This window comes from Ostrinia furnacalis, unplaced genomic scaffold, assembly GCF_004193835.3.
Source record: "Ostrinia furnacalis isolate ACB-3 unplaced genomic scaffold, ASM419383v2 OfSCF5107, whole genome shotgun sequence".
NCBI lineage: Eukaryota > Metazoa > Arthropoda > Insecta > Lepidoptera > Crambidae > Ostrinia > Ostrinia furnacalis.
The window spans coordinates 84,831-156,919 of record NW_021135346.1 but is presented as its reverse complement, the minus strand read 5'-3'; the positions used below and the strand labels follow the sequence as shown (position 1 = coordinate 156,919).

General features: G+C 36.0%; 1 protein-coding gene across 1 annotated transcript; it reads left to right on the top strand.

Moving 5' to 3' along the window:
- The first annotated feature begins 43,406 nt into the window (after window positions 1–43,406).
- LOC114360640 (sodium channel protein Nach-like) lies at window positions 43,407–58,196 on the top strand. Its single transcript, XM_028315394.1, has 9 exons — window positions 43,407–44,158; window positions 44,454–44,636; window positions 45,843–46,049; window positions 55,988–56,228; window positions 56,520–56,665; window positions 56,841–56,967; window positions 57,373–57,525; window positions 57,700–57,889; window positions 57,973–58,196. The coding sequence occupies exons 1-9, from the start codon at window positions 44,130–44,132 to the stop codon at window positions 58,176–58,178; spliced, it is 1,482 nt and encodes a 493-aa protein (XP_028171195.1). The 5' UTR covers window positions 43,407–44,129; the 3' UTR covers window positions 58,179–58,196.
- Window positions 58,197–72,089: the final 13,893 nt, after the last annotated feature.

Sequence of the window (72,089 nt, the reverse complement as noted above, 5' to 3'; positions counted from 1 at the left end):
TCAGTTCGTTGGAAATCAATGTGGAACGAATTCAATTTGGCGTCCAGGTTGTTTTTCGGTTATTCGGGAAAATGCTGTGTAGCCGAATAATTTGATAACTAGACATGGTTGAACCTGTTTAAACTGGGTGTAAACATGAGTAGATACACGTGTATCTTCTTCAACTGAAACACAAGATAAATAATTTAGTAGGGCCATCCTCCATTGGTTAAGATCCTACGCCTGATCATACGGAAAATGGCAGAATTTATTGCCTTGCGTATATTAACTATCTTTCCATATATACTTGTCGGCCGTTTGGTGTAGTGGTTCAGAACGGACTACTATGCCGGGAGGTCCCGGGTTCGATTCCTGGCCGGGCAGAAATTGGAATGATGAATTTTAATTTCTGTGACGGGTCTGGGTGTTTTCTATGTATAATTGTATAATATGTATGTATTTACAAAAAAAAAAGTATTTAAGTATGTTTATATCCGTTGTCTAGTACCCATAGTACAAGCTTTGCTTAGTTTGGGGCTAGCGGCGCAGTGTAAATTAATGTCCAATGTCCAAATGATATTTATTTTTATACCTACCTACTTATACTTTCTACGTATGTATACTTATATCATGTTTATTTACTTGTAGTCTTATCCGTTCGTATTAAAAAAACAAATGAGTAAGAAAGGGATTCCTAAAACCCATAACTGACTCGGTGCCTGAGGTATGGGAACGGCACGGTCATTATGACGTGAAAAAGCATACAAATCTGAAGCACATTTTGAAGTCTCGCTGACGTTTGACATCACAAAAACACCCTCCCGCACCGCTCTCGTCCCTCAGGCACTGACTCAAGTAAGCGCTAAACTTATACACTCATAATAAAAGCATCATCATCATCATCATCATCATCTCAGCCATAGGACGTCCACTGCTGAACATAGGCCTCCCCCAATGCTTTCCATGTTGCCCGGTTGGTAGCGGCCTGCGTCCAGCGCTTCCCTGCTACCTTTATGATGTCGTGGGTCCACCTTGTGGATGGACGTCCCATGCTGCGTTTTCCAGTACGTGGCCTCCACTTCTGAAACTTGCTGCCCCATCGGCCGTCAGTTCTGCGTACTATGTGCCCTGCCCATTGCCACTTCAGCTTACTAATCCGCAAAAGCATATCACGCCTGAATCAGCTCACAAAATCACACGAGAAAAGAATAACATTTCTAGTAAGTACTAATTTAGTTTAGTCCCACTCGGAATGTACCCTAAAGGTGGAGTTCCATTAGACTCAAGCAAAATGTGTCGCTAACTTTGAAGTAGCAAGTTAAAGCCTCATATTTTATTACTCTGTACATTCCCAAGTTTGCGAAAAGAAATATCATCCTTATATCTACGTAAAGAATTCAATTTGTGGACCAGACGGCGATTGCCAATTAACCTCTCTGGGGACTTGGAAAGTTTTTATTTCGTTATAGAACAGACAAAATGCTGTCTCCAGCTTTGGAGCTTAGTGGTGTTATGAAAATCTTATGAGGTACTGAGAGCTGCGGTTTTGGACGCTGAACTCTTGAATGAAAATACTAATGCTAGAAGAAGACTTAAAATGGAAATTAAGACTCGTTGTCTAAGAAAATTACCATGCTTATTTCAGTTCTGTGGTTGAAAAGATGACTTTAGTAGAGAAACTTTATATTATTATTAAGTTGAAGTAATAGTCTTTCTTCGAAGTATGCTAGATGGTATAACCGACGCTTTCCCTGTTCTTTTGCTTAACTTAGATAGGCTAAAAATTGATCTATTCTACACTTCATGGATTCCGGTTGATAGTAGCAAATGTTCCTTCGTTTCAGCCAAATGAAGTCCACTGCTGGACAAAGGCCTCCTCCAAGGATTTCCACAACGAGCGGTCCTGCGCTGCTCGCATCCAGGCACTTCCCGCAACCTTCACCAGATCGTCGGTTCACCTATGTACTGTTCTGTACTACCTGATAGCAAGATAGAAAATCTAGGACAAATCTTGGTAGCGTACGTAAAATAGCCAAAAAGAATTATAGGCTGAAATAAGCATAAAGATTAAACCATGTTAAAAACTTCCCATCTCCCTGGGACTGCAATAATGGCTGCAGACCCCTCTCGATAAAACGCTCGTTTTCATTAAACTGCAAGTGATGGACGCACGTAATCGACGCTCCGGCCGGCTGCACTCCAATTTGCAACAATTAAAACGCAACAACAGTGAAAAGTGTCCAATTTAATTTTAATTTAATTTTTCGAGCGCCATTGGTTATTGGGGATATTAGCGGAATTATATTAAGCCATGTGCAATTATAGAGGATACAAATTAAATGATTCCTCGTACCGGAAAACGCAGCGTGAGACGTCCATCAACAAGGTGGACCGACGACCTGATAAAGGTAGCAGGAAGGCGCTGGATGCAGGCCGCTACCAACCGTGCGATGTGGAAGTCATTGGGGGAGGCCTATGTTCAGCAGTGGACATCCTATGGCTGAAATGATGACGATGATGATGAAATTAAATGAATAGATTTGCCTGCCTGCATAGATATCCTAGCGTTATGCTATTTTGATTCTGCCGGCACAATATGTATCTAAGTATATATTTTTTTTACTTGGCACGCTGGCACCGACTCCGTAATATTAACCATGCTAGGTATATGTATAATTGTCTTAAATTGAATTGCCTAAGTTGTGAATCGAACTCACGACCCTTTGTATAACCCGGATGACTGTTCTGACCTCTAAGCTACTTGGATTGGATGATTCTTCTTTATGCTGTAACGACCAGCGTTGTTTTAACAATTCTGGACAGCAGTAACTGTACTCGTATTACCCTTTAACATTGTTATTCCAAATGCAACACTTTTAATGCTAAAAGTTCTAATAACTACAACAGTAGAGTATCGACAGTTGTTCTAACTATCGGTAGACAAAAGCAGTTTTCATTAAACAAACCGGGACAGCGTCAAGGACCCTTTGTCGGGTATTGACTGAGATTGATTGTCAGTTCGCGTTAAACGACTCGCGAAATAAAAACAAACGCGTTACGTGCGAGTTACGACCTATCGACATACGAGGACAACATAAATAAAATGGAACCAGTAGGTTAAAAAGATAAAGTTCGATTAGTTCTGTGGTTACAGCAGAGTGGAATAGAACCAACTTAACTCCTTCCGTGGATGTCGTAAAAGTTTGTTTTGTTTCAGCCTTAAGACTTCCACTGTTGGACAAAGGCCTCCCCCAAGGATTTCTACGACGACCGCTCCTGCGCCGCTCGCATCCAGGCACCTTCACCAGATCGTCGATCCACCTAATGGTAGTAAACGATTACGGGACAAACATGTGAACATCAGACCTCCCCAACCCTACAGTACCCTACTACTAGCCAAAAGGCTAGCATGGGGATAAATTCTTTGCTTTTGGTAAATTACAAAAAGTTAAAATAGACCTTAGCGTTAGGCCCTAATGATTTTGTCTGAGATAGGCGGTAACTTCTTTTAAAATATCAAACTACAGATTTTTGCAAAAAAAAAAAATTTAAAAATTGCTTACTTCTCTTCTTGCACCTTACCTTGGCGCTCCACACTTTACTACGTCTACACACGAAGCCTATGGAAAATATAAGAATCCAGTGAGGCGTGAGCCTGCCTTGTGTCCTTCCACTAACCGGGCACCCGGTTTATTGACCTACGGTATTAACTTTGTATTGTGACGAGTTTTTCGACAGTGAAAATGGGAAATGTGTATTGGACTTTCGGGATTTAGTTCAACGTTTTATTCTCAAGGACAATAAACTCTAAACTGTATGTACGCTGTATTTGCTAGTCATAAAAGTAACAATGAATCCAATAGAAGTGAGTCGAAAGACCAAAAGTGAATAATGACAAGTGATTTTTCTAAATTAGCAATTTTTTGGTTTTTTATAGGGTTGCGTATTTATTACCCAATTTATAACAATACTTACTTAAAAATAGCATCGGAGAAAAAAGTGACTTGTTTTTATCATCAGGATAGAAATACTAGACAAAATACTTAGCCCTGTTACAAGTCCTACATTGAATAGTGATACAGCGAGCGGCTTAATTTCTTCCAGCGACTTTTTTTTTTATGTGACAGGAGGCAAACGAGCAGACGGATCACCTGATGGTAAGACGTGATTACCGTCGCCCATAGACACTCGCAGACCCAGGGGCGTTACAGGTGCGTTGCCGGCCTTTAAGGTGAAGATACGCTCTCTTCTTGAAAGCTTGCAGGTCGTATCTGTCCGGAAACACCGCAGACGACAGTCCATTCCACAGTTTGGTTGTACAGTTGACTTTCTGACACTAATAATACTATTAGGCTCTTCTTACCCTACTGCGCCAGAAGGAGGGTTATGTTTTTAATAAGTGTGAACAAGCCACACATTGGTGTCTTAAACAGCCTTCTGTGATATAATAGCTCTTTAAACACCATCTCTACAGCAAAGTGGCACCTTAAACCGAAGAACCCTTAAGATCCGTCAACCCACTGTTGGAACGCGCAAATAACACCAACTTCGCCTTTGACTCGAAATCTCCGCTCGTATTTATTTAAAATGATATCATTAGGCATGTTCTTAGCTTACTTCTGAGATAACAAGCGTTGTTGAAAGTCTCTAGAGCGACCCTTTTCTCTCTTTGACAAGTCACCCGTGAAGATTGCTTGGATCCCGAGCGGTCGGCCCCTTAACTTGAAACAGCGTTATCTTGGACATAGTTCAGGTATGACAGTAAGCACAGTTTGGACAAGCTGCTCTTGAGCTACGTCGTCTGTTTTGAAACGCGTGAGGGCAAAAAAAAACAAACCAAAAACCAAAATAAAGAACCAAATAATAAGTGTTTTTAATTTTTAATAACTTAAACGACTAATTCTTAGAATTAGATGATTAATATTTTTGAGACTGTATGAAAATGTCATTAGTAAAATGGTCAATAAAAGTGAAATAAGCAATCACTTGAAGTGCTTTCTTGCATAATGTACTTTTCAACCGACTTCAAAAAAGGAGGAGGGTCTCAATTCGACCCGTATGTTTTTTTTTTTTTTTTTTTTCTATGTTTGTTACGCGATAGCTCCGCCAATTATGAACCGATTTGAACAAATCTTTTTTCAGCGTATAGGTAATATCTCAAGGGTGGTCCCATTTAAATTTAATAATAAAAAAAACAACCCCCAAGGGTGGAAAATTGGGGATGAACTTTTTTATACGCAATATCTCCGCCGATTATAAATCAATTTGAACGATTCTTTTTTTGTTGAATAGGTATTATCAAAAGGGTGGTTTCATGCGAATTTGAAGAAAATATTTCACCCCCAAGGGTGGAAAATTGGGGATGAACTTTTTTTGTGTTCACGCATTTGAAGTCGGTTTTATTTTTTTTAAAAGTTAATTATCAATTATGAAACATGGCTTGTAGTAAAGTTCATAAACTTGGCACCGACACTTTCTCTGATATGTCCCAAAAGAAATATGAAAAATAATCTAAATAGTAGGTACCTAAAGTAGGACGTAAGTCCAGTGTTTGCGAATTGTCCTTGATAGACGTACTTGACTTAAGGTCCTATGTCCCCTAGATGGGGCAGAGCAGAGGGCGTCCACAACAGTCCTCCATCGCCATCGGTCTTGAGCTTCGCGCTTGATCTCGCTCCAGGTCTTGCCGATAGACGCAGATATTTGCCAAAATGTGCTATCTGTTTTCTCTTAGCTATGCCCTGGATGGTATTAATTGCGGAAATACCGAAGATAAGGGCGAGTTATAACTGGCTAAGCATTGTCCATTGTGCGCGGTTTCGTGTAATGAGGCTCTGACGTCACGGTTTTAATCTTGGGGGAAAGTGAAATGTTTATTTTGGAAGACTACGCAGTGGAAAGGTCAAAGGAACTTTCAATGCCAGAAGACAATTAAATTTGGATTTATTTATAACAAGCTTTTATCAAAGCGAGTAGATAAATACAGGCTACTTATGTTTGCCGGCGAGTATTGCTCGTTCGTTCGCAAGCATTCGTCGCTCCTTGGCGAGCGTCATGTGATAGCCTCTTAGCTACGTCATCACTACCATTGCCCGCAATTTGATATCAGTGCATAGAAAATTTTGTAGTGTTCTAAAGTTGGTTTAAAAATTTAAAATTCAGGCGATAGTTAAGTTTATGCAGTTTTCTAAACTTCTTCTTGTCGTGTCGACAACAAACCTACCTACACAGTGTCAGCCCAAAACTCTGCTACAAATTTTCTAATTTTTCAAGACACTCCCGTATTTTGGATTTTGCGAGACAATTTTTGTGAATCGGTTTATAAATCGTATTAATTTATATTAAAAGTGTGAATCAATAAACACCAAAACCTTATATGATTCGATGTCTGTGCTTGGACAATAATAAAAAAAATCAGGCGGTAGTTTGATTTTGCAGTTTTCTAATGGCGTTGGTCGGGTCGCGCAACGCTTCCGTATAACCGTGATTAATTTTAGATTTTGCGAGAAAATTATTGTGAATCGGCTTATAAAACGTATTATTTATATTAATTGCTTTGTACACACTAATAAAACACTAAAACCTTACATGATTCGATATCTGTGCTTAGAAAATAATAAAAAATATTGGACGGTAGTTTAATTTTGCAGTTTTCCAATGGCGTCGGTCGGGTCGCGCGACGCTCCCGTGTAATTGGTGTTTTATTTTGAATTTCGGGTATAAATTATTGTGAATCAGTATAGAAAACGTATTATTTTTATTCATAAGTGTGTACAAGTAGTGAAAAGTGAGTACCGAGTGAATAAAATTACGATTCGAACTTGGAACAGTACCTCTAGTACGAAAAACTTTCGAGTTCGTTTCGTTGCGTATTCAAAGTGTCATCGAAAAATTTTGCATGAAAAATTAAACAGCGCCCCCTAGGGCGGCTATAATATAGGGGGCGCTGTTTAATTTTTCATACAAAATTTTTCGATGACACTTTGAATACTTTGAATACGCAAACGAAACGAACTCGAAAGTTTTTCGTACTAGAGGTACAGAACTACTCGCTCTCGAAGGACATTATAGTTTTTATTGCCCGCGTACCGAACATTACTTGTTCGCTTGCAAACGTTCGCCGCTCCGTCGTTCCATGCGTCACGTGATAGCCTCTGTTACGTCACCCGCGACTCGATATTATGCGTAGACAATTATTGTAGTGTGATTTATTATTTGAAAATTCGGGCGGTAGGTAGTTTGGTTATGCAGTTTGCTAATGGCGTCGGTCGGGTCGCGCGACGCTCCCGTTTGATTAGTTTTTATTTTGGATTTCGGGTGAAAATTATTGTAAATCAATATAGAAAATGTATTATTTTTATTCATTATTGTGTACAAGTAGTGAAAAGTGAGAATCGATTAAAATAAATTACGACTCAGACTCTAAACAGGGCTACTGGCTGGCTCACGAGGTACATTATAGTTTTTGTTGTTCGCGTACCGAACATTGCTCGTTCGTATGCAAGCAAACGTTCGCCACTCCCTCGTCCCATGCGTCAAGTGATAGCCTGTGACGTCACCCGCGACTCGATATTATGCGTAGACAATAGTGTAGTGTGATTTATTATTTGAAAATTCTGACGGTAGTTTGGTTATGCAGTTTTCTAATGGCGTCGGTCGGGTCGTGCGACGCTCCCGTGTAATTTATGTTTTATTTTGAATTTCGGGTGAAATTACTGTGGATCGGTATAGAATACGTATTATTATATTCATTGGTGTGTACAAGTGGTGAAAAGAGTGGATCGAGTGAAATATGCACGAGCAGGGCGCGGCACAGCAGGACACGCCATCTCAATCACGAGGTACAAATCTATCGTTCGTTTCAGCCAAATGACGTCCACTGCTGGACAAAGGCCTCCCCCAAGGTTTTCCACCATGAACGGTCCTGCGCTGCCCGCATCCAGGCTCTTCCCGCGACCTTTACCAGATCGTCGGTCCACCTAGTAGGAGGCCTGCCCACGCTACGTTTTCCAGCCCGTGGTCGCCACTCGAGAACTTTCCTGCCCCAACGGCCATCGTCTCTACGAGCTATGTGCCCCGCCCACTGCCACTTGATTTTAGCAATTCTGCGAGCTATGTCGGTTACTTTGGTTCTCCTACGGATCTCCTCATTTCTGATCTATAGTTTCTAGCTATTACTTTTTCCTTTAACTTTATTTTTTTTTCAATTACATCAGCTAAATTTCAGAGTACAGATTTTTTGTCGGCCGATAGTTTGGTTGGGCTTTTAACCAGTAATATCATGTCCATGTAGGTAGGTATGGATGGAAGTGCCCACATACCTACACCGATTAGGTATCGGTTGATTCCTCACGCAAATTATTGGTAGATAATAAGTATATAGTCTGCCGGGACTCTAAATGTAGGTAGGTTGGTAGTCCCAATATCTGAATTTTGGTTCATTAATTTCATTGTTACAAATTAAACCACAGAAGTCATGAAAAAATTGACCAGGATTTTATTAAAATAAGTAGGCCTACCTACATGTAAAATAAACTAAGCTGGTTTTCTAGTCCATTAAAAATGATACTTTAAATTTTAATACAGTGAAAATTAAAGGTAGTACCTTTAATCGAGCAACTCAAGCAATTTCGCTTTCTAAATTCAGCAACAATAAAACACAGCTGATAATATGTTCGTGATAAGGGAATTTATATTATCCTACTACACAAACTTGGATTCGACCCCGGTATAATGTTATTCAATTTGCAACCTAATTGTGAAAGCAATAAGATTTTAAAAGGGTGAGGAGAACTTGCAAATGAATATTGCGTCCTTACAAAGTTTCAAATTAATGACAAAAGGACCGTCTCGATGCTAATAAAATTAATGTATCTAGATAACTTTAGAATGTTGGATGTAGCTTTATTTAATAGTATTTAGTATATTATCAAATAGTTATTAAAATTTTCTGGCGTTAAGAGTCGCCATTCGTTCTATTTTTTTTTAAATAACTTGAAAAAATTAAACTGCCCAAGGTGGGAATCGAACTTCCGCTTGCCGGGTGACTGCTTTTCCATCTGAGCTACTTAGACACTGGATGGTCGTGGGTTCGATTCACATCTTAGGCAGTTCGAATTATTTTCAAGTTATTTAAAAAAAATACTACCTGAACTTTTTTTATTACTACATAGGAAAATGTTTTATAGTCAGATATTTTCCAGAACACATAATGCAGAACCAAAATAAGTAATTGTTTCTTGAGTATTTCAGAACTGTTTAATTTTATGTGACTGCCATTTTAGACCGAGAGCCGTAGCGTAGCGGTCGTAACGAAGATGCCGTAACGGTCAATGAAAAACTGACTATGAAGGAGTAATCCCATTGAGCCTGAGATTTCATTCAAAATATTTGTAATTTGTCTATTACCCCAGAAGGAGGTTTTTAAATATTTTTTTCTTCTTCTTTTTCTTCGGGATTAAAAACTAGTGGCTTAGTTTTCACTGTTGCCAGTAGCCATAACTGGCTGCATGATCATACGAAATCCACTAAGCGCAGCTGTGCAAACTTTTTGTCCGTTTACCGCAACACTTAGTAGAACTTGCAACTTTAGGCTGAGTTGCACCACCTAACTTGGACAGTAACTATAACGATAACCGATGTATTTTGTATGAAGTTACACAGATTTTTGGCATTTGTAAAAGTTAAAGTAAGATGGTGCATTCCAGCCTTAGTGCGGTCCTACAGTGTCGGCTTAGAAGATAGGGGATACTTATCAAATTAACATTTACATGCTTATATGTTCAGGCAAGCCTGGCCGTCAGGCCTAGTGATTCGTGGATTTGACTACAACATGGTCTGCAAACATCATGCTTTCAGTGTTATGAGGAAAATAATAATTCGTATTTACTAAACTGTATTTATTTTTCTTTTCAGATTTTTCACCGTGCGGCTGATTTGGTGAGTCACGTTTGTTTTAAAATAATCTCTAGGTGCATGCCATGTTTTCTTTTTACTATCTCTTGTACAATTTTACACTGTGTTTAATTTACGTGTTTTAGGATCGTGCTTTTAATTTACGTTTTTAGGATGGTGTTCTGGACCAAAATTAGTCTAGATTTTTTTTCATTAGGATAGCCAATTGACAATTTACGTTGCGTTTAAATTGAGTCAATTTTTATTTGACACTAGCTGACCCGGCGAACTTCGTACCGCCTTAGCGTAGAGATTTTCTTAAAATTTTTTTCCGTAAGAACCATCCTTGGACTTCCACAAACATTTAAAAAAAAGAATTATCGAAATCGGTTCAGCATCACACGTGATGCCGTGACAACGCGAAACGGGTTTCATTTTTATATATATTTTGACATTAATTTTGTACACCTACTACATATACCTCAATTAAACCCAAATAAGTTTAATAGTGATTCCAAAATAGACCTAAATAAGGGTCCTTCTATTTCTATTTACACAAAAGTGACCGCAAAAATAGCTCAAAATGAGGCACGAGATAAATAGTTTATGAGACTTTTCCTCTTACCATCTCTGATTCTAACCACAGTCAGCGTCAAATGGTTCGTGACAGCCAAAGTTACCAATAGCTCGCAACACGTCTTTGTTAGAATTGGAATAAGCTGGTGTTGGTAACTAAACTGTTATTAAATTTGACTCGCAACGAAATTAATCAGAAGAAAAAGGAAGTGTTTAAGTCAGGCATCGAATTCTCTCTCTCTCTCGTGCAAAGCGGGTAACACTTAACAAAAGTAAGAGTAACTTTTTAACCGACTTCAAAAAAGGAGGAGGTTATATGTTCGACTGTATGTATTTTTTTTTCTATGGTATGTTCACCGATTACTCCGTCAATTGTGGACCGATTTTCAAAATTCTTTTTTTGTTCGATAGGGTACACTTCTGAGGTGGTCCCATTGTCACCAAGTTAGGATCTGATGATGGGATCCTAGGGAAATCGAGGGCAACCCTCAAATTTTATAGGCACGTATATCGTTTTTCAAACTTTTTCTTAAATTATTGAAATATTTGCTCCTGGAAATCATCATTTCATATTGATGAGCTGATGATAGAAGGTAAAACTCCTTAATGCTTAGGAGTTGGAAGATAATTCTTTTAAATAGATAAGTATAGTTTATAAAGTTATTCAAGTGTTTACATCAGATATTCATCATCTCATCATGATGAACTGGTCATGGTAGGTACAACTCCTTAATGCTTAGGAGTTGGAGGATAATTCTTTAAATATTATAGTTACAAATAGACCAACAGTTGTATTCTTTCATGTTTTTAAGGTGGGCTGACGGTTTAAGGTCTTTTTAGGTTTCCTATATGGTAACCTGTATTTTGTAGGGAATATTATTTTACAGTAGACATGAAGAATATGGTCTCGATGTACTGCCTACCTTCAGTGGTAACATCAAGGTAATAATTAGTTAACTAAAAAGCAAGAAATAAGTAAAATTTTATAAAAAAAAACCGACTCCAAAAAACCGAGTCGGTTTTATTTTTTTTTATAATATTTAGAATGTTAAACACCTTATCACCTTAGCCTATGTGATATGCCTTCATGTGATATTTCGTTTCAGCCAAATGACGTAAAGAAATGATTTAATTTCCCTCTTGGATATGTTTAGAGTAGGTGGGTAATAAGGAATGTGATATGTAGGAATTGATTATTGCATACTTTAATTCCTCAACATTATTGTAATCATCTCCCATCAGTGTGCCACCAACTTTACGTCCCATATCACCGCAACGCGAAAAACAAACGAAGTGAATTAAATGTTTGACAAGTACCCTCAGAAAGAAATCTCAATGCGTGCCGAAAGGGAAAGAGTGCTTATGCCTGTTTTTATATTTCATTATTGGCTCTCTAAACGCATGCGAGGGTAGACATAAAGGATTGAAACGTGAGAGGGTCGAGTTTCAATGAGTAATTGCTAGTGCACTTTTTAATTCAATTCCCGTCGGCAAACGCAAAGCTGGAATGCAGCCTACTGATATCGAATAATGAGTTTTTTTTTATGATAGGGCATTTGGTTGGGGGTTGAACGATTTTGATATTAATGGGAGGGAAAATTTCTATTGTTTAGTACTTGTGTAGGCACGTAGGTATAATAGTAGTTATGTAGATATTAATACTACTGATTTTGGTCTTCCTAATAGAAACTCGCTCATATTTTTTGCGGTATAGGTTGTTTTAAAAACACAATGGTGAAGTGAACTATGAAAAATAGTAAGAAAATAATGATTAACAAGTAGAAAAGTTATTTAGGCCTTATTTATACCTAAATGTATATAAAATTGTTTAGTAACAAGTAATATAGTTACATCTTATTACAGGATGAATTAATTGTTTGCTTTGGCTACCAAGAAGTTTTTTTCTTGTCAAGGACATAGTTGTATTGTTTTCTTAAAAAAACTTTCAAGTAGGATTTACAATTTAGTAACCTACCGTTACATCTCGTAATTTATTATGATTTTTATTCTATCTCGCAATTTATTATACATGTATATGAGGTTATTAATTACCACGAGTACTTATTTAGACATCTTTTCTTATCGGTTGTTCTTTGTGCAAAAACAATGGAATAAGTAAGGAACTCCTCGACTTTGAAATTCATAGAATCTAACCCTACTTCTTATCAGTGGAAATATGTTAATTACGGAGCTGAGCAAATTTAACCGCAGCGAGATATTTTTTCCAGGAGACGATGAGGAAAATGAGCAATTACGTCGTCGGTGGCTCGACTTAAGCGCGTAATGAAATTTAGAGTATAGCGAATGGACAGAGAAATGAGTAGAGTCGATTGTTCTATTACACTTGCGATGCCAAAGAAAGTGTTTAAGTGCGCCATTTAGGATGGAAAATAACATTTTAAACTAGTGTTAAAATCGTGTCTCACTTTTGTATGATAAGACCCATAATCTTTATTTTTTAAGCCGAGGCAAAGCACAAAATAATACAACCAAACCTCCTTATAGTAGAACAACTAATTTTAGAGAAATCTGGAACACTCCCCGTTACCTAGGAAAGCGATGTTTCGTATTCATTTAGACTATTAATTTACAAATAAAAACACCAAAGCATAATCGATTTTTAGACTAAACCTAAAAATTCCTGAAATATCCATAGTCTTTCGGTGTTTTTTATATTATTTTTTTTAAATAGAATTGAATGTTTTTTGCCAATAAAAAATATTTCGTCCAAAGTTAGTCGGCGACTCCACGCCACCCCTGTAATCACATCTCCACAGCATCCACCACCCAAGACTCAGGAGCACGGAAAATTATACCGGAATACAATTAAAGTGTAAAGTAATTTATTTTAATTTTAATCCCGCCATATCTTGGAACCTTAACTGCTAATAACCGAACTTGGATAACATATAACAGTTACAGTAAGCCGCTTAACAAATTCTAATTATGATTTCAGAACGCATTAAACTTTCATGGACTTGGGATTAAACTAGGTAATTTGAGTGTTGTCGAGTGGAAGTTACTCGTACTTTGACTTATTGCCGAAATAGTCAATTATTTGTATTATTTTCTTTTACATGAGATTAAGAATAGGGTTACGGAATGACTCAAGACTCGATTGAATCTCAATAGTCTTTTCATTTGTTGAAATTTAATATTTAAACCAGTCAAAGGGCAGGACTTTTATTTTAAGACTTTAGTAAATTTTAAGCGCATTTTTTAAATTATAGACATTTTATTCAAAGTCAAAGTTTTTTGGAGTTAGTCATTTGGAGGCTGTGAAATACTCATTCACGTAGGAATTTGGACTCACTATAGGTAGTTAAAATAAGTTTCATGTGTCATTCGTTCATTTATTATTTAATTTTATCAGAATGAGAATGTTTATGTATTTAAATTCATGTGTTCATTAACTTCCGTTGAATCCCTAATTGGCCCATGCATCTAAGCGAAACCTATGAAACTCAAGTAATTAGAAATTCTGCTATAGGTACTTTATTAATTAAATCATTCGTCTATCTGCAATATTAAATAAGCCAAGAACTAAGGCCATTCAACGCCATGAACCACGCTGCCAAGCAACAAAACAAATGTAGTAATTTAGACCCAAACCCGCTCACTATTCCTTAACTAAATAGTCCCGGCTGTCTGCGCTTAACGAATCGCTCATTCACAATTTAGAAAGCCAGAGAAAATCAATGGTTGTTAATTTAAAACGGTCTGCAGTTGGATTCTTCTCACTAATCATCCGAAATGTTCCAAAATGAATGAACGAACGAACTGGCCATTCACTGAGCGCGGAATGCGAGCCATTCGATTAAAAAGAAAAGAAAATTGTCATTGCACTGACATGCGAGAAAATAAAATCGTTTCCTGTACACGGGCGCGCTACAATGGCTGCTGATTTAGATCCATCCGTTCTAAGGCATCAATGCTTCTCTTCTAAAAAATTTCAACTCAAAATTAAAAAATCATATTACATTTTTTTTCTAGTGATTAAGTGTATGTAGTAGAGTTAAATTCAGTCAGTACCATTTTTTACGACATTATTATTTGGATTTTCCTACAAGACAGTCAGAATCTACGAGTATTTTTCGAATACCGATTTAGTCCAACCTAATTATTTTCTAAAAAAAATTAAGAAAAAGTTAGTATTTGAATATTCAATTGCTCCTTAGCATCCGTTTTTACTTTTTAGTTCTTCATTAGTTTCCGTCAAATACCGTCCACTCTTTTATAAAGGTCAGTCCTACGGATTTACACAACCTGCCTACTTATAATATTACTAGCGGCCGCCCGCGACTTCGTACGCGTGAATCCCGTTTTTCCCGCTTATTCCCGTTCCCGTGGGAATTTCGGAAATTCCTTTCTTAGTGCACCTCTACGGTACCTAAGCTACGTCCCTTCCAAATTTCAAGTGCCTCCGTTTAGCCGTTTAGGCTGTGCGTTGATCTGTCAGTCAGTCAGTCAGTTTCTCCTTTTATATATTTAGAAGATACTGAACAATATCAACTGAAACTAGCACCCACTGTAGCAAAATAGTGGCGATGTAACGAGCAATTGTTAGGCGCGAGCGACGCGTGCGCAACACAAACAACGCGACGCGATCGGAGCGCGCGGCATCTAGCTTTGAATTTAGAATTGTCTTCCATTTTTCGAACGCCGACGTCAAAGAGCCGTTAGATTAATTGACCGATTTTTTGTTAGGTGTCAATTGATCGATTGTCAATTGTTTTGTTCGCAAAATACTTAATAGGTACATACTAGACTAGTAGCGTCTCATAACTAAATAAATATTGTTCCATCGGTACAAGACAACAGAATAATATTCTCATATTACTTTATTTCTTAATAACATAGACGTCACATTGACCAATAAAAATACTCTAGCACTCACAAGCTATTATTTTCTGGTGATCGAACCCCGTGACGTCATAAAAATAACGACTTATAACTTCTGGAGTAGTGGGTAGTCAGATTTTGCCAACTAAGTTGTTATTTGTTCACTCGCGTTTTGTTTTAAGATGCGAAGTGTCTTCACTCTTCAAGTACTTAATGAAAATACATACGGAAACTTAAGGTACTGTCACATTGCTCGTTAAAATAAGGCGTGCGCATGAAATAAAATAGAGATCGGCGTGTACACGTGCCTTCTGAAAGAACACGAATCGCATCCACGTGCACCAATGCATCTCGGCATGGGGCACACTGAAAACCAGAGTCGTGGCCTTCCCCACCGTGGGCCACGGCATATGCTGTGTGGGGTCCCATTGCGATGGGCGTCGCTGTTGCGACAGGGTGGCGCTGCTCAGTTCATTTTTTCTTCCATTGTTAGGTTTGATGTGTCATCTCTGTAATTTCTTTTAATTACCCTTTTTTTTTTTGTCCTTGCACTGAAAAATTTTTCGTTACGGCTTACACAAAAACCAGTGACTTGCGAACTGAGTGTTAACCTACTCGTATTACCAAACCAGGTTTAACTCACTACAAAATAGTTTGTTTAATTTACACAAAATTTTGTTCCTTAAAGGTAACCATAGTACCTATTTAGTAGTAACCTCCAGTTCGCAAATGAGTGATTTGTGTAATCAGTAACCAGACTATTTTTTTCAGTGTGTGTGGAACTGTGGACATCACACATATTATAGGTATAAAAGTTTCTTTCTTTCTTATTTTTTTTTCTTTCTTTCTTTTCTTTCTTTCAATGTAAACAGACCTTTACCAGACTTTCGTTCTTGTTACGAAACAAACTCTAATTAGGTGATCGAGTTACAAATTCGTTCCCGGGAAGTTCTCCTCCATTATGTCAAGGCTATTGTTGTAAAAGTAGATTAATTTGTTAATCTGGGGGCACGGCAGTGCCCCCACCAAGTCGAGCAAAAAAGCGGCACGGCCGTACCATCCTTTTCTCGAAGCAATTCAGGCCATTTTCGACTGCCTGTAACTTCGTTGTGGATAAAACTAGAAGGCTGAATTTTCATTAGCTATGCAGGCATTGTAAAGACACGGTATATTTAAAATTTCATTCAATTTGAACGAGTAGTTTAAGAATTATAACGGGTCAAAGTTACTTAATTTTGTCACTCACTGACTCACTGACTCACTGACTCACTGACTGACTCACCGATCATCAAAATTCTAAGGCACTTCTAGCAGACCTAGAAGCTTCAAATTTGGAATATAAGTAGTGTTTGGTGTATGAATCAAGGAAAAACTAAAATATTTGGGGGCACGGTAGTGCAACCGCCAAGTCGAGTAAAATTTTTCAATTTCGGTCCAGTTTTCTAGATACATAACTGCTGTCTACAAAATACAAAAAGAAATGAGATCCCATCAAAAACAATACTTGTCAAAAAAACCAAGTCTCGCAACTCAGTTGTTCTACGGTAAAAAGTTGTGAGATCCATGTAATACCAAGTCCAGGCCAGGAAATCTTTAACGTTTTACATAAATATATTGACTTGGCCATCGCATGAAAACACGTGTAAATTAAATTATTCAGTGCGATGGCCAAGTCAATATATTTATGTAAAACGTTAAAGATTTCCTGGCCTGGACTTGGTATTACATGGATCTCACAACTTTTTACCGTAGAACAACTGAGTTGCGAGACTTGGTTTTTTTGACATTAATGTGTTTTACAACAAGCCCGAAAATCGGTGCGTTAAAATAACTTAATTAATTGTTCGGCGTAAAGTACGTACCTACCTGCGCATCTTTGTTAACGTATTGAATAGAAAACTTGAGATCCAGTGTGTAAAGTAAATAATTAATTAAATTATTTACTTGGAAAATAACTCTCGTGGTTCATTCTTCATCAATTCTGATGTAAATTTCAATTTGGTATTCTATTTCTGAAAAATATTTACATACCTCGGTACCTTTCTAACTTTGTACATATTATTATGTTAAACCTTTCTAATAAAGTCTTGAAAAGTTTATTTGCAGAATATAAAAGACTTCAAAGACTCTGAACACTATCTTTCTAACATAACAAAATACTTCTTAGTCGGGCATTCTTTTCAGAGTGGTCGTGGTTGGGCTGACGAGGTACATGGTGGGGTGATTTCATCTCCGAGGGTAGCTCTCCTGGCGATGTGCTTCCATTTCTGACGGTTAGAGGCGTCGCAAGTACACTGGACCATGGTGGACTCTTTTTTTTTATGCATAACAAGGCAGGTATTTGACCACAATCGCACCTGATGTTAAGTGGGATGCAGTCTAGGACTCAGTGGCCTTTGTGATGGCATATTATATCTAGCGGGTTGGCGATCGATCGAACATACATTGCCTGCATAGAAATATCTGTAAATATTATTGACTAGCTTTCCAACCGCGGCTTCGCCTGCGTGAAATTTTGTGTCACATTTATTTCAAAAACCGGGACATAAACTATCCTATGTCCTTTCCCGGGACTCAACCTATCTCTATGCCAAATTTTATCAAAATCGGTTCAGTGGTTTAGGCGTGAAAGCGAGACAGACAAAGTAACTTTCGCATTTATAATATTAAGTATAGATGATTACAAAATTGATTGTGAAACCCAATTTATTATAACACGTTTTCTCACCAACATATGTTATCTGTGAAATAAATATTTCAGCCTTTAAAAAATTTACCCTTCACATGAAAAAACACGCATTGCACATTCTGACCAAACCAAACCTCCGCGTTTGCGGACAATTTATTCCTCCACCAACTTAGCGGAGCTTAGGGCCGCTCGGAAATGACGCGGCATTTGCATGGCTGATTGCGGCGCTCAATCAAGGGTGCTTAACGAAATTAGCTAATTGAGCGCTGCCCGCAACAACAGCCTTTATACGATTTGCGGAGATAATTCAATAACGGAGACTTGTACGGCGATGATTTCATATTCGCCTTTTATTTTTATGGTAGGTATGTACTCAGGTCTGAGCTAGGGTTTGTTTTACGGACTTATACGAGTACATACATATACAGGTTGATGGCTCGATACTGTACATTTTTTTACATCTTTCGTTCGTTTCAGCCGAAAGACTGGACAAAGGCCTCTCCCAAGGACTTCCACAAAGACCGATCCTGCGCCGCTCGCATCCAGGCACCGCCCGCGACCTTCACCAGATCGTCGGTCAACCTGCCCCAGCCCATTTTTCTTTCATGAATATAAATATTTATTTCTATTGTCTGTGTCTTTTCAAGTACCTCTACTCGTATAAGTATTTTATAGCTTTTATCCAGTATCCATGTTCATGCTTAGTTTAAGACTACGTTCGATAGCGCTGCGCACGAATGTCTAAGGTTGGTTTAGAGTCACGCTGACGCACGCTGACCGTCAGCGCTGACAGCCGAAATGTATGAAGCGTCGGAGCCGAGCGATCAGCGTCACTCAGGAACGTTTCCTTCAATTACATACATTTTGATTTGTCTGCGCCGACGATCAGCGAGCGGTCGGTAAGGAATTGTTATTTTCCCTACTTTTGCATGAGTAAGTCACATTTTACCATTATTATTTTTTAAAAGGATTACGTTATATTTCTCTCTACTTTACTTAGTTTCTGGCGAGTTAGCGTCGTTTCAAATAGTTATACTTTAAACTTGCTACTAGATTATTTTCGTATAGGTACTCAAACTTTAAGTTAAAACACGACAAACGCGTACCTACCTCATCTCTAAAACAATTAATTTGCCAATTTATCTACACAAATCGGGATATAACTCAAACTCCACTGGAACACCCCAATTTCCTCCACAATTATGCGATAAAACCATTTGTTACACTATCTGTTTCAAATTTATCACCGCAAATTGGTTTCACTCACTAACCCCGGATCCCTTTAACTAATTAACATTTCAAAGCGAAATGACGAATCGATCTTGAACTCATTTGGCGACCCCTTGATTTATTTTGGTCATCAATCACTATATTACCGAGGATTCAATATCTTCCAGATGGAAAATCGCTTTCAATTATTGGATACTAGCTTCTACTTGCAATTTCACAGACTCAGAGTGTGATAGGTCTTTTAGATTCATCTAAATTGATTCAGCATTTTCCAAAATGAAGTACCTAAGTATGCAATTTAAAAAAAAAATCTAGGGGCATTAATTATTAACCTTTATTCTTAGTTACAATTTAATATGAGATACTTACTATACAGATTTATCTTTATCCTAGTCTCTAATAATACATAATCTAGTCATAAAAATAATTTAATCATTTTACTTTTTACCTAGCACAAAATATCTCGAACAATTTATTGTTCTATCTTCCAAAAGCGCGTTCCAATATTTCCAAAATCATAATCCACTTTATCGTAATAAAATCAAATGAAACCTTGTCTATGGAATTATTAATATCGACTACAGCGAATAAATCTCGGGCTCGAATATTTCGTCGGATTGGTTCGAGCTATGTAATATGTATGCGACCGAACTGGGAGTCGTTACTATGGCTATGTACCCTGGCACATCAGGCTTTAATTTTTTGTTGCAAAATTGTACCTAATACTATACCGATGAAGTTATATTTTTCATTCCTCTCCCTTTAGTTTTGCTGTAAACATTTCGGAGAAAGTTGCCCGTGGTAAAAGTTATTCGGAATATTGTTGTTTGTGTTTATTGTCAAACAAATAATTTCAAGTTTGTAAGTTTGTAATGAGTCTATAAGTTTATATTTTTTTTATTTATCAAAACATCTTCAACCTCCTGACTTTGAGACCATAAACATAAGTAAACGACAAGAAGAGAAGAGCACTACCTCAAAAAGTATTTGATTTTGATAATATCTTAGACTGTTTTGCCTAAAGTCCTAACGCTTAAAAAATAATGTTTTATTTTTCACAAAGTCTGCTTTTAAAAAGCACTTTCGCTCTAATGAGTGAAATACTAAAGCTATAAATGAGGGTAGATGCTCAATCATTAAATATGAAGCAACGGCGGCCAATCGACTAATCGGCCAACACTAGACGCGCTCCAATATTGGGAGTGCACTCCGCTAACGACGGTGTAATGAACTGGGGCTATATTTTGTGTAATGGCTATCTATCCACTAGCTAGACTCTATCTATTGCTGGCGATTTAAATTCTTTGTAGAGGAAAAAATATTAAGGCTGAGTTACACCAACATATTATTATTATTATTTTACCCGTAACTTTAACAATAAACGGTGCTTTTTGATAGTTTTTTGACGTTTGTTAAAGTCAAAGTAAGATGGTGCAACTTAGCCTAAGTAGGATCAATATTGGGAGTGCACTCTACTAACGACGGTGTAATGAACTGGGGCTACATTTTGTGTAATGGCTATCTAGATAGACTCTCGCCCGTATTCACAAACGATGCTTGCTTAAGTGAAGCAGCAAATCGAACACACAGCGTTGAATAGAGCTCTGTGATTGGTTCGTGTGCCACCCTGTGCATATCTGCGCACTGTGAGACCTCATAGAAATGTTTGTAAATACGGATTACGGGCGTCTATCTACGAGTATGTTGGGAAGCTGGTGTTTAAATTATCCATTTTACCTAGTTTACTACATAATACAATTAAATAGTTTTCTAAAACATAATTTTCTTGCTGTCTTGTTGAATGATGACCGAAATTGTTTAGAAAATAAAGTGCAACTTGCAAAACTACAATTGATACCCAACATTAGGATTACATGCATTTTTGATATTTGAAATTAGGAGTCAGTTTATTCGCAATCTCATGATTTTCAATATTTTATTTATACTTTGCACATAATACTGATGTACAGTGGCGGACTTAATGCCGGGTGGCATCCTCTGGCAGTCAACCACAGGTCAATATTCTCATACCTATTTTAATTATACGAATTTATCAAAATTAAATCAATCTAGCAAAGCAGCTTATTTTGCCCTAGCGTTCACCATTAGGTCCACCAATAAAATCCATCTATGAATGTATGGTGGTTTAATGTGCCAGTGAATATTTTGGTATATCAGTCAAAAGTTTTTATGATCCAGTAAAATGCCCATCACATGTGCATTATCCACGTTTGCTCTTTACTGCGTTGTATATCAGCATTGACTCGCGTGTTTTTAGTAATCCAGCTCAGTGATTGTTTACTACTGGATTACCCACGGTCTATTGCCTGACCGATGGCGAGGATTTGCGAGCTTTATAGTATATTGTTCCTACTTTAGTTAGTTTATTCTGTGCATATCAAATTTTGAATGAAATTAAATTGGTAATTAAAATTGATTTTAAGGAGCCTTTTAGTGATAAGAACATCACTTAGACATCTTGACAAAGCTCCTTAAATAAAGAGAAAAAAAAATCACTTAGAGCCCCATCTGGGAATGTGTCGATCGATTTCATGGCGAGAAATATCATCTTTTGTTACTACTAGGCAACAATATGTTGATGGACCTTTCCTTTCTAGCTCTCACTTCATTTATTGTAATGACTATGTCCTATCTACATACTAAAAATAAGGCTGAAAACTGGACTGAGATTCTTTCGCCACTTCTCAGCACCAAACGATAGGTTGTTCCGAATTGGTGGCAAAACAAGCTAAGGAAAGTGTATAAGTAGATATCATTAAAATGACCTTGCTTATTTTGACTAAGAGGATAATCTATCTATGCAAGAAAAAGTAACCAACTTTAACTTAACCAAACAAAACTCTTCTAAACTTAACCAAATGCCAAGTTTAACTATCACCAAGTAATTACCGGATTACAACCGGACATTAGCGCGAACCTTATAATCCGGAAAGCTAAGCAGTTAACCAGTAATGTGATGCCAAATGCACTATCTGCATTGCTAAATACCAGTTCAGTTCCAGCGCTGACCGCACGCGTTAGCCCGATTATGTGGCAATAACCATTGCTTAAATGTTGCTGTGTAATGGTATTCAATCTGATACTACACGCTAATTAGAGACCTATGTATTGGATGGATAAAACATTTTAGATTTCATGGGCCGTAGCGTCTAACAATTGGACCCACTTGACTCTCCGAAATACAAATATTTTGCCCTATACATCAAAATGAAAAAATCTAATTATTCATTAGTTATTTGTAAGCCCTTTCCAGAACACTTACACTTGTCTCAAGTATACCTTGGCCTACCACCACTTTGATACAACATTTATTCGCAGGCCTGGTACTGAGAAAAAGTGCTGAAAGAAACTCAGAACTAGAATGATGTAAGGATTGTATTATTAATACCTACTTAACATATAAAACTATTTGAACTGTCACGGCAACTGTGTACCTACCATGAGTTTACGTTAGGTGAGCTCGCTAGCGAATACGTCAAAAAATTCTATGAAGATTTTATTTCTTGAAAGTAGCCGCTAGGGGCGCTGCACAATATGTCATACATTTAAATGTCATTTTTTTACGCAGTCGTTAGCGAGCACACCTAACGTAAACTCATGGTAGGCACACTGTTTGTTTTTTATACTTCAGTATTATCTGTTAATTCCTATTTGTTACAAGTTCATAGGGTTATTAGAGTGTTGTATTATTACAATGGTACCCTCGTTAATAAGATCTTTTGATCATTCAAACAACTTTTCTTCTCTTAATCTCACCTGTTATTTATTAACACTCTTACTTTACATCGCTTTACAATCTCTACATAATAAGTTCACGTCAAAAACCATCTTAAGCCCACTTTATGTTCACAAAATCTAAAGTCGTATCAGATCCTGTCACCTCCATCAAATCACAGCGCATCAAGCGTTGATATCCATCGCTGACACACGTCTTAACCCTCTAAGATATTAACCTAAGACGCTGTTAACGAGTAATCCTTCAACTGAGGTGACCCGGGCATAGCATAGCTAGAACACACAGCACATTACCGCTTGCTATCGGAAAGTGCGTTAAAAATCGTTTCATTCTACATATTTCTAAAGTTGTAGCAGAATGTTGGTAGCTCTGTAGAGAGTAGTAGAAGCGAGTTCATATTTTTTTACAATAAATGTCGAGAAAGATTATCTTAGCCTAGTTTGTAAATATTAATGTAGTTGCATTTTTTAAATTCTAGTACAGTCTTCGCCCAAGTTGCGCTTTTTAACTGCAACGGGATTTTTTTTCTTTTGAAAGTTAGCTTTCTGAAAGTAAATTATGTAATAAATGTTGTCAAAATAAAATTATTTTCTTTCTTTCTTTCTTTGTTTCTTCCTTTCTTTCTTTGTTTCTTTCTTTCTATCTTTCTTTCTTTATTTCTTTCTTAATTTGATTATAGTTCTCTAATATTTTAAACGCATTGGAGTGTTTGTTATCTAATTGTCTATGCCAGTTTTTATGGTAATACCCGCAGTAATCTGAAGATGCTATGAATGGAAATGAATGTGTGACAAATTTATTACATTATGAATTAAGATTTTAGCCTTTTAAAGCGCGAGCGCACTATTTAATTGTCAACGAATATGATCGGATTAACACAAAAAATAGATCACATATTTAAGAAGAAAGAAAAAATAAAATATTAAGCTTATCTTTTACAATCACTAGGATTTCTTATAAATATCTGTAATTGAATTGCTTCATACTTAATGTAAACCTATAATGGAGCGTTTCTCTATGTTTTTGATAAGTTTACAAAATTACTGTAGGTAGACGAATAAAATTAGGATACTTAGGTATTATTGTTTCTTAAATGTTTGTAGAACTGGTGTTACTTGAAAACAAAAACATATTTTTAACCTTGTTTCATCAGTCAGTGGGTTGAAGTTCCAAAATAATGCAAAAGTACAATCGGCAACAAAATGAACAGACGTTGAACGCACTAGAGTTTTGAAAGGCTATTTTGAGGCCTCAAATTGACGTTTTATTCAGTGGCCAGTCGGTAAGTGGTTGAATGAGTAAAACTTGGTGTTTGGTATAAGTTGTAAATTCAAAGAGTTTTTCAACAAGTTTTCCTAATTTACACATTATAATAGCTTCTAGGAAAAGTTGTTACTCGTGCAGTCGTGCTTAAAGCAAAGCGTCGCCATTATGAGACTGTATTATCGATTCGATTAATTCTAAAAATTGATTGTTCTAAGTGGCTGTTCGATTTCAATTAAGTCCTATTATTTCCACTGCAATTGCAATTCGCTTCTTAGTCCTGCCTCTATTCTATTAGATAGTGAATACGTTTTTGTTAGAAACTGGTCAGCAGGACTGTCTCTTAATATTCAAGCTCGGAAGTTAGATCTTGATTTTCAAGATCTTAACAATTTACCATTGGCCAAAACTACCAACAGCGGGTAATTAGCTATTGTAGATTCCATCGGATTCAGTATCCTCATACAGTTTCATACAGTCTACACCTTAAGAGTATTTTTTTAAATAAAATAATGTTACAATGTACACTTTTGGGATGCGATATGTCTTACTTCACCTGCCTATGACTTGCGCCAGCCAACAAATGTAAAGGCATGGAAGTAGCCCGGTCAGCCCTCGTCGAGAGAGCGTTATGAGCCCGGGCCTTGTCCGACGCCAAATTGGGTTTTAAAGAAACCCAAGCGCTTTTCAACGTGATTGTACTTCTCTTTATTTCGAGAACTCGACCGGTACAGATTATGTGGATTGGTATTATTGTTATTAACAAAAGAAAGTATATACTTTCGTATTTGGATTGCTTTCAATTGTTAGCAAAATTGCACTTAATTTACTTAAACAATTTGTGCAATTGTGTGGCTTGTAAGCCCAAAGAAATGAATTCTTCCATTACCGAACCACTTTTATTTGTTTGTGGTCTTATTAATTCAGTTTGTAAGTAAGTACTTTAAAAAATCTAGACATTTTTATAACTAAAATATTGTTCAACCTGGGTGAAGAAAAGGCTTCATAAAACTATCCAAAAATTTACCTGAACTAGTTATAATATTTATTAATCTAAATATCTTATGAAAGAACCCAATTATCCCAGATTATATGAAATTCTACTCAAGATAAAAATGGCCGCTCAATTTTCCTTCGTTATTATTCTGCTTCTATTTAAAAAGCTCGAGGCAGACCGCGTATCAAGGTTAAATGTAACATCCACAAAAACGGTAAATAAAATAACCCAATTACATTGTAATATTATGTGGATAATATACGGAAAAGATTAACATACTTATTGAGTTAAAATACATAGGAAGGCTTGGTTAAATAAGTTTATTCTATCTTACCTTTTTATTATTCTTAGCATTGAGGGAGGCATATTATAATGTTCAGCAGTGGACGTCTTATGGCTGAGATAATGATGATGATGACGATCTTACCTACTTTTTACCATTCCAATTATCATTGCTTAATTACTTTCATAGGTACGAGTAATACTCGTGATTTAAGTAATTTTGCCGTTGAGCTTCTAGAAAACTAAGTACATAAATATAAAATTCTAATTAGAAATTACAGATAAATTTCTTATTTCAAAAAATATGGTCTAGTCGATCTCAGTAAGGTAAAATGGAGTGCAATACCTTCATATAGGTTTCTCTTATTACATAAAACATACACTCATTATATTAATATCTCTGCTAAAAATAAGTAAGCAATATATTTTATTCTACTTCAAATATTTAAGAAACAACTTAAACATAAATCAACACAAACATCAAAATCCCTGTGATATCTTTGTCATTGTAATATGACCTATTTTGTAATAAAAATTTTATCTTGTTGACTGTACTGTAATTGAGGGTTTTCGCGAATGAAAAATCCGCCAGATGGCAATACGTAGACGCGAGGTCCAAATGCTGCATGATTGGTTATTTTTGACATGACATTGACAGATATTATGTCAAAATCAACCAATCACGCAGCAGTCAGACCCCACATCCACGTCCCGCCATCTAGCGGATCTTTCATTCGCGAAAACCCTCATTATGTGATGATACATAATTTTGTGACATGAAACAATATTTTTTTACCCTGACTCTACCATGAGCACAGAATAAGTAATAGTACAGGTACAGAAGGATTACTCCGCAAGACGATTTAAATAAATGCGAGTCTTGCTACGACGCGATACAGTGGAATTCAGCTCGCACAGCACTACGTACCTACAATTTTATTCACCTACAAGTTTTGTCTCTTTCTATCGCGTGCCTCTGAACTCTTCTTACGCTGTTAGGGTTGCTGTCTAGTGAAAAAATAATTAATCTAGGTACTTATTTGTAATGAGGTACGTATGTAGGTAAGTATGCATTCATTATGGAAAACCTTGGGAGAGGCCTTTGTCCAGCAGTGGACGTCATTTGGCTGAAACGAACGAACGAATTCTGAGCAGTAGTCATGGTAGGTTAGGTTCCTATACTATCCTAAGAATTATTGATTACCTACATGGCCAACATACCTTTCAGCATCTTTGGGAAGCGAAAAAAAAAGATAAACCCGGTAGATTTCTTTTCGAATTTTAACACCCGAACGCCGCACAATATTTCTTTCTCTTTATGTCCATTTTTAAATAATACTTCGTTTAAGAATTATAATCATACTACAACGCACGCCAGCGTCCTGAGGGGCGCGCGCGTGACACTCGACTGATATAATACCCGCCGGCGGGGCGCTTCGCTGTAGGTAATTATCGGATGTACCGCGCGGAGTGAGCCAGGCCTGCCATGAGTTTAATATAAATTATTCAACAAACGACCACACGTTCCATCTTTGTTATTATAATAAAACGTTAGAAGAAATACGTTGAAGGGGAATGATAACAGTACACGGAATCACATTTTCACGATAACTTGGGAAATTAACATCCGCTTTGTTGTGACAACCTCCCGAGTAGGCATTTACATACTTCGGAGAATAAAGTTGACTGAAACGTCCTGAAATGCGTGGTAACAGCTTTACGCTTAACCTTTAACTATGGACGTGAAAAAATAATCACACTCCCATGGACGTCGGGTCTCACAGACCCCTATCTAACATTCTTCTTATTTTCATATCTGAATCAATTTGAATTTATTAAAGAGTTGATATTATATCTAATAACTATTAATAAAGGATTTAGTAGTAAATGTAATCAAATTTTAACCATCATTTAATTATTTTTTTGCAAATTTAAAAAACTTAGACATTTTTCAGTGTAAATTGACTTGCCATCACATATAGGCTCCTTGATTACAGTCGTTCACTAATAAATGAAAGTTATATTTTTTTCTTTGCTAATTAATAACCATGTAACATGAAAACATGAACAGAATTTCTGAAGGACATAATATAAAAATTTTGACAAGGGTTAAAGTTACTGAAATTATACACAGTGGTCTAGAACACTAAAGACAAATTATTTACACAGGCATGTGTTATCTTTCTATGAGAGCTTTAGTAGGCAAAATGTACACCATTCAGAATCGGAATCTGCAGCAATGGTGAATTCTAAGACATTTAAACTCAAAAACAGAATAGTCTACAAGTAATACCTTACTCTTGAAATGTTTTTTAGATAGTTGGGCTAATAATATAGCTGATGTACTCAGATACTTTATGCCATTATGTATTCTTAAACTAGAGCAATTTACTTAAGATTATAATAATATAATATAAAAAAATTATGGATGACAAGTCACATCCATACAAGTATGTTTGTATGGAAATTATAGTCATCGGGTCTCCCAGGCCCGGACAAAATTTTGAATGGTTATTACTCACGTAATAAGTGCCGGAAGACGCGATTTTATGCCTCCTCGGTCCAAACACAGTTAAAACTGAAGCTACTGAGATGGTCGAGAGCAACACGTGGCGGGAAGGTGTTTAAACCGAGAAATCGGAAAGGGGGGTGGGCCTCTGAGACCCGACGTCCATAGTTAAAGGTTAATGATAATGAAAGGAAAAGTGAAATTTGTGCAAAAAGAAAAAAAGGCACTCTTGACTTTACATACAAAAATGTTTCATCATCATTATTTCAGCCACAGGACGTCCACTGCTGAACATAGGCCTCCCCCAATGACTTCCACATCGCACAGTTGGTAGCGGCCTGCATCCAGCGCCTTCCTGCTACCTTTATCAGGTCGTCGGTCCACCTTGTGGGTGGACGTCCCACGCTGTGTTTTCCGGTACGCGGCCTCCATTCCAGAACCTTTTTCTCAGAACAAAAATGTTTAATTAGGAGTAAATTGAAATTATACAGACACTTTGACTCTTTCTCTCTCTGTAGCTTAGTAACCTGAAGCAATATGTAATTTTTTCAAAAGTATTTTGTTGAATAGATAAAATATGTGTGAAGTGAACCTGAGGCAAAATGTGTCTCAAAATTAGCATTCTCTATTGAACATATTTTAAGTACTAGGGATGTTATGGATATCCGTAACCGTAACCGAAACTTTCGAATATCCGAAATAAAAAAATATCCGTAACCGTAACCGATTCAAAAGTTTCGGATAGTTTAAATTGTTTTTTTTTTGTAAAGGCATAACAGCCTGATTTACCTTTATAATGCTATCTAGTATCAATTTTTATTTTTTATTTTCTTTTTTTTCGATGTAAAGTGTGCGGCCATGAATGAACCGTGTTGGACAACTTTTGCAAATTGCATTCTAAAGCACAGATATCCGTAACCGTAACCAAAACTTTTGGATATCCGAAATAAAAAAATATCCGTATCCGTAACCGAAACCGGTATAGTATTGTTCCTATATCCGTAACCGTGTATCCATAACCGAAACTACAACATTTATCCATAACATCCCTAATAAGTACCTACATTAATTTATTCTCTCGATATCTCCCCACTCCACCCTCTTGTTGTATCAACATTACCTAATGTACTTACCTTGATGAAAGGTGGATTTATTATTCCATGCATATTTTCTGAGATTTCTACGCAATATTCGGGATTACATCGTCTAGTATTTAGATTACGTTGCGACCTTTGCGACCTCCAGCCAAAGATCTATTTGTATCAAAAATTCTCGGACGAAAATCTGGACAACTAATTGATTTTATCGATGGGCGAATACCTGTAAGAGCTCCATTTGTAGTTTGTAGAATTATGATTTAAATTGCTATTGAAATATTTTATTATAATTTATTCTTCTTTCTACTTCTAAGTTCTACATGAAAATAGCACATAACATAATTGAATAACAATAACTGGCAAGCGGCCAATTAACATAATATTTAATTTTATGAACTACATGGACTAAATATTTACAAATAAAAAATTGATTTATTTTAGACCTTATTTTAGCTTAGAAAACCTTCACGGTAGTCTTCTTTAATTGGATAAAAAAAGGTATTTCGAAAAAAAAAAACAAATTATTCCAAATTATTTTTTGAAGCTGTAATACGTATCAGAGTATTATTGAATATTATTTTGATGTTATGTTATGTTATGTGCTACAAATAAAAAAATTGAAATTAAAAAAATACTAAACATTTATTCACAACTTACCCAAAATAGTTTTCATTACCAAACACCCCAAGACCACGTGACAATAAAAACAACAAACACGGCATTGTACCTTAATTACCCACCCACTAATTGTAAACCAACAGCGGTGTTTAGTTTAATCAAGGCTTGGGCCGAATGGCCCGCAGACCGACTGAATAAACTCCTGGGCCAAATTCAATTAATGGCTGGATCACAACAATAACAGTTTTGCTGATTATGTTTGTATTATAAACTGGGGTTTAATGAACGTGGCGGTAGACGGCCAAAGTTGTTGGTTAATTTGGTAGACGAAGTAAAGTTAATTTTGTAATTGCCCTTTATAAGACCACCTAATTTCGATCGCCTGTTCCCAACGTGTCACACCTAAATGTGTAACAAACACTGTAAGTCGTTGGGGAAAAATATTCCCATCCAGTCACACTGTTGCTGGTTCATACATTTAGTAGTTTTAATATCAGAATAAAGAGATTTCGATAAAGATACAATGTAAGTACAAAATACATTAAAATACTTAAGTAATCCAAAGCTAACTGTCAAAAAAAATACAGGTTACAGTGTGACCGACGAGTGTTACTCGTTTATGTGACTCTTACGAGTGTTACTTATTTAGGTGTGACTCTTTGGGAACAAGCGATTAGATTTTATAACTCTTTGATTTATATCGTTTGTCTCAGTTTTATATTATTTGATTTTATATATTACAAAATATAAGTTGCTATTTATCTATAGCCAATAAATATTGGAATTGTCTATGTAGATACATAATAATTCAAAGTTTGTTTTATTATTTTAAAAGATAAATCGGAATTCTCTAGATTTTTATTCTGAATCCACTCTTATTCGTAGATTCTAGGAATGTAGTTATTATTGCAAATAAACAAAATCTGTTCTTGGAAATGAAACACTCATAAATGAATGTATATTGATGGATATTTTAGCTATGCAATATCACAGTTTTTGTCCCGCGTGTCTTTCATTAAAAATGACGTCATATTGTAGAGTTGGCTGCTAAAAACCACAATTTTGTAAATAAACAAAGAAAATTAATAACAGTCTACATTCAAGAAATAACAATACCTACTTAGACTGCATCTTCCTAATTACAAGCCTGTGTTGCTTGCGTGCTACAAGACCCTTCCACATTCGAAACTGAACTTTATTTTTATAGGAATAAGGTATTACTTGCTAATCCCTTTGCAGTACTGCACGTGATGTAGGCATTAAGTGTGCTCTATTGTCTGAAGAGCAGTCTGTCTGTCATCGAGGTTTTTTATCGTTTTAACTTCGCCCTTTGAAACAGTCTTGCGGGAGTCGTGGGACCAAAAAAACGGTTTCGTGCACGTAGCGACATCTGTGTCTCGGAGAGCGTATTAAATTGTAAAGAAGCAGTGAGGTGAAGCAGCGCGCTTTAGACATACGAGAAATTATCATTGTTTTAACTTAATACTTAATTGTTTTATGTTTGTTTTTATCTTAACCTTCATCTATTAATATAAATCGCTCACGAAATACATTAGTTCGTATGTTTGGAGAAATCATAATTATTTTGTGCTATAGCTGTCTTTATTATCCATCAGAACTTTATTAATAAAAACTTTCATTATAAAGAAGCATCTGGGGTTCACTAATTACGTAATTAAATTACAAAAGAAAACTAAAGTCTAGATAATACTAATTAATTTAGGTTCATTTTGAGTAGAAGCAACAGGTATCTTACGAAACTTTGACCTTTGGGCTCTGTTGGTTGGATCATTATGTAGACAAGTATAGTAGTCTCGCTCCACCAATGAACTAACTCCATCGATATTCCTTCAACTCCCTCTCCTCCTTTATGTGATCCAAATATAAGTAGGTATACTAAGATTATTTTGGTATCGAGTATTGCGAACAGCTAAGGACTAAATACAGTGTGAGTCACGTTAAAGTGTACATATGAAAATAGATGAAACTAGACCTATTTTTATCGACAAAAAAGAGGTCAAAAATTTTTTGAGATTTTTTTTAAATTTTTTTAAGGCTTAGTTCAAACGATCATAGCAAATGTTGTGATAGGGATAGAGACATGCGATTTTTGGTTATACAAAGATAATACGATAGAGAATAATACAAAGTAATAAAAACCACCGGTTATAGGGGCATTTTTTGGAGAAATTTATCAAATAACCAAAAAAACACGAATTTTTAAGCAGATTTTTTTCAAAAAGTGTCATTTTTTTATTATTTGTTGGCCTTTTTTGTGTATTTTATGTATTTTTTTAGTATTGCCTGTTATTTAGCATTATTACTGTTTTTTATTTTATCAGGATATACCGCTTAGTTTAAAAGTTATTACGTTTTCTTTACAATAAGTAATTGGAAGAAAAAAATTAAAAAAAAATCTCAAAAAGTTTTTGACCTCTTTTTTGTCGATAAAAACAGGTCTAGTTTCATCTATTTTCATATGTACACTTTAACGTAACTCACACTGTATACTGCCTGCCTGCTGCTGTTGTCTTTCCCGAACATTATTTGGGACTCTTCAACGCGAGAGTGACTGGGTACCTACCTAGACTGCATACTGCATCTCACTTAACATCAGGTTTGATTGCAGTCAAATACCTGCTTTGTTCTGCATATTTTTTTACATTTGATTATCATCTGAGAGTTTCTGAGTTCAGGAACTTTTTCAAACCTAAGGCCCTATTCAATAGGCATTTTCAAGGCAATCTCGTATCCGTGCACTGATTCCATTATTATTTAAAGCTACTGTGTTCGTTCTATTGAAATAAAGTTAATATTTCCACTCTCCTTATCACTACTGAATCCTCCTCCATTATGTTTATTAAAGCTTACTATACCTTTCTTAGACGTTGTTATTAAGCTTAGCTTTATGTCCAAAGTAGTAAAGCTTAGAATACTTTGGCAGCAGAAAATAGCGATACAAATAATCTCCACGAGATTTGAAACCACTATCCCTCTATGAATAAGTAAAAGATATTGACCACGTTCAGGTCACAAACCCTGGAATATTCTCGCAGAATTCTCATCTACTCTCTGTTTTTCCCCAAGGTCAGCTGGTAGAGAATGCCACATGGCATTAAGTTCGCCTTTTTGTACTGCTTTTTTGTGTGTGCAAAAAAGTTTTTAAATATAAATAAATTAAATACTCGATTACAAATATCATCATCAACTAGCTGCCCCGGCGAATTTCGTACCGCCTATGTGGTCATCAGAAGTAATGTAGGATTCTAATGGTGAAAAAATTCTCAAATCGGTTCAATAGTTACAGGAGACAGGAGGCAAACGAGCAGACGGATCACCTGATAGTAAGTTATTATCGTCGTCGAGTTTCAGAGCCTATTCAATACAAAATACAATCGAATTTTTCGTCTTCTTAATAATATTAGTGTACAATTTTCTTTGTGTATAAAACCTTAACAAATGACATAGTTTTGCTGTGCAAAAAAAAAATAGATTATGTAAGAAGGAAAATAGAGGACAAAATTTTTTAGGGAAATCTTAATAATTACTTTTGGAAAGAAATAAAGTATGATCAAATTAAAAATAATTCGCATATTACGAGTATTCTGTTGATCTTAAATAATATTTCTCATAACAACATCCACGAAACTTTCTCGATAAAATTTTAACAGTTTTAAAAACAGAAACGATTTAATGAATTCAAGGAAATCCATAATGTTAGTTGAAACATTTAAATTTTCAGTTTTAACTACGAAAAACAATTTGTAAGTCTGAAAGTTGCTTTTTGCTTAGGTAACTATTAATTTAAATTACATGACTGTTTATAGATTTATTTCAGGAGAAGTAACTTTACACTCAACAAATCTTTTTGATTATTAATAAACTTTATTGCATTCTTACAATGTTAGCAAAACTAAGCCTTTATTACCCAAACTTTCTATCCAAAGTTGAAATTAGTTCCTCGTACATTCTCACCCTCACTAGCACACGAACGCGTTGATACGAACGCACTCACGCACCCAAGTGGGGGTGAGCGTTGAACCAATGACGTCACTAGCTGGTTAAAAAGCGGGTAGTTTCTAAGATGGCGTGAGTAATTGTACAGAGGGAGGATTTCTACTCCATATTTCTTTATTTCTCAGAAAAGATAATTGAAAGTGTACTAGAATAATAATCTTTAGTGTTGTCCTTTTCAGGATTTCTGAAATAGTTTCAGATTTAAAATATTTTTTCCATGACATTGTGTAATTTTCTAAAATATTTCTGTAGGCTAAACTATTGTAGAAGAAATATTTATCATTGAAACTTTGTGTAACAGCTATTGGAATCCCGAGGCATATTTTAACTAACGGAACGGAAAGCTTCATCAATCATTTCACTTGATGGCAAATGATGACTATCAGTCGTCGTTTTCGTTTATCGAAAACAAAACTTTTCCCCATTGATATGCCATAGGTCATCTCCTTCATCTGAGTATTTATTTAGTTTATTTATTTATTTAGTTTATTCAGAAACTCAACAGCTATATTATATTTTTTTAGAATAGTTTTCTTACAATGGTGGCACTTAAGCTAAAAAAGAGTTCCATGACATGCAAATGTTCGTACATTATAATATCTATTGTTATTTATTCATTTATACATTTCTTTCTTTTTATATACATTATCGTACCTTGGACCAGGAGCAGATCAGGTGATCCATCTGCTTGTTTGCCTCCTGTCACATCAAAAAGACTGACCACCATCAGTTCACGAAGGTCAATGTTCCCTTGTATAAAATAATTATAAAGTTTCATACATTTTCGTTGCTCCACAAAATCCCTCCAAAAATACCCTGATATTTCCGGCGTTTAGGAGTTAATGCCGTAACACTAACGAGGTTCAGTAACAAAAGGAACCTAATAAATAATTAACGGGCGAGTCACGCTCGCACAATGAAGCGTTTATCACTAACAAGGGCTGTCGTTTGAAATCTCGATAGGGGCCAAATTTACTACCACCCTAATAATCTTGACAATGACAAGGTGGTACATAGACTCCGCTATGCAAAATTTGACTTGTAAACTTTCACGGGAGTTTTACTTACCTTTTTTGTAGGAGATTGAAAATTAAAGATACTGATGGAACTGGTGTGGTGGATGTGGCGCCCTTGAAGTTAGGAGAGCCCACTCCTTATATCAATCAAATATTTTAAGGTAATCTAATCTGATGAAATGTAATAATAAAACTGATGGTCAATGAATAGAATTCATTCATCCATAATCGTGGTGCATAAGCTCTATCGGAGTCGCATTAAAATGGGTTCAAGTATTTTACTTGTATGCTTTATCACAACGGATTGACGCCCGTATTCACAAGCATTACTATGAGGTCTCACAGTGCGCAAGGACGCACAGGGTGACACCCGAACCAATCACAGAGCTTTATTCAACGCTGTGCGTTCAATTTGTTGCATTTCAGCTATAGAACGTCAACTGTTTCACCAAAAGTTACTTGTAGGCTTGTAGCTCGTCGTCTGAAGCATGAATCAAACGAGGTCACGGGTTCTACTATATGCCAGAGTCAGTCATGATCAAAATAACATAAATTTACTTTTTCTTGGAATTGAATCCTTATTCCATTGAAATAATTTTCGTGGTGCTTTACATTTTTGGACTCATGACACCACTCCATCGGTCCTTTTATTGCAAAATTACAGTGGTGGTGCCTACGTTGATAAAATCAATGAATAATGCATTCTATTATGGTATTTAGTCTGTGATTCTTAAGTACGAATATCTCTTGCCCTGTGGTTGTTTGGGGACGAGTGGAGTTCCCTGATTACGAATCAAAACGGTTTGTTTAGGACTGCGGAAAAACGATCGATTCTAGGTGCTTTTAGATACAACTTATATATTTTGATATGACAAACAAAACTAGGTATTGGTACAACCCGAAGTAGTTACCTATCAGTAAGTACTACTTTTTGCTGTGCCAAATATTTTCAAACCCTTAAATACTCAAACACTGTTATTGCTTCCGTAATATAGGTACAAAACTTAGGTACATAACACGATTTTACAATAGGAAAAGATTTACGTACCTACCTACTTTTTAGAGAAAGCCTTTTTAAAGGCTTCTTCTTTTTTAAAAGTTGTAGCAACTGAGATCACAATCCGGATGTCCAACTTTACGTTTTGATATAGGCACCTGTTTTCAAGACGTATTCCACTTAGAGCACCTGTCGATATTTTGGGCAGGTGCTCTAAGTGTATACAGTGTGAGTCACGTTAAAGTGTACATATGAAAATAGATAAAACTAGACCTATTTTTATCGACAAAAAAGAGGTCAAATTTTTTTTGAGATTTTTTTTTAACTTTTTATCGAATTTTTTTTCTTCCAATTACTTATTGTAAAGAAAACGTAATAACTTTTAAACTAAGAGGTATATCCTGATAAAATAAAAACAGTAATAATGCTAAAAATAACAGGCAATACTGAAAAAATGCATAAAATACCCAGAAAATGCCAACAAATAATAAAAAATGAGACTTTTTGAAAAAAAACTGCTTAAAAATTCGTATTTTTTTGGTTATTTGATAAATTTCTCAAAAAAATGCCCAAATAATAGGTGGTTTTTATTACTTTGTATTATTCTCTATCGTATTATCTTTGTAAAACCAACAATCGCATGACTCTATCCCTATCACAACATTTGCTATGATCGTTTGAACAAAGGCTTGCCACAACATTATTCTCCGCTACAGGTAGAGACAATTTTAATTTTAACTAAAATGATTATTTTACTTCAAAATCTTTTATTTTTATTTGAAATCTAACTTGTCTCTATCAAAATTACAAATCTAGAGCCATTTTCAGTTTCGTTGTTAACGAAGCGTTGAATGGCGCGCCCGGAGAGGCTTAGTTCAAACAATCATTGCAAACGTTGTGATAGGGATAGAGACATGCGATTTTTGGTTTTACGAAGGTAATACGATAGAGAATAATACAAAGTAATAAAAACCACCGGTTATAGGGGCATTTTTTGGAGAAATTTATCAAATAACCCGAATTTTTTAGCAGATTTTTTTTTAAAAGTATCATTTTTTATTATTTTTTGGCCTTTTTGTGTATTTTATGTATTTTTTTAGTATCGCCTGTTATTTAGCATTATTACTGTTTTTATTTTATCAGGATATACCGCTTAGTTTAAAAGTTATTACGTTTTCTTTACAATAAGTAATTGGAAGAAAAAAAATTCGATAAAAATTAAAAAAAAAATCTCAAAAAATTTTTGACCTCTTTTTTGTCGATAAAAATAGGTCTAGTTTCATCTATTTTCATATGTACACTTTAACGTGACTCACACTGTATATCACACAAACATAGTACAAGCTTTGCTTAGTTTGGGACTAGAAGCGTAGTGTAAAATGTCCAAGGATATTATACTCGTACAAAAATCGTACATTTTCATAAAACCCCATCCCGCTAAAGCTTTCAGTTCGAATCAATATCAAAGTTATGTCAAATCCAACTAGAACTTTTCAATATATTGAAATTTCAGGTGAACCGTTGAAACTACGCGAATCCGGCAGGAACCTCTATCGCAAATTGTATTTGATATCAAACCGCGATATGAAAAAGAGTTGTCTGAATCTAGATAATGTGAATAATATAATAAATGTTAGGGCTGCCAGAGGGAAATAAAACAAAAAACACTAAGGCTGAGTTGCACCACCTAACTTTGACAGTAACTATGACGATAACCGGTGCCTTTAATATGGAGATTGGCAGATTTTTGACGTTTGTCAAAGTTAATGTAAGATGGTGCAACTCTACTGTATTCTAAAGTACTTACCTATTTCTTTAACCATTCCTTAATTTGAATATCAGTGACTCTCCTAAGCTGACAAAAGGGGCTAACGCCCGTATTCACAAACATTACTATTAGGTCTCACAGTGCGCGTGGACGCACAGGGTGACCAATCACAGAGCTCTATTCAACGCTGTGCGTTTGATTTGCTGCTTCACTTAAGCAAGCATCGTTTGTGAATACGGGCGTAAGTTTCTTGTGCTGCTTCTTCTCAGCACTGGCCCATTTATTGTCCCGAAGCAGTGGTAGGATTAATACTGTGACGTGTAAAAGTGCTTTTCAAAAGCTTACTTACAAAAATATGAGATTTTTATGAGTGAACTAAGTAATTGTTATGATTTGACTTTGCTGTAATTAGAACTGAAAAACCTAAAAAAATGTTCAAGCAAATAAAAACACCTCTTAAGGTATTGTAAATGCTATAACTGAAATATAAAATATTTTCAGTTAGATGTAACGACCGAACCATTTATCTTATACGTATAACTTAAAGTTGAGCCTTACAAGACATCCCAGAATCACTCACTGTTTTTGTTCCCACCACTGCAACTCTTGTACAGCCAGGATCCAGTTTGATCATTACGTAAGTACCTGAAATTTTGCAAATAAAGAAGTTTCATTTGATAAGTAAATAAAACCCAACAAGTGAAGTTTCACGTAAAGTAATTGTAGAAGTTACGTCACAGGGCAGAAATAAACGGTTTCTTTCAGAGGAAATTCGAAAACATTTCCAGCAGCCCTGCGACTGACCGCCAATGCCGAACTCTTTTGAAGCCGCCCCGGAATATTTTGCTTTGCCCGCGCCGCCGAGTTTAAAATTTCATAACGAAATTGTGAAACGATATGTATTTGCTCTTCAAAATGTTCAAAGAGGCGGCTTCAAGATTTTGTTGGAAACTAAACGCTCGTTCTTGTTTTAAAATAATATTTTACTGAAATTTGTGTATGGTATTTATACAACTTCTTTGTATTTTCCTGATAACTACTACTACAAATAATTATGCATTTTCGGATTCACATAATTCCACATTAAGGTACCCTCGTTACTTCTATAGTTAGCACATCGAAATCGTTCATCGAACTTTTACATTGTACATTGAACGTCAGACCAGCGTCGTGGCATTGTCTACTGAGATGCTACGACACCATGCTGAGTGGATACCTTTTCACTATCATTGTAATTACCTACTAGTTAAATAATTTTAAGTATTGTTGTAGCTTAAGTGTATACTGACTAAACAAACATATTTTGTTATTTCTTTCTTTCATCAAAAAATCTATGAAGATTTTAGTTCTTCAAAAGTATGTCATACATTAAATGTAATGTTTTTACAAAGTCGCTAGCGATGACATTTGGTGTAAACTCGCACTAAGCACGCTGACGTGCGTATTCACAAACGATGCTTGCAGAAAATCGAACGCACAGTGTTGAATAGAGCTCTTTGATTGGTTCTTGTGTCACCCTGTGCGTCCACGCACACTGTGAGACCTCATAGTAATGTTTGTGAATACGGGCGTGAGTATAATGTCTAACTAATCATAATTTACACGTTAATTAATTACTAATCAAACTAGAGCCCTAAGCTTTTCATTAACACAGCAACAAACTTATTCCATTACATACTGAAGTGAGGTACCAGGCCGTAAGCTCTAGAGAACGGGTAAAGCTCTCGGGAAGCTTTCATAAAGCTCTTAAATTTCAATTTCAGGGGATCAGACTGCATCGCATGCGAAGCCGGGTCGTGAGTGGAGGCTAATTCTTTAGTTGCACGTTTTTCGGGGGCAGACTTAATGTTANACTTGTTAAATTATGGCAACCCAGTAACATCAAATAAACTATATAATGTTGGTACTTCTGCTAATCCGCTAATGTTGGCTCTATGTGTTTTTCATAAGTAATAAATCTCTTGCTCGTTGTCTGTTCAACCGAACGCTGTGTTTTATTAGGTTATGGGCCCAGGACGCCCGATTATTTAGAATTCGATCAGTATAACAGTACAGAATGCAGTTCTTAGATTATTCAGTTTAGAATTTGAAGAGTGCAGTGAGAAAATACTGAAAACGATAATTGTAGAAGAAAAGTAACCTCAAAATGGCTGCCAGTTCTTTTCTTATGAACGTCCCGAAGTTAAAGGGGCGTGAGAACTTCAGCGAGTGGGCATTTGCTGTGGAAAACATGCTTATTCTGGAGGGAATGTCGGAATGTATTAAGCAAGAACCTACAACAGCGACTGCAGATTTCATCGCGAACGATGCAAGAGCAAAGGCCAAGTTGGTTTTAACCATTGACCCATCACTATATGTTCACATTAAGAATGCTACGAGTTCAAGGGACCTGTGGAATAAATTGCAGACCATGTTTGATGATAATGGATTTTCAAGGCGAATATCATTGTTACGGAGTTTGATATCGATTCGCCTAGATAGTTGTGAATCCATGACAAGCTATGTCACGCAAATCATTGAGACGGCACAGAAGTTAACAGGAACCGGTTTTGCTGTGAACGATGAGTGGATCGGCTGTTTATTATTGGCAGGACTGCCGGAAAAATACTTCCCAATGATAATGGCAATAGAGCATTCCGGGATTGCCATTACTGCTGATGTAATAAAAACCAAACTTATTGACTTGGCGGGAAATGATTGTGAAGCAGGAAGTGCATTTTGGAGTAGTAGAGGGCAGCACAACAGCAACAATTACTACAAAGTTGGTAGTTCTGACAAGCAACATGGCGGAGCCCGTCCTAATGTAAACAAAACTGACAGATCGAAAATTAAATGCTACAAATGCAAACAATTTGGACATTTTATGAATCAGTGCACGCAAAACGATCAACCATCGGATAAAATAAAGACGACAAACGCTTTTTCTGCTGTGTTTTTAAGCGGCAAGTTCAGTAAACAAGATTTCTACTTGGATAGCGGCGCGAGTGTTCACATGACTCCAGATGTAAATATGGTACAGAACGTATCGAGCACAAACATCAAAGAAATTGTAGCAGCTAATCAGAGCCACATGCCAGTATTGTGTTCAGGGGATGTTGAAATCTTGACTGTTACCCCAGATTGCATGTATGAAGTCACCCTGAAAGACGTTTTGTGTGTGCCTAACCTCGCCACGAACTTGATATCGATCAGTCAGCTTGTCAAGAATGGCAATAAAGTAGAGTTCCAAGAAAATAGTTGCTATGTTTACAATAAGGCGAACAGTCTGGTGGCTGTAGCAAATCTAACTGATGGTGTGTACAAAATGGTCTTGGAACAGAAAAAGTGTTTATTTTCATCGGGTTCATCAGCTAGCAGTGAAGTCTGGCACAGACGACTAGGCCACTTGAATGTTAACGACCAAAACAAAATGAGAGATGGTGCAGTCACTGGAATATCCTACCCTGGTAATGAAGTCATCAGCAGGAATACATGCACAGTGTGTTGTCAAGGGAAGCAATCGCGCTTACCATTTGGTCATGCAGGAACAAGAAGCAGCGAGCCCTTGGAAATAGTCCATGCTGATGTCTGCGGCCCAATGGAAGTTTCTTCAATAGGCGGAGCAAGGTACTTCCTAATTTTTGTAGATGACTTTACTCGTATGGTATTTGTTTATTTTCTCAAAGAAAAAGGTGAAACTTTTAAATATTTCAAAGAGTTTAAATTCATGGTAGAAAACCAACAGAGTAAAAGAATTAAAATATTCAGGACTGATAATGGTACAGAGTTTTGCAGTAATATATTTGAAAATTTCCTCAAAGATAGCGGCATCATTCATCAAAAAACTAATGCTTACACTCCTGAACAAAATGGCTTGAGTGAGCGTGCAAATAGAACCATTGTTGAGCGAGCTCGATGCTTATTATTTGATGCAGACTTAGACAAAAAGTTTTGGGCAGAGGCAACAAATACCGCGGTCTATCTTAAAAATCGATCGACAACATCTGGACTAAATAATAAGACACCATATGAGCTCTGGACAAGCAAAAAGCCTGATTTGAGTCATGTTCGCATATTTGGTAGTAATGTTATGGTCCATGTCCCAAAGGAGAAAAGACACAAATGGGACAGTAAGGCACAGAAACATATCCTAGTAGGCTTCTCAGAGAATGTCAAAGGCTATAGAGTCTATGATCCAATCAAAAAGTGTGTGACTACAAGTCGTGATGTCATCATTCATGAGAATACTGAAAGGAGCTGCTTTACTGATTCAAGTGTATCTATTTCAGTGGGGGAGTGTGACACAGCAGAGGAGCTGGACCATGATGAACAGAAAAATGATGCGAGCAAGTTACAAACAAAGATTGACCATAATGCACTGGATGTTTCACTTGATTATGATGACTGCGCTCAGAGTGAGTTGGATAGTATACAAACAATAATGGAGGATGAACTTGAACAGCCCGAAGACCCAGAACCAGTTCCAGTAGTTCACAAACGTATCAGAAAGAAACCAGATCGTTACGGCTGGATGGCTAATTCTAGTTTGGCATCATGTTGTGAGTCTTTCAATGATCCATCCAGCATAAAAGAAGCTTTAGAAAGTCCTGATAAAGAAAAATGGATTGAAGCTATGCAGGAAGAACTTCAAGCCTTCAAAGAAAACAATGCCTGGAGTCCAGTGAGTGAGTTACCTTCAGACAAAACTCTAGTACAGTGTAAGTGGGTTTTCAAAAGAAAAGTTAACAGTGATGGCAGTGCGCGGTTTAGAGCACGTTTAGTAGCTAAAGGCTTCACTCAGAGGCCAGGAATTGATTATCAAGAAACATTTTCTCCTGTAGTTAGACATACAACTCTCAGAATGTTATTTGCATTGTCTGTACAGCTGGGGCTCGATATAACGCATTTGGATGTAAAAACAGCCTTTTTAAATGGTGATCTTAAAGAGGACATTTATATGTTACAACCTGATGTATGTGGTGATGCAAATAACAAGAAAAATATTGTAAAGTTAAATAAAGCAATTTATGGTCTAAAACAATCTTCGAGATCTTGGTATGAAAGAGTTGAGAAATGTTTAACTGAATTGCAATTTAAGAAAAGTCATTTGGAACCCTGTGTTTTCACTAAAATAAATAATAATGTTAAAATTATTATTGCACTTTATGTCGATGATTTTTTTGTTTATTCAAACTGTAAAACTGAAACTGAAAAATTGATTTCTGTATTGAGCTCTAACTTTAACATTAAAAATCTGGGACAGGTTCAAAATTGCTTGGGAATGAGAGTTAATATTGACAAAGATTTAAATGTAATTACCTTAGACCAGGAACAGTACATTGAACAATTGTTGGAAAGATTTAACATGTCTAATTGTAAAGGAAGTAGAACTCCAATGGAATGTAAACTAGATATTGAAAAAGGTGATGTTTGTGATTCAACTATACCATACCAAGAATTAATTGGTAGCCTTATGTATTTGTCTGTGCTCACAAGGCCTGATATATCATTCAGCGTTAGTTTTCTGAGTCAATTCAATAAATGTTATACAGAAGTTCACTGGGGCTATGCTAAAAGAATTCTTAGATATTTACAGAATACTAAAAGTAATTGTATTAAATATGTAAAGAGTAATCCAGGGCTTGTGGGGTATGTAGATGCCGACTGGGCTAGTAACTGCATTGATCGCAGATCATATAGGGTCAAGGAGGCAACAGTGACTCGGTCGGCTACAGTGGCTCAGTCATGTTTCGACCTGAAGGCATAGGAATATATATTTGTCTCTTTTACCGATTCAAAGGTCTTGGTACCCGAACACGTTTAAACCAGTTTGCTCGCCGGTCAAGTGCCGTGCGGAAGGGTGAGGGAATGTTTTTTGTTTTCGCGCCTNAAATTGTAACTTTAAAATATTTGCCCACAACTGCTATGCCTGCTGATGTTATGACTAAATCTCTAAGTCCTATAAAGCATTATAAATGTATAGAAGGATTGGGTCTTGGAAAAATTTAAGGTTAAAAATTAAAACAAGTTTGTAAAGTTATTAGTTTATTTGCTGTAGTGGGGGTGTTAAATTATGGCAACCCAGTAACATCAAATAAACTATATAATGTTGGTACTTCTGCTAATCCGCTAATGTTGGCTCTATGTGTTTTTCATAAGTAATAAATCTCTTGCTCGTTGTCTGTTCAACCGAACGCTGTGTTTTATTAAAACTTCATTTTTTCAAAACCCCTTAAGTATAAACAACTAACCGATAATATAAATTTAACATGAATTAATGTAATAATTTATCACCGTCATTATAACAGCCCACCTCAACGGTAGTACTTACTTTTCAATAAAGATAATTTATAATTGATTTGATATTAAACAGCCTACTTTCCATGATAATGGTAAATGGCCTACTGAACCAATTCATCATTTATTAGTCAACACTTCATTCCAGCTCGCATGTCAACATAAAATAATCATCGGTGTTTAACTACCCACGGCTAATAATTGCTTCAAATTAATTACACTGGGCTTTGCGTGACATTGTCCACTGAAATTAGTTTTGAACTGGTCCTGGGTCAGTTCTAGTGTTTGTTTTATCTTGGTATTTTAAAGCTTGGCTTCTCAAATGGATAGCAATTCTGAAATCTTTTATAGGTAAGTTACAACTATTCTTCTTCATTGATATTCTACCCTTTTTGTTCTTGTTGATAGGTAACATAAAACCTCACCGATTGCGCTATAAGGCCGTCTTATTTGGCAAATAAGAGTGTGCAGGGTAACATTATAATATGATAGCTACTTTTCTATCTACGGACAAAACCTTCCTCAAGTCTTGAAAGTGGTATCAAATGTTTATAATTTTACCAACAAAATGTCAGATTTCTGACCATAATCGAGTGGATGAGGAAGAGGGGACATTTTCACAATGTAAGCGTGCATTTTTTTCTAGGATGCATGCAGTAAGAGAAGTATGGTGGCAAAAGTACAGAAGACAGCAGTACAAACGCAAGAGGCTTAGCCTCGAGATGATTGTGCGCAAGAGTGCGAGGGAGGCAGGCAGAGAGTACATTAGCCACTGCTCTGTGGCCGGGGTGAAGCAGATCAGAGACCCTGATATTGGTATCATTGAAAGGTATGGTGAAGCCAGACTCAGTCCACTTTTATTGTAAAAAACAATAACAACATGTAACAAATGGTAAGGCATATTTGTTTTACCCACAATGAGGAAGCTCTTGGCCTGTATCTCACCTGATGGTAAGTGATGATCAGGCCAAAGGTAAGGAAGCGAGCTTCACCCGGAATCCTCAACCATGGAGGAACTGGCTATCTTACCTCTAACTGCCGGAACACAACAATGCTGAACATTGTTGTTTGCGAGTCTGCGAGCAGACTGAACACAATGTTTGTAAGAGGTGGGCCTAAAAAATCATTGTTAGTAAATTGACACGAATTGACCGTTTGTTTCTGCCTTTGTAAAACCCATTTTAAGAATCATGTAAGCTTACTTTTATTCCGGGAATTTGCGCAGTTTGCAAAGGAAGAGCAAACAGTGACAAATCAAAACTCCGGTGGCACAGCTGCTGAGTCTTAAATAACTATCATTGCAAAGTTTGAAATCACCCCAGCACGAAACTTAGTTTTGTGGATAATTTTGCCTTCAGGCTGTTCCTCTCATTATGGTGCATATTTTCAAAACCATTCGGAAGATTTCAAATCAAAGTGAGTAAAGTAAAACATTGAGACTGCAATTATCGATACCTACACGTGTAGATATGTATTTCGTTCAAAAATGAACCGGCTAAAGCAATTTCCATACCTTGAACTTCTCATACGCAGCCTAGGCAAGTAAATAGTTAAGTTATTTTGACATTTATGGAGCAAAACTTGAACAGGATTCCATTATAAAATTTTCCGATGCGTGTACTTAATATCTAGATGTTGTGAGTGCAAGATCATCGGTTTCAGTTTTCTAAAAGGCATTTCACCCACTTATCACAGTTAACTACACGCTACACTAATGACACGATTTTTAATCCAATCTACACAACAGCCGGGATGTTAGTTCCTGGCAGGTTACCTAGTGTAAAACTGCAGGGAAGTCGAACCTTAACTTCGAATTCCTCCTATGTTCTTCTGATTAATTTCGTTGCGGGTTCTATGACAGTTTAACTTTCCTCCGGGATCAACTTGGACCTTCACTGGTTGGGTTTTTATTGGCGATGAAGCTGTAGATCTTGGCTACACAGTAGGTGCACGGAACGAAAGGTGGGAATGGTCCCGTTGGTAGGTTCTTACACGTGTTAAAACCACTGCTCTTACTTCTTACTTTCTTCTACAGATTGATATGGATAGCACTCTTCGTAGTAATGGTCGCGTCCCTAATCAAGACTCTTATGGACACTAAGCAGCAGACCATTCTCAACCCGCTGATAGTGACTATGGAGTCGTCCACCCATCCCATATCTGACATTGACTTCCCGGCCATCGCCCTGTGTAATGTCAACAGGATTAGCAAGAAGAGTCTAGAGGCACTTGCTACAAACATGTAAATACCATTTTTTTTTTTTTTTTTTTTTTTTTTTTTTTTTTTTTTTTTTTTTTTTTTTTTTTTTTTTTTTTTTTTTTTTTTTTTTAAAAAAGATTATTACCAATTTGTATTGCCCAAATTACTAATAGTCCCATTAGCCCCTCGTGATAAGCTAAATAAGCTTGTGTTACGAGTGGGCTCACCACAATAGTCGAGCGGCGGTGGGATTCGAACCATTAAGTATTACTAAATAAATCCGTCTGCTCGTTTGCCTCCTATCCCATATAAAAAGTAAGTCTTATTAGATGTCATGTCATCAGGCAGCGCCCGATATATGGGATTCCAAAATCCGTTAGATATCTTAAAAAAACTGTTAGAACCTTACACTAAGAACTCAAACCTATATCTTTGTAGAATAGTATTATTAATAGTTTGTCAGCTAGGGCCCATAAGCATATAACATCAAGCTCAACTCCTTTGCTTACTACTACTAAGTACGTGGTCATAACTTATAATATCGGTAGCGCATTTTCTTACATAACTTTTCAATTCCTATCATTGGAGGTCCGAAAATATTTCTCATACAATTTGATACCATAATGATAATTCTTCATAAAAAATTTAAAACCTACATATTTAAAAACATAATCATTGATATTCATAATATCACTAATCATACACTTAGTTTTTACTAATATTTGTTTTCATATATTTTTCTATACTAATGATCGAAACTCATAATCATTCGAATAAATAACTATAATATTCATAAATGTGATGTAGGTATCCTAATATTTGTTTTCATAAATTTATTACTCATAAGTCCATCCATATTATTGAAAATCATGATGTCTATATTCGTATTAAATCAAAGTCAAAGTCAAAGTCAAAATTTCTTTATTTGTTTAGACTAATAAATAGTTCTTACAAATCGTCATTTTGCTCTTAAGGAGCCTCTACATGTCTCATAATCTTTTTACCCTACCAGCGCTTCGAGACCAACATTTGGCAAGTGCTGAGAAGAAGCGCCGCAACAAACTCAGTCACCACTGTCTGCCGGTTAATATAAATAAATAGAAATAGCAGTAGGAGGTACATTCGATTCAGGAGCAGTTCACCGAATTTACCATGCATTCTTGTATAGTGTATCTTATAAGAATGGGTATACAAAATTGCGTGGTATATTAAACAAGGTAGTGACGTGCTAATATCTAGACTTACAGATTACATACTTAAATACTTGTAGAAATGACTCGCATACATAAGTTGGAATAACTTGGATTGACCAGTCCCCGAAAGCAGCGCCTGTTCACAGACATGACGAGTGAACCAGCTACAGGTTATTGTTTTTTAATGTCAGGTTCACCCATCTCTTGGGAGAGTAGAAAACAACAAACAGTTGCCCTATCAAGTATGGAGGCAGAATATATGTCTATTACAGAAGCATGTAAAGAAGCTATATATTTGAGATCTCTATATCATGAAATAACTGGAAATTTGTATTCTGTTTTGTTATATAATGATAGCCAGAGTGCACAGAAGTTGGTGGCAAATCATGTGTGTCATAGAAGAAGCAAGCACATTGACGTAAAATATCATTTTGTCAAGGATGTTATTAATGACAAAATTGTAATTTTAAAATATTTGTCCACAACTGCTATGCCTGCTGATGTTATGACTAAATCTCTAAGTCCTATAAAGCATTATAAATGTATAGAAGGATTGGGTCTTGGAAAAATTTAAGGTTAAAAATTAAAACAAGTTTGTAAAGTTATTAGTTTATTTGCTGTAGTGGGGGTGTTAAATTATGGCAACCCAGTAACATCAAATAAACTATATAATGTTGGTACTTCTGCTAATCCGCTAATGTTGGCTCTATGTGTTTTCATAAGTAATAAATCTCTTGCTCGTTGTCTGTTCAACCGAACGCTGTGTTTTATTACTTAAACTGGAAAATTAGTTTGCTGAAACTTTAAAGTCGTGCTGAGCTTTTCACCGGATTTCAAACCTTTTAAACATCTAAATATTATAACTCAAGGGTGACTGACTGATTGACTGACTGACATAGAGATCCATCAACGCACAGCCCAAACCACTGAACGGATCGGGCTGAAATTTGGCATGCAGGTAGATGTTATGACGTAGGCATCCGCTAAGAAAGGTTTTTATGAAACTCCACCCCAAAGGGGGTAAAACGGGATCCATGCGTATGAAGTCGCGGGCGGCCGCTAGTACATGATACTTTATAGTTGTTGGTTGTCCCTTTGTGAAAATCCAGCTACTTATAACTAAAAATTAGGAAGAATTTTAATGTTATGAAGGACTAAATTATGACCTAGGTATTCTAGAGTTGAAAGAGAATAATAGATACTGTTCGTAGAGGTTTTGCCTTTTCTTATTCATTCGTATGAATGATTTTTTATGTAAGATCTTTTACGTGAGTACAAAATGGAACTTTTTATTTTTTTATTTATTGTCTCATAAAAGTTACATCGATTTTACTTAATACTAATCTGCCAAACTGCTTAACAGTTTGTCGGCACTCATTCATAAATGTCGCGTTAAGACCCGTGTCTTTCTATTTTGATTTGCTTGTTACTGTTATTATTCTTGTTTATGTAGTACTATTGTATATGTTTTATGACTCTATTCTGAAAGAGACACCGACAGGTCATTGAGCCACCCAAAGTAGTTTAGTATCCTAGTTGTTCAAACAAAGTTTAAATCTTAAAACCATTTTTTCTCTTTTATCATAACCGTTTTCTATTCGAACAGAAAAACAATTTCCATATTGACAAGAACTATAAATTCAATCGAGTATAAAACAGAAATAGGCTAGTTTGGGACATGGAACTTTTCACAATTCAATGTTTAGTAAAACAATGTTCGGTCGTCGTCTCTTGTCGGCTGAATATTTCATGTGTGTATGTGCAATGTTGCCTAATGGTAAGCTATTGCCTTCACTTTGATACCGGGAGTGACTCAGTATCAATACGTTGTGCGACATTATGGCGAATTCGCCGAGTGACATCTCTGGCAAGATCCTTTTGTACAATTTTCAAAAGATAGAATAGCATATCGGGCAACGTTTTTTAAAATGCGGCGACTTTGTGCAACGATTGTTACCTACGCGCAGAATACTAATTAAAAAATACATTATCGACTATAACTGTGAGAAGTTGCATTTTTCGCCTCCCAAAAGCTACTGCATTATTTAGTAGACGCAGGACCCAGATTTCAAACTAAATATAATATAATGGCGATAAAAATAGAACAATAAGGTTCGCAGTGATATTAAGACTCATCATCATCATTTCAGCCATAGGACGTCCACTTCTGAACAATCATTTCCTATTGACCGGTTGGTGACCTGCCCCTAACCAAAATCTAAAAAAAATCTGTCAGGCAGCTACATACACGTGCGCATCGGGTCCAACTTGGCTTGAGACGGGGCCAAGTGTAACTTCTTGGCTGGCGGCGCGGCCCCGTTATGCTGCGACTGATTCGTTATTTATTGGCCTCACGAGCTCTCGCTGCTCATACAATCGCACATTCCAGATTAACTGTGTCACAAGAGTTTGTGCGATAGTGAAATAGTAAATTAACTGCTTCAGGCTGTATCAGTTTCAGGAGTCTTTGTGATTAAGCGGTAGTGGTAAGGCTTGATAGACTACGAGAACTTAGTTGACGGCTTTATAATTAACCCAAAATGTTGTCAGTGTCCAGAATTTGCTTCATGCTGAAAATCAGCAGATTTTTTCCTGAAAACAGAAAAATAAATATTGCTCATTTAAGTTTCTATGTAGTGATTCTTTATTTATTTTATTTACTATCATAAAATTTTAATACTAACAGCATTCCTAATAAGGTATTTAAACCGCTCACACATATTAAAACAGTACATCCCTCACTAGCACGTTCACAGGACAATACCAAGAAATTAACGTCTGAAATTGGCCTTCCACTTTTCCCAATCAGAATATTGCGTCAAAAGGCAAAAAGCTGTAAATGTTGAATATTTTCGCAAAACTTACAAAGGGTGCTTAACGAATGCTAGTTTTCATTGTCGATATTGCTTTTGTGCATCGAATCGGATTACTCGTATTGTGAACGGTTTAAATCACAAGAGAAATCAATGTAGAAGGGCCATTCACTGCAGATTCGAGTTAAACTCGCACACATGGTCATACTTTCGTTAACAGAACTAAATTAGCAAATAGGGGCCTTATTACAAAAAATAAAATACGCGTTGAACACTTGTCTAAAAAAATCATTTCCATATTATTAAAATAATGCCAATTTGAACAAGTGTTCAATAGTCTTTTTCCGTAGACTTTTCGTTCTTTGTTTACCGTAAGAAGGGCTTTTACAGTAACATTATACCTTCAGCTGGACGCCTAAAAAGCCTTAAAATTGCGCTGTCATAATTATAACGTGAATCGTATACCAATAGTAATCATACTCTCTCAAAAAGCATACACCTTGTAAATTGTGGCCACTTCTGTGTAGGAATTTGAAGTCTACATTTGCAGTGATATCACTACATTCACTTACACTGTCGCTTAAATGGAACAGTCGAACTTCATCATATTTGTAGATACGAAATTAATTTCAAAAGTGCGACTACGTTTTTGGATGCGATGAGGGAATTCGCAGTATTCAAGCAAAAATATCTCGCTCTCCAGTTTTAATTCTCAGAATTCAAAATAACTTATTTGCGACACGTTAACCAAATTAAAGGTTTCTGTATCTTTTTTATTACCTACCACACTAGTAGGCCGCCACCTGACATGTAAATGAATTATTTAATCCTTTTAAGAGCTGTCAATCAAGAATTAGATTTTGTTTGCAATAAAAGCCTACACGTCAGTTTATCATTGACTCGAGTACCAAAAATGAAAATATATTCGTCTCATCATAGATTGTCCCCAACGGGATTCGAACTAGCAACTGCATTTGGATTGACCCATTTAGATATTGTCCCGAAGCAGTGGTAGGGTTAAAGTAATACTTGGACGTGTAAAAGTGCTTTTTATAGCCTACTTATTAAGAAAAAATAGTGGCTTTTATAAGTATGTACTCGTATCTCTCTAGTAACTTCTTAAAAAGACCATTGTTTGCGAACAAAATAAACAAAGCAAAATGCAATTTAAGTAATTAATTGGATGTTTCATTTTGAATTTCGCAACACCAAACCTGCGCCTAAGCCACAGCTGACAGGGCCATAAAATAATTGAAAATTGTTAATACTGAAGGCCGTAAATAATACTGCAGGCGGGCTGTGTAAGGACACGTGTCCACTGCTAGTTGGCTATGCCCAAAGAATATTGATAAATAAATACCTACATTATTCTTACAAAATAATATTAACTGCATGTTTTTTTTTCAATACAAATTAGTTTAATAATTTTCAAACTTTCCATTGCCAAACAAATTAGCTTAATTAAATGAAATGACTATGTTATATATTATTGACAATACTTAAAACTCAAGGGTAGGCACAACAGACAAGAAGAAGAAGAAGAAGAATATTATTTATTTGGCACAATACACAATACATGATATAGGCACAATACAAGATTAAAACATAGAAAAAACAAAAAAGAAAAATAAAATAGATTATTTGTGCCCTGTGCCAAAAAGGTCCCTGACTCAGCATTAGTCGTGACAAAGATGCCACGACACTGATTTTCAGCAAGGACCTTTGGGGCACTGGGGTCGCCGTAAAAATAAAAAAAATAAAAGAAAGAAACACACAGATTATACCTAACATAAATACAAACAATAAAATCATAAAACAAATATTATGAGCGTTTACGCCGTTTGGCGCAAAAACAGTACTTTTTCAACCCGTTACAATCGCCAACCAAGTTACATTACAAATAATTATTATGTTATAGGCATAAAAATACCTATAGGCAATTTCGTCGTCTAAATAGTTAGTTGAGAAAATATTTCAATTAGTATAGTATTTAAGAATTATATCAAGATAAGTCTACACAGGTTTTCAAATTTCCACTTTAACGTCAGTTTACAAGCTTAAATTTTTATAAAAAATACTGTGAAAACGATTAACAAATATTTATATCCTATAGTATAGGTCCATCCATAATATGGAGACTATATTATAGTCTCTCTCACGTAATACGTCCCGCATGACACTCCAAGGTTATCCACACTACGCATACCATGCAAAATACTCTCGAAAAAATATTTGTATTTAATTAGCAATATAATAAAAAAAAATAACTACCTTGTCTTGAAATATATAGTAAAATCTAAGTCTATTGATTATATTTTAATTAAACACGATGTAAAAATATTTTTCATTTAATGTACGCAATCTGTGAAACGGAATAGATTTAGTGCTGAGGTATTTCTTGTATAATAAAATCGATTATTTCCGCGGTTCATTAATCGATTGCAGTGAATACTTAGTTATTAAAAACATCACAAAAATCAACCATATTTTCGATTATTGACTTTAATAAACCACACACTAGCCACACACTACGGTACACAACATTATTTAGTAGTAATCCACATAAAATTTTAACTCAAATTGATGACCAAATAGAGGTAGCGCAGGTTTATTAGTAGGTAGGTTACAACAAGGTGCGTCAAACTTTGAACTTAACACCATTTTAAGCAGACCTAAAGGTCTATATTAACATAATATGTCATGGATCAGTTGCTATTTCGATACAAAATATAAATGGAATGTTCAAAAGCCAACATTTTATGCATGCACTGCCTATAGGTATCTTTAGCTACGCTTTAGCTTGGCTTGTCATTGGACACCTACCCTGAGTGTTTTATGCAGAGCTACTACGTGTTAATGGTCCACGATGAGCCGACGACATAAATTTTGGGCTTTTATCCCATTTTTGTGCTGGTTTATTTCAACAAATTGCCGGGTTCCCTACACTTGATTATAATGGGGGAAGACTGAACTTTACAGCAAAGATAGGAAGCGTGAAATGCAGCCAATGTATAAAAAACTAATTTTGTTTTTGCAAGTAGGTTTTTAAAAAGCTCTTCTACACGTCCCAGAGTTGAATAGTGTGAATAGGCACTTACAGGGCAGATATGTAACCATCCTAGACTGCATCTCACTTAACACCAGGTGCGATTGCGGTCAAATAACTGCCTTTTCTTGCATAAAAAACGTATTAACCCTATCACTGCTACGGGACAATGTATATGGGCATGAGCCAGATGTCGTGTTTGAAACTAAAAATAAAGGTTCAGTTGTAGTTATTATTGATTAATAACGCTACGTTACTATACATTATAGTTACTATACAGATAAAGCGGGTTTCATCTGAGCAGAAGATATGTTGAATCGACAGCAACTTTTTGTATGGATCCACGAATAGGTAATAGGTAATATTGTTTTCGCAGTCACCATTAATCCTTATTAAGCGTTTTTCGTAACCATAAGTAGAACCTTTCCTGAATTTTGGCATGTTTTTTACAAATAACTTTGTAAGTAGGTTAATATGATTTTGATGCTGGAAACACGTCAATTAAAATGTTGTATTCTTTAATAATAACACCATTTAAAACACAACATAATATCCGACCTCAGTATTCCTCGTCAGTCCCTAACAAACCAAACAAACCGCCGTCGGCAGAACCCCGCTGAATTTACAACGATGAAAACGACGTGTTACGCTGTTTTTAGTGTCGATTTTACGATAAATAGACCATTTGTCGGGACTATTATGGGTATACGACGCATTGAATGGGCGTTAGGAGGACCCGGTTTGGAGTGCAGCCGGTGATACATTTGGCGGGCGGTGTCGCGATCAGAAATGTCATTTAGCTTTGTTGGTATTGAAACGGTTAAGTCAGATCGCTATTTTGAGAAGCCATTTTGTGTTGCAAATGGTTCGGGTTATTTACGGGTCAGTTTTCAATTTCGTATTTTCATTGAGAATTGACTATTGAATGCAGTATTTGTGGACATAGCCCGTTGAAGGAAGCCTTGGTTTGTTTTCTGTTATGTCTTTTAAAAATATTTTTTGTGTTTTCCTGTATGTCGACTTACTTTTATTCTTAATTATTAATGGGAAAATAATTAAGCTATGTCATCCATAGAAAATACTTATTACAATTTAAATGAATCTCGAACATGACTGAAACGAGCCTGTCTCACCTGAGGCATTAATGGGCAGAGCCTTTAATTATTAAAGGAAAATCATGTTGTTTTTCATAATTCAGAAAAAAATACATTAATGCATTAAACATAAGTGTACAATTACTCTTTTACATTTAAAATACGGTCAAATGGCGAGAAAAACTTAATAATACCATACAATCCTCACAATAGTTCCCTGAAACCTTAACAACTGAAGTATAATAACCTGGTACTCATATACTTACTAAATATGAAGCAGCCATATCCAGGTCACCCTAACAACGTCCATTATCCGGAGTCCTTATCGCCTCGCAGGTAATTTCTGTGCAAATGTCTCAATTAACAGAAAAGCTTGATCGCCCGACAGGTATAAATTGGGGCCATTTTGCTACTACTTCGTAGACCACTAACGTAATAGAAAGCAAAGGATATAATTGAGATAGTACTATCTTGTTCTTTTTTGTAGTCCATCAGATTGATAGTTTGTAGCTCATTTCTGAAATTAGTGATAGAATTTCATGCGCTGCATCTTATCATTTTTTTTTTTTTTTNGGTTAATATAAATAAATAGAAATAGCAGTAGGAGGTACATTCGATTCAGGAGCAGTTCACCGAATTTACCATGCATTCTTGTATAGTGTATCTTATAAGAATGGGTATACAAAATTGCGTGGTATATTAAACAAGGTAGTGACGTGCTAATATCTAGACTTACAGATTACATACTTAAATACTTGTAGAAATGACTCGCATACATAAGTTGGAATAACTTGGATTGACCAGTCCCCGAAAGCAGCGCCTGTTCACAGACATGACGAGTGAACCAGCATTCGTATTTTAACATTAAATTAATTTGAAATGGTCCAAAACAGGCAATATTTTGTGCCACAAAACTAACGTGACAGAAACGAATCGCTGCAAAACCGACTCCACGTAGTCTTGTCTGCCATACCCCTAGAGTGTAATTTAAAAGCCGGAGGCGCGGAGGGAGGGCAGCCCTCGCCCGCTGTAACGAGGCTCAGGCGCCCGGGTGAGCTGGAGCGGCTGAGGCTGGTCGCCGAGGCGCCGAAGGCGCCGATGGCGATCCAAAAAGCCGAAGCTGTGGAAGCAAGCGTGGGTGCCTGAGCCTCGTTACGCAAGGGCGGAAGGGTTGCACATCCCGCAGCGCCGGAGACGAGGAGATACCAATGCATGCTGCATGCTCTGCATGCTTATCTACTCTATTAAATTATATATGCTTTTTTTAAAGATACGAGTATGTCTGTTATAAAGTAAATTATTCTGAACAACAACATTATGAGTTGAAGAATGTTCTTAGTAACAACATTATGAATTAAAACAATATGATCAATGAATGTTATGAAGAAAAAAGATCTGAAAATAAAAATTATGTATTTTAAATGGTTCTTGATACTGTTACTGTATTGATAAAAAAATTATGATTACTAACTGTTATGAGCTCCGATGGTAGTAATAAAAATGTATGAATAAAAAAGTATGAAAAATAAAATTATGAAGAGAGATTATTATGAACACAAATCGGTAGTAAGACAAAGAATAGAATTTAGAATTTTATGTGAGCCAATATAGAACCTATAATATCATGTGTGGCTTAGTTCGAAATTAGACGGAATAGTTCTTCTAATATTCGTTGCGGGTGCAACGTTTCCCCCGAGAAAAATTTTAACTTCAGTGATCGGATTTTTTTGGCAGTCAAGCTCTAGTTCCAAGCTACACAGGAGTTGCAGCAGTGGGAAAGTTCTGGAAGTAATTGTTTAAAATTGTTTAAAACATCAAAGAAAAATATTTACAGATTCACGCAGTTGCTTGAGTCAGAGAAACAACCTCCTAACGAACACTTTCCTCTTCCTCCCCCTCCTTGGATTAGAGAAAAAGGGAACGTGACAACCCTCAGATATGTCCACAACTACGTGTACCAATTGGGCTACCTCCTCGACTACTGGTGGGACGAGAACACGAAGATAGACCCTCATATCGACGAGCTGCTGAGTCCGGAAAACAACACGAGGATGCTTATTGATATTATGAAAGAGGTAGGGTACCTTACTGCGTCTAATTGAAATACGTATGTAGTCTAAATCTAAAATAAAGACTAAAATAGTATTGACAATGCTGATGTTATTCGTTTGTTGACAAAATAAATAATAATATGAAAAAGTTACAATAGGTATTAAAAATCGTAACTTACTAGATACTGACGCTAGCTACGCTACAGCCCAATTATAATTGCAGTTAGCGTTTGCCTATCCTCATTTTCAAGAGGAATGTTAGCACAGTTCAGTCTCATCAGTTTATAGGTACATAAATTGATCAACTGTTTATAGTTGGCTCCAAGTTGCGAAGACATGTTGGTGACATGCATATGGGCCGCCAGAAGGATCAACTGCAGCGACATCTTCCAAGTGCGACGTACCAGCAGGGGCCACTGCTGTGCCTTCAATTATGTTTTGGACTATGATTCTGCTAAAAGGTATCCATAAAAAAAATCTACCATATCTCTATCGTCGTCGTCATTCTGTTCTCTGCAGTTCTGTTGAAATTAATAAACTTGAAGGTATGATGGAACTCCATGGGCGTTACAGAATCTGCTAGCTAAATACTCGTACGTAGGTACTTATACCTAATCAAAATCTATTTATTTTCAGACCTAGTGGTACCATAGCGGAGGTGAAAAGACAAAACGTGCCAGGATATTTGCAAGGTTTAAATATTTTACTAGACCCAAAAATTGAAGACTATGCTTATACAGTCAGCCCTAGTTTAGGGTTCAAAGTAAGTGCTAAACTAATGCGTTTTAAGCATGTTTTTTCTGAATTGGGGAAAATTCTGTAACAGATTTGAGGAGCTAGGTGGCTCGTTCGTTTCAGCCAAATGACGTCCACTGCTGGACAAAGGCCTCCCCCAAGGATTTCCACAATGAACGGTCCTGCGCTGCCCGCATCCAGGCTCTTCCCGCGCTAGGTGGCTCACTCATTTATTTGTCATTTTCACTTGGACTGTAGTAATTTCTATTCACTCATTCTGACCACCACATGCCCAATCGTCTCCATTACAAGATGCTTGCGCCTTGCACCACGTGTCCCCCTTTTTGCTGACGTAACTTTGGGCAAGTTAACTTAAGTATCGCTTTTAATTTGATAGTGTGATATGTTATAGTTACGTACTTATGTTTCCCAGATATTCCTGTTCGATCCAACTCACTTCGCCGACCCAAACGCCGGAGGTCGTGTAACCCGACGCATCATAGAACCGGGTCAGTGGACATACCTCCAGCTGCAGTCTGTCAAACAGTTCACTACCAGGGAAGTCAAGAAATATCCAGTAAAAACGGTAAGAAAATCATCTGAGACTACCTTTTTCATGAAAAAGGTGGCTGTTTCCTGTCTACAGGTTCTTTATAAATCTGTTAGGAATTGGTAACTGGTATATTTTCAGCCTTTAGCGTCTCTTTTCTTAAATTTCATAGCTTTCATCCTAATACCTAATTATTATTTTACTTCACAGAGAAAATGCCTATATCACGACGAGGATACCGAGACATTTGGCTCTCTGTATTCTTACAGCGCATGCATAGTGAGCTGTAAAATCAAAACTATTAACACTCTATGCAAATGCACCCCTTTTTTCTTGCCGACGAACAGAGATGACTCCGTTTGTACACTAAATGAACTACGATGTCTCAATAAATACAAAGGTTTACACTTTAAGTACATAATTAATTTTACATTATTTTCGGTAACATAATGTTGGTACTTAATGAGTTACGTTCTTTTGCAGAGAAGCTCCTGTATTTGTACCCAACGGACGCTCTAATAACTGATGGTTTGGAAACTGAACTGGAGGACTCATTGTGGTGTCCTCAGTGTCAACCTGACTGTGAATTCACCCAGCACTTTTCAAAGGCCTTTAATAGGCCTCTAACGCTGGCTTTTTCTGAATTTGAAGATTTTAAAGAAAAAGAACACTTGTTTGAATTACTGTAAGTCCTACCACAGAATACATAAGCGTCCTACCCCCTCAATATACGTTTCCTTTATATAAGCTATTACAAGTTAGAACCCAGTACCTTAAGTACTTACCCAGTCTTTAGAATCAAAGCACAAATCTGCAAATAAGTATTTATTAATAGGACGAGGACTGTAAACTCGACGTTTCACGTAGCTAGATTAAAATAGTAACGAATGGTTTACCCCTTTTTTCTCAGTAAGGGTGTCAACATGTCCAACAAATGCTGGCTTAGCATTTTTCAGTCCACATCAGACGGGACCTTAGATCGCCTCGACGTTATTTATTATTGGTACGAAATACTAAGTAAGTAGGACTACCGTTTCAGTTTTTGTGTTTACTGCCGATTATTATTATTGCGGTGAAAATTAAGTTTAATTACATGTATTTACATTATTTTTTGTAAGATTATGCAATTATTATAATATTGTGTTGATCATAAATTGCCTTTTCAAATTTTAGGTAACGTCGGGGGATATGCAGGAATATTACTTGGACTTTCAATCTCAAGCGTTATAGAAGTTTTTTATTTTTCTATATTTCGTTTTTCTAGGCATTTTTATATTAACTATAAAAAATATCATTAGTTAATAGCTACTATGTTATACGATTTAGATTACATTTAGATTTGCAATATTCTATTCAAACACTTTTTTTAATTCGACTCTTAGGACTTCTTGAGATAATTTTAAAACTGATGTTGCGCTAATTTTGTTCATGCACGTTCACGCACACTATTATTGTTATTAATCCACCATTATTATGTATATTACTTAATCATAGTCGACTAAATACTAAACACAAAATTTTAGACGCTTCACTTTCCCGCCATTCAACTTTACCAGTTGAATAAAAAAAGTTGCGTGCATTTACGAAGCTTGTAGATATTTTTAAATTCTATTCTTGTCGTAGTGTCAATATCGATAAATTAATAAATATGTCGGCGCCGGACTCAGATGCTGCAAATGATTATTGATGATTAATAGTACCAATCTTAATATTATGTTATCTGTATAAATCTGTAGAGCGGAAGGTTTGTGATTCCTAAACGTAACACCCGACTGATGCGCAGAAAAAGATAACTGTCATTCAGTTGTGTCATGTCAAGTGTGANATGCATCTTATCAACATTGAACCAAATTTTTAAATAATGCAGCAGTGGTAGGGTTTAAGTGACGTGTAGAGACGCTTTCAGAAGCCTAATTTTGCAAAAATCCCATCAAACGACATTCTCGTGTTCAAGTGAAATCTTTAAGCATCCCCTAAGTTATTAGAAGCGTTATGTCTTGAACTCTGCATAAAATAAAAGTTTCAGCAATTATCAATAACATTAAACAGACAGCAGCCAACACCAGTTGTAGGTACTTATTCTCTTATTTAGACAAGTGTCCCACATTTCTGTCTTCAGTAACAAACTGTAAAAGAACGAAAATTTTGCATTATAAAAATATTTAACAACTCAGCGTCCGTGAAAAGGGCTCTATGTTCTTTAAAAGGGCATCTATTGTGCTAAATGATCTGTGATCACGACAATTTGGCCGCTCAAATCACGGCACAACCGGACTCGGCCGCCATTACAGTCTATTAACAGCGTATTTCGTGTCCGAAAAATTTATAGCACCACGTAATGTGCAATAAACCTATATGTGCGGGTGTCACGCTATTTTTACGTCGTATCTCTTCCCATTTACGCGTATTTTGGTTTGTCTTTTGTTTCGAATGGGGTGCTAACAGCTTTATGGCAACACTCCCATATATGATATTTTTTACAGGAAATTAAAGCTCAGAACGTCTCATCATCTTGCATCTGTGTACCCAATTACATCACTTCTTAATAATAGTACTTTAGTAGTTTGTACAAGTGAATCGATTGTAAAAAGGTAGACCCTGTGTAACTTATTTTCTGATGGGGAACGGGAGCAGCAGGGAATTTTGTTAAGTATGTTCCCATCCCAATTCTATGTTAGAAGAGGTACGCACAAATGTGACCGATAGACACTAAAAGGTAAGCAACTTGAAGCTTGCTACGTAAAACTTTACTACTACGTAAAGCTTTCAAGAGGAGAGCGTATCTTCACCTTAAAGGCCGGCAACGCACCTGTAACGCCCCTGGGTCTGCGGGTGTCTATGGGCGACGGTAATCACTTACCATCAGGTGATCCGTCTGCTCGTGTGCCTCCTGTCACATAAAAAAAAAACTAAAGCCATCGTCAGTCCACCTACTGCCCCGTCGACCGTCAATTCTGGATACTATTTGTCCTGCCCTTAACCATGCTGAACCGTGGTTTGTCAGTTCTTTATAGTTCACTTTCCAAAGTTCCAAAAATTCATGACATTGTATCTTTTGTAAACAGTATCATTTATAATTATTTCCACATAGTACTTACCTGTTACCATGTTGGTTTTTCGCAATATCTCAAAACGTAACAGGCTTTCCACTTCACTCGCAGTGTAATTCTTTCTTCCCTTTCCACTAATAAAAAGTAAAATTCCCAGAAATAAAAGTTCCCAGAAAAATCAGTTTTGTAGTCTTTGGCTGAGTGCCTCCAAAGGAGGTACATTTTCCCCGACTTTATTATACCCTTCAACGATTTAACATCTTTTTTTACGTAGGTGTTTCGCCTCATTTTCCTTTATTTCCCACGTCAGTCGAAGTGAGGGGTCAGAGCGATCGTTCAACGTTTATTTTCATTTGGTAGGTGCCCCTTTTGCACCCTTGTCTTCCCTTGATACATTGTTGAAGGGTAAATGAAATATACTCTACTTTTTGCTTTTTTATTAAAACGAGGGTCTTTGTTAAAAGGGAAACTTTCTTTTTGCTGTAATTTTGTATTTTTACTGGGAATGTAAAATAAAATGGGAGTATTATTTCACCTGTACCTATTCAGGCTGATTACATAATAAAATGTTACAATTATTTTTACTCACTGCAAAGACATAAGTATTACCTACACAATTGGAAGAATATCATCCATATAACGCTTTGATCGCAGCGTACGAGTACTTACTCGTATATACAATTTTTTATGTGCGGCTCCTAGCCTAACCTCAATGGACATAATATTATCCTCAATACTATAGCGTTACACTTATTTCTTCCACTACCGTTATAATACCTGCCTCTTTTAGGAAAATAATGCAACATTTTGCAAATTTTTGTAAATAACTAAAAACGGTTTTTTTTTCTACAAAATCACAAACTGCAAGCTTTGTTGCATTTTACAGACTTCTGTATTATTAGATTCATTTGAAAACTATTAGGCTGAGTTGCACCACCTAACTTTGACCGTAACTATAACGATTACCGGTGTTTTTGTATGGAATTTGACAGATTTTTGACGTTTGTGAAAGTTAAATGTTGCTAAGATGGTGCAACCCAGCCTTAAACTCTGGCATTTTTCAATAACCGTATGTTACTCCATCTACTACTCCTAGACAACGAATCGTCGCAATCCACGGTAGGCCAGCCTCAAACAGTAGTCCTAATCCAAAGATCGTATTACCCCCAGGCCTGGGGCACAGCAATAAATTATACAAAGCGGATTCCCAGGTGGCGTGAAGTAGCTAACGTTTCTATTGTGTTTCTACTAAGGTTCGCGATTATTCTTGACGCTTATGTTACTTAATCGTGTTAGGTACTTGTACAGAACCACTAAGTCGTAGCATGTAAATCGTTTTTCGTCAAACAATCAGTCAAATTAGACCTGCTATTTTCCAGCAGAAGAGAAAATTTTCAGATGGACGTATTTCTATCCTACTAATATTATAAATGCGAAAGTGTGGATGTCTGGATGTCTGGATGTTTGTTACTCTTTCACGAAAAAACTACTGTTTGATGAAAATTTACAGTATTATTGTTTATAACCCAGAATAACTTAAAGGCTATAATTTATGACGATTAGTGACAAACTAAATTTCACGCGGGTGAAGCCGCGGGCAAAAGCTAGTTTGAAATAAAATGTACTCAAATACGAGAAATTGCGATATTATCTTTCATTTAACACTCTTGTGGATGCAGCATGAAGTTTTCACGAAAATTAGTCAAATGCCTTGCCATCATTGAACATTTTCATGCATTTGCAACATTTTCTTATCATCAAAATATATATTATTTTAAATGAAGTTTTAACAATAACGAAGTTTACATTGCCTAATTAATGCTTTAAATCTTTCGCGTAAATTCAAAAAAATATGTTGTAAAATATTTACTAATTTGGTTTTTGTCATTGTCACATTTGTCATTTTTATTCATCCTGCTCTGTAGATGTTCTAAAGTAGGTACATAATAATATCTTCTCCCTATCTCTCTGACAGAACAACCCTTAAAGCAAGTTACCAAAGTCTCGCTAACAATTACGATACTAAGAACTAATAAAAGTTGTCGTGCGGACGTGCCGCCGAAATAAGCCGGGACGTGTCCCGCGTACCGATCCGGGACTTTCCCTTCACCTATTTCTTAAGTTCCCCGGAAATAATTGGCGGGTAGAGTTTCTTAATTCGACTATGGGATGGCCATTGTTGTTATGGCGATCGGGATAAGGAAGGTTGGGACGTGTTTCTCTTTTGCTGATACTAGGTGTTTGAATGGGTGTGCTTGCGTTGTAGTCATTGAACTACAACAAAATACCTATATAAATTCACTGGACACAAGTCACAGATTTATGCATCATCATCATTATAGAAGGCATTTTGCTGAATAAACTAACAAAGGTTAATGGATCCTAATAATAGGTACATAAAGGATCTAATGCTGATGACATATTTTCAGTATTAGTTCAGCCGAAGGCTTTCTATGATGATGCATAAATCCATGATTTATGTCCACATAAGCCTTCCCAATAAGTTTGAATCCTGTCACAGCTAACTCTGCAGACTGTAATAGTATTAGTGCAGTTTTTTTTATCAGATTCTAACAAACAAATAAATCTGCTAAGTTATTACAGTTGCGTGAGTGACAAACGGGCTTCTAAGACAAATCTACCTTTAAAGTACTAAATATCCTATCTGTCTAGAGCTCATCAGACTATACTTTATCTTGAAAAATAACATCTATTAAAACTACTAAGTACCTACTGTTCTCTGGTCTGCATATCATTATTCTCATAATAATAATGCTGAGTTGGGGTTGGGACCTTTACGAAGCTGAGTTGGGAATAACCTTCGTATAAGCTTGCTCTGCAGCCATTACAACACTATTCCCAAAGACAATATTATGATTTCTCCAAACTGGCCAAGATACTCAGCTTGAATAAAATCCTTAGTAACCACATGCTGCGGAGTTCGTTCACCGCTCTTTTTATTACCGTCTGTACCTCGGGGGTAGTTGTACAAAATAAACTTAACCCAACTCATTTATATGAAGGTGAATCTGCTAAAATACTATCGCGTTTACTTAGAGTAACTACGTTCACCAATTACCCTGGAGGGTAACGTGATTTGGTTTCCACGTCGTGTTTTTCTTTTACGCAAGTAATTTTGATTATACAGTGCGAGTCACGTTAAAGTGTACATATGAAAATAGATGAAACTAGACCTATTTTTATCGACAAAAAAGAGGTCAAAAATTTTTTGAGATTTTTTTTTAATTTTATATAGAATTTTTTTTCTTCCAATTACGTATTGTAAAGAAAACGTAATAACTTTTAAACTAAGCGGTATATCCTGATAAAATAAAAACAGTAATAATGCTAAATAACAGGCGATACTAAAAAATACATAAAATACACAAAAAGGCCAACAAATAATAAAAAAATATACTTTTTGAAAAAAATCTGCTTAAAAATTCGTGTTTTTTTGGTTATTTGATAAATTTCTCAAAAAAATGCCCCTATAACAGGTGGTTTTTATTACTTTGTATTATTCTCTATCGTATTATCTTTGTAAAACCAAAAATCGCATGTCTCTATCCCTATCACAACATTTGCTATGATCGTTTGAACAAAGGCCTGCCACAACATTATTCTCCGCTACAGTTAAGAGACAATTTTAATTTTAACTAAAATGCTTATTTTACTTCGAAATCTTTTGTTTTTATTTGAAATGTAACTTGTCTTTATCAAAATAACAAATCTAGAGCCATTTTCAGTTTCGTTGTTAACGAAGCGTTGAATGGCACGCCCGGAGAGGCTTAGTTCAAACGATCATTGCAAACGTTGTGATAGAGATAGAGAAATGCAATTTATGGTTTTACGAAGGTTATACGATAGAGAATAATAAAAAGTAATAAAAACTACCGGTTATAGGGACATTTTTTGGATAAATTTATCAAATAACCAAAAAAACACGAATTTAAAAGCAGATTTTTTTCAAAAAGTATCATTTTTTATTATTTGTTGGCATTTTCTGAGTATTTTATTAGTATCGTCTGTTATTTAGCATTATTACTGTTTTTATTTTATCAGGATATACCTCTTAGTTTAAAAGTTATTACGTTTTCTTTACAATAAGTAATTGGAAGAAAAAAAATTCTACAAAATTTTTTAAAAAAATCTCAAAATTTTTTGACCTCTTTTTTGTCGATAAAAATAGGTCTAGTTTCATCTATTTTCATATGTACACTTTACGTTACTCACACTGTATATTCGTAAAAAGAGGTTTTCTACCATTACTATGATGAAATAAGCGTATTTTTTTTGTGTAAACTTTTTTAAGAATTGAAGTTACTAAACTTCCTTTGAAACTTTGTCAAATAAGTAACTGTCTACATTACTTTCCATTCAGGTGGCATTACAAAGTTCCACCTTGTGGAGCTCTAGCTTTTCTTGTGAAGTGTAGACGGACACATTATATTTCTGCGAGCACGTCCAGATTGACTGGATGGCTAATTTTAAGATTCAAAATTATTTCAATGTATCATTGAATTTTATCATATCTATTGCGAAAATGGCTCGTACGGTTTTAAGTAGGACATGAAAAACTCATAATTGTGTATTTCGTCGTCAATCAAATTAATTGACCGTAGAACTGCATCGAAAGGTCTAAAAGTAGGTGTTCTCGTAAGCCAATCATTTCAACGGTTAGTGTGGCAAGTCACGCAGCCGTGAATTAAGTCATTTTCTTCGACGGGCAACACTCGCGATAACTCGTTCAGATTAGCACGTCAACCGCTTCGGGAAAACTTTCCTTGAGTTAGTAGTAGTCGGCCGTAAGTAGGAAATAATAGGACGAAATGTTGTTGTAAGTACTAGGAATATGTTAAAAGGGTATTTCGGAGGACAAGATTTGCAGTTTATCATTCTGACATGATTTTAAACAAAAACTTAAAATCCTAAACTAGCTGACCCGGCAAACTTCGCTTGTTTCTCAGAAAATAATTTAAATGGTGATTTTTTTTTTCAAATCGGTCAAATAGTTTCAATAATGATAATTTTCTCTTTATGTTTAGCTCTTTTCGTTATTAGGTCTCATTTCGTCGTTGACGAGTGAAAACCTCGGGAATACCGAAAACAACATTTTTCAAGAGTGACAAAAAACCGCCCCCTGAATATTTTTATGAGGTGTTCATTGAATGCGATAGATGGCACTTATAATCATCCTATTCGAATAATAATAAAGGTGAGCTCAAAATGTTAAGAAGTTTTCTCACTTCTTACATTAAAAAGTGTTTTTTGGTAAAAACGACTTACGAGGTTTTCACTCGTCAACGACGATTTTGAAATACTTATTTCCTGCATAAAACTCTGCATCATATTTTTTGCCCTATGACAAAGTTGGTATTCAATCTTTATCAACGCTTTATTCAAAGTGAAACATGAGCAGTTCCATAAGCATTAAGCATTCGCCATGTCAGTAAATTATTCCCTTTGAAAAACTTCGGCGAATCCATGCAATCAGGTGTAGTGCTGTTGATATACCGGCAGTCGACGCGGACTCGGAACTACGGCGCCACAGTAAAAGGAAACGGTAGTACAACTCCATACACACACACACTTTAATTTTGCTCTTTCTGGTTTGACTCCGAGGAACAAATCTTGGTGTAATCAGCACGAGTATTATTGCTAAAGTTATCTAAAAGCCATAGTAGGTAGGTATAAGGTGTCCTTAGTTTGTGGGAGCAGCATTTTCACCATCAGGGGATAAGTCTTCGCTGCAGGAAGATGAACCTGTGTCCACTTGAATAGAAGCAAGTGAAGGAAAGAGGTCCGATGTTTGCACATTAATTATCCCCTGAATCGCCTATTACGACATCCACGGGTAGAGGGAACGTAGTTGTATGCCACTCTGCCTAAATAATTACTCCTCAAAGCAAAGTGGAAGTGAAATGTCTGAAAATTCGTGCAGTAGGTACTTGTGTTCGTACGAGCTTGATTTTATGCAGGTGCTAGTTTGAACATATTCCACTATTCTCTTTCACTTGGCTAGTGCCCGATTCCCTCGGAGAATAACCGAGTTCCCGATCAGACGTGGATGTTTCTTTCCCCATCGCCAGTGTTTATTTGCAACAAACACGGGTTACGGTATTTTCACGGGGGATACAGTATTTTTCGAGGGTATATTGAAATGTTTGCCGCATAAATAAACTTATCCAGAGTATTTTCATCATGTAAATGCCGTTTTTAACTTCTTACGTCATATTATTTAATATTTTATTATTTTTTAGTAAGAACGTTCCTAATGATTTATATTTATTTTTTCGCAGAAAAATTTTATTGTAAAATATAGGCTTACACTATGGAGGTGGTTCAGAGAATTGTATGATTTATCATTATATTGAAATCTTTTAGACTAGTTTCATTCTAAAATATTGGATACTGATATTGCTAAAAATAGTAATAAATAACATTCTTTGAAATCTAAAAATAATCTTAAAACATTCAATGATGGATCAGCTGTGATGTATTTATTTATTTAGCTGTTTTAAATACTTACACACGGTTTTCACAAAGCAAATATTCCTAACGGCAATGGAAAAGCGTTAAAGTCTGGCACACATTAATTTAGATCAAAAATCCTTGCAAAAACATTCCTATTTCGAAATGAGTCTTGCGATTTTAATTCCACATAATTAAGGGGCGTCCTCAAAACTTTTCCGAGCGCCAGAGACGCGAATAAAAAGTATTGGACGAAAATTTCGGATAAGACAAAACCTTTTTGATGCTAGCTCCGTCATTAACATGATGGCGTTAAGTTGTCGTCGGCGTTTTTTTATGCTTTTTATGCTTTTTGGTAAGCGCGCGCGCTCTTCAGACATCTTTCGGTGCTGGGCAAAAAGAAAAGTCAAATATTGTCGCCATGGCTTCTGGTTTTTGAGAAGCCCTTTGTGCAGCAGGCTTGCATTTTGTTCTTATACGGAACTTGGTGTGCGGGATTAAAACGTGGGTTACCCATGTGTTGTGAATTTTAGGGACTAACTTTTGTTTTCTAATGATGATTTTAAGATGTTAAATAAAAGTACACCATGCATTTATTTATTACAGAAAATAAAATATTTATCGTCCTCCCAAATTGCCTATCTCTGTAAGTCTATCTGTCCTGCATATAGGTATTTTTTAATATTGTGACGATAGTAGTAAATAACGATATTTGTTAAATAAGACCTACCTAACTGATGTCATCAATCGCGATTGATGATGACTTTTTAATGATTTTACTAAAAAATATAATTAAGTACTTAGGTTACTAGATTTTTCAAGTAAACTGAAAAGTGACAGTATGTGCTACGTCTTTTGTTAAATACAAAGGTTTAATAATTACTGATTGACGAAATATCACTTTTTCTAACTTCTCGTAAGTACTAGAAATCGCGAATTTAAAGCAGTCCCATGTTTTAATAGGAGAAAATTATAACCATGGTCACCCCAGGTCCCACCCGCAGCTTAGTCGCGATCGTTGCATCTCATGAGGTCACTGACTTTAATATCAATTACACGAAAATTATTTGGATGCAGAATAATGTTAGTTCCTGCAACTCACGAAGGCGAGTGAGCTTTACTTGTGTGAGTACGTGTACTTGCACATAACGATAGTGTTCGTTCCTTCGTTCGTTTCAGCCAAATGACGTCCAAACGATAGTGTAATTCTATCAAAAAATTTCATAAACGAACAGTAGCGAGCCACCACACATGTAAAGCTCACTCGCCTTCGTGAATTTTAACAACTATAATCTCCAATTTTGATGAAATACATAAGTATTTATTACTCTTGTAACCAGGCAAAAACCCTCTACTCTAAAGTTCCATAATTACAGGTAAAACAATCTAATTCATACAAATAACTTGAGTCTTTACTCCCCCTTGTTTCATACAGAAATTAGAATATATTTTCCGAAGCAAAAAATATAAGGAAAGGAATTTCCTTTTTCAGTTTTTAATTTTAGCGTCTATATTTACTTCAGCATAAAAATAAAAGTATATTTTCAGCAAGGGAAAATACCAGCCCCGTTGTAACATTCTGGAATTCTTATTATCTATATATATAAAAGAAAGTCGTGTTAGTTACTTCGCTTATAACTCAAGAACGGCTGAACCGATTTAGCTGAAAATTGTCAGGGAGGTAGTTTAGAGCCAGGAAAAGGACATAGGATACTTTTTATCCCGTTCGAAATTAAAAAAAAAGTAGGCGGAACAAAGTTCGCCGGGTCAGCTAGTTTATAATAAATTAGGCTGTTATCGCAAAATCTTACCATAAATAGATAGAATCTATTATATTAGCGAAAATTAGGTACCTATTTTTTATTTTCAATACAAAAGAATTCAAAGAACAACATAAATGGCGCTTGGCGCCCTCTTTGTCAATGTTTTGTCTTTGTCAATGTTCTGTTTTTGTTTTGTTTTGTTTAATGTTATTTTTTTATTTTATTTATAATGTTGGTTGGAGAGGCTCCCGCTGAAAACCAGCGTCGGGGCACGCGTGCATGCACGCGTGGCTCGAGTACCCATTTGAGTACAGTGACCTCTAATGGGTTAATGCTGAGCGGGCGCCTTTTTGGCACAAAAATATGCGTGTATAGTTTTAAGTCCCTTTTTTCTGTTTTTTATTTTTTTCCTTTTTTGTGTCAAATAAAGTTTTTCTTATTCTTATTCTTATTCTTATAAAGTATCATTATGTTTTGTTGTACCTAGATACATTTTGAATTTATATAGTGATTATCAGAAAATCTGACTATAATTTCTGTTGAAAGTCACACTTATTACGACTACTTTGGGGCCGTCCATATATTACGTCATTCTAAATTAGGGGGGGGGGGGTTGGTCTGCGGATGACGGTAAATGATAGATAGGGGGGGGGGGGGTTTCGAAAATGACGTCATTCTTATTTATTTATTTATAGTTTATTGTTCACGTACAAAAATATTATTTCTAAAAAGAAATTTCTTCCTGCACACCTAGTAAGTGAGACTGCAAATGTGAGAGGCGGCTAAGGCGCGTACAATACTAAAATAACTCATAATAAACATACATAATGCAACATAGATGTACACAAATACAGTAATAACTACAGATAAAAGTGGGTTGAAGACGTGGATGAATCGAGCCAAAACGAATATCGGGAGGATACGGAGATATTACCCGTGATCCAGAATTTAAAAGAATGGGTGAAAACTCCGTGGGAGTTATCCAAAGAAAAGTAAAAAATAGGGAATAATAATACATAATATTATTATTCCCTATTTTTGACTTTTATATTATATTATATCAATGATTATTGCCAAAGAAAAAATAATAAAAGGTGATTCTATAACCAAGTGTTTTAATCATATAATACCCTATTTTTCTCTTTGCAATGTTTAATTTTGTCAAACTGGTAATGACGTCAATTTTGGGAGAAGGGGGGGGGGGGGTCATTAAGAAATGACGCTAGGATGATTGTAGGGGGGGGGGGGGGGGGGTCTAAAATCTGAAAAAATCGATGACGTAATTTATGGACGGCCCCTTTGCTCCCACATAGATAAGCTTGAAGTGTCGACATCCGCGATCTTAAGTAGGGGAGACCTAGGAGAGTTGTGACAGAGGTGAGTTGTGACAAGGATGATTTCTCCTTACTTATTATATGTAGTTAGGAAGCTGGTAAAAACGCGTGTTTGTCGCTTTTAAGACACTCTTCTTGACTAAGTACCTGCGGGCGGCGCAAGAGGCACGGTTTCGTAAATATGACGTCTGTGTACAAAGAAAATGCGAAAAGTAAGTTTTTCTTCAAAATTTTATTTCAATTTATGTCATGTTTTAGTAATATGTGCACTGTTGTGTTATTTTTTCTCAAGTTGCATGGTTATTCAGGTCTCGAAATGTAGCACTGATCTTTTGTTTGCGCATCGTGTTTAGAAAATAAAAAATATTATTCGAACCAAGTCGTCATTTTAAACACCTAGGAGAGTTGTGACAGCCTGTCACAACTCTCCTAGCTTACTTAATTTTTCTGATGGGCCATTTCCACGATGTTTTTAGATGTTTTTTTTGTAGTTTCATAATTTGTATAATTGCATGCTGCTACTGATGTGATTCAGAATGCCTAATAACCAATACATGAAAGCCATATAGAGGAACTGCTTGCTAGAGTCGAAATCTAGGACGTGGCTTATGAAGTGATTAGGTTAAAGGGTTAAAGTTTAAGATATGCTGCGACCTCTTACAATCTAAACTTGTCAAGATATATTAAGAAGAAAGAGGCTTATCAAGTAAACCCAGAAGGCGAAGCTCCGTCTATGGATTATACCACCGCGACTATTTTATTTTTACAGAAGAGGAAGAAAATAATTATATTAAGTGACTATTATTAGCTAAAAATATAATAAAAAAAATCCAGTGTCGTGTGAGAATAATGAAAGCTGGAGAAATGTAGCTCAATTTGTGTAACGACATCCTATAACACAGATACCTAATAACTATTTGTTTTAATTGGTACTAAAGGATGATTAAAGTACTTTTTTTCTAAAAAAACATATTTGATTGAGTATCAAAGTATTTTTATATCTAATACATGAAATATTATGCTGTCACAACTCACCTCGGTACCTGTCACAACTTACCTCGGTGCTAGGAGAGTTGTGACAGAGGGAGTGGTCTAAGATTTTGGTGATTTTCTTAGAAACCCTAATACTTTAGTTAACTTTGGTGATTGTTTTGAAAACAGAAGGAACGGCGCTTCATTAATTTGTATGATTCATAGCTGTGGAATGTATTTTGACCGAGATGTGGCCCTTAAAGTAAAAATTGTCACAACTCTCCTAGGTCTCCCCTACTGTTAACGCCATCTATTGGTGATTTTAGTGATTTTTTTCTCCGCCCACCCACAACCTGTCAGCTTTCTTCTTACAAACGAACACATTTAACTAAATCTTTTTAACCGCGACAATCTTATCAGAAGTCCGGACTGACGTCACTTCGCGTTTTTCCAATTTATTCAAGGAAATTAAGCTTGTTTATTTCTGTGGCACTTTAAGTATCTCTTTTGTGCCATATCGGGACCTTGAGGGCACTCTCCTTTATCTTCTTAAACAGGTATTTAAATAATACATTTCATTTCTTTTGTTTAACGTCTTAACGAGGGTTGTTGTGTCTTTTTGTAGTCAAGTGTTCTTAGGAATTGAGTGGAAATTGTTTTTTGTAAAAAAATCTTCCGAGAAAGTTTATTGAGTGAGGGCGATTTGACGCTTGAATAATAATTCCTGCTTTTCGCGCATTCTTCTTTATTCCTATTTGAACTCTGTTATCTAGTCCGTTAAATTCAAAATTAAAAGATAAGACTTAAAATAACGGCACTAAAAGCAGGAACTTAACAAGAACTATACTTATAATATTTGTTTTGTTTGGTTTCCCCAACCGAACAACAATTAAAATTGTTTATGACTTCTTAAGAATTCACTTCGTAACTAATATTTGAAAAGTTTCGACGAGTTCAGCAAGAAATTTATAAGAATTTCGTTTTCGTAACACCACTACGAAGTTTGTTAA

Coding starts and splice junctions, on each gene's coding strand:
- LOC114360640 (XM_028315394.1), top strand. CDS start 44,130: ATGGATAGCAATTCTGAAATCTTTTATAG. Junction 44,159..44,453: donor AATTCTGAAATCTTTTATAG/GTAAGTTACAAC, acceptor ATTTTTTTCTAG/GATGCATGCAGTAAGAGAAG. Junction 56,666..56,840: donor GACTATGATTCTGCTAAAAG/GTATCCATAAAA, acceptor ATTTATTTTCAG/ACCTAGTGGTACCATAGCGG.